At 34.1% G+C, this 72,089-nt stretch overlaps 1 protein-coding gene across 1 annotated transcript; it reads right to left on the reverse strand.

Annotated features, from left to right (window-relative positions):
• Nucleotides 1-9,187: 9,187 nt before the first annotated feature.
• On the reverse strand, nucleotides 9,188-51,818 carry LOC133337118 (lachesin; the record flags this gene model as incomplete). The annotated part of the gene is made up of 9 exons (XM_061545383.1): nucleotides 51,713-51,818; nucleotides 49,388-49,494; nucleotides 38,201-38,386; nucleotides 25,007-25,202; nucleotides 24,653-24,784; nucleotides 18,922-19,041; nucleotides 18,237-18,410; nucleotides 13,266-13,526; nucleotides 9,188-9,312 (listed from the first exon to the last, which is right to left on the reverse strand). Coding segments are annotated over exons 1-9 (1,407 nt in total), but the record flags the coding sequence as incomplete, so codon positions are not given.
• Nucleotides 51,819-72,089: the final 20,271 nt, after the last annotated feature.

Consider the following 72,089-nt stretch of genomic DNA (forward strand, 5'->3'; position numbering starts at 1 on the left):
GGAGAGCCTAATGTATATGTATATACTCGTATACACATTGCTGTTTGTTCATTTAAAGGAATGTAAATCAAACATTAATTGGCTAAAGAATATTTATTACAACCGCATAGATTGCTCCTGAACCAATAATCGTAATTGTAAACTTGTGATTTTTGTACTATTCATTCGTGTCGAATGATAATACTTCAGGAACAATTGAATGTGAGTTTGCATGAAAGGGCCACATCATCTACTCGTACATTGAGAATATACTAAGTGCATTTTGAATATGGAAATAAATCAATTGAAAAACATATAATACTTTTAAATATATTCGATAGAGACTCTCAGGGATCGGGAAAATGGTAAACCAAAATCTTCGATATGTTATAAAAGAGGCAAACACATATCTAGAATCTGATATACTACCATAAAACCGTCAGTATCTATGTGTTCTCGTATGACATAGACCCAACATAACGGAACTAGCAAATTTGTGTGGTTTCTCTAATATATTTGCATGAATTTTACTCTCCATGTGAGTATTAAATTTTCCATAAGGGTATATGGATGTTTTGAATTGAAAATAGGATGTTTTGAATTGAAAATAGGATATTTCGGTCCACGTTTTGTGTAAAGACCCCATATAACGGTACCCCCAAATATTCGGTATTTTGGAGACTTTTAATACTTTTTTTCAATTGGATTGCCTGCAAATTGGCACATGGAGTTCTAATTGGGTAACATATCTTGCTAATGAAAATTGGGCAATTCTTGACCATAGCCCCCATAAACGATACTTCCAAAAGTTCGGTATTTCGGGAAGTCGAATCTTACTACAAACAATTTTCAATATTTTAGGATAGCTCCCCAGTATGTACATTTTTTTTAAGGGGACCCCCCCATTCTCGGGGTCAAAATTTTTTTTGATTTAATTCGAATCTACACTAATTCAAGAATGTCCCTACAAAATTTCAAGTGAAAATCTCAAGAACTCTTGAAGATATAGCCGATTTATTGTGTCAGAATCAAGTGAGGGCTGAAGGGCTTTTCAAACTTTAAACGCGTTTTTCTCTTTTGCGAATGGCGGGCACGATAACTCAAAAACTAATAACCCAATCGATTCCAAATTTTTACACGTTTCTTTGTCAGTGTATCGCTATCGTATGAACTAGGATAAAGCCAATCGGTGAAGATCTTCCTTATTTTTTAACTTGGTTTTTGGTCAAAAATCGGCGATTTTCCAAAAATATTTTTTCAAAGGTCCGCCATTTTGTTAATTTTAGAGCGAAGTCAATAATCCTAGTTCATACGAGAGCCAGACATGTACTCTTTCTAACACCGTTGGAATTTTCGGATTCCGATGTTCCAGTAAGGAGTTATCATGCCCGCCATCAAAAATAAGGACTTTTCTTTAATTACAAAAAACAACAACAAAACAATAACAAAAATTTGTTGTAAATTATTTTTCGTCTCTTTTAAATCTTCAAATATATATGTGCAAAGTTACAAACCTTAACAAGCATTGGTATTGATTTACCAGCCCATTGAAAATCTTGAAAAATTAAAATCGAGAATGGGTGGGGTTCCCTTAATCGAATTGGCTGTAGATTGGTATTTTGAACTGTCATTGGTTAACACATATTCCTAATAAGCCCTCTTTTCAATATTGGCCCTCTTTTTAGGATAGCCCCCATATACTAAATATCTCATTATCCGGTATGTTATATATAATGGGCGCGTTTTGAAACTAAATTGGTACCATGGCATAGACCGCCATGTACAAGGTCCCGAAGAGCACCTCATGGTGGAGGGTATAAAAAGTTAGGCCCCGGCCGAACTTAACGAAGTTTTACTTGTTCGAATATCGAATTGTTGTAACTTCTTTAGCATTAAACATCTACTTTTAAATTATTGCTAGGGAAGAACTCTCCGCATTATTATAACACAAAAATTAAATTGATTCCTTAAAATTAAACTATTTCCGAGTTGAATTTATGAAAAATTTACTATTACGGCCTAACCGCATCTAACAAATACAAAAGAAAGTAGAAACAAGTAAAGTAGTAGTTTTCAAAGTAGAAACAAGTAATATATATATATATATATATATATATATATTTAGAACTGCTAATTCATTTCTCACAATATTTATTCTTTATACAAATTAAGATAAAATATTGTTTTCTATATATGATGGCGGTAAACCGAGTCTATGATAATTTTCTGAAAAAATTAGTTACTGGAAAATTTGTCCTAATTCAGATTACACTTTTGACCATACAATTTATGGGTTTTTCGATTTATATAAACATGTATGCCCTACATTTATTTTAAAGCCCTGATCATTGATTAGGTCTCGTCGAGATGTGACGAAATAAATAGCCTATATATATATATATATATATTTATATATATAGGTTATTCATTTCTATTTTTATCATTTAGTAAATTGCCGAAAATATTCCATTAAATTTAACACCCACAACATTTCCAGTTTGTAATTGTAATAATTTATTTCCCATATTATGCTTTAATTGTTTTCTATGTACCCACATAGAATCTACTACAAATGGATTGAAAACATGAAGAACAGCAACAATGTCAACATAAACGAAATAACATCGTGCCCATATTCAATACGAGTAAGATAAAATATATGTACGGTACAAGTAAATGCGTATCTTGCAATACTTACAAACACCCACCCATACAACTGCGATTGGTAATTCTGAAGTGATTACATGAGGCCTCGTATTATATGGAGTTGCTATAAATATGAAATTTGTAATTCGACATTATTAATTTGAACAGATGCTGTTATGTTGTTAAGTTTTAAGTAATTGTTTGGGTTTTTAAGCATAGAGTAAAGTCCCGGGGAACTATCACGAATATCGACAATTTGTTTCCAATTGCAGATTCATCACGCCTTACATAACAACAACAGAGCAAATGCTATATATTTGAAATGCTTGACTCTCTAATTTTCTATATTCATGCAACTGTCTTGTAAACTACGATCTAAATTAGGAAACATATCGCACTACTAAGTACTCCAGCCCATATGAGAGCTATAAAAATATCTGAACCCATTAAATATATGTATAGATCGAACCGATGAAGATCTTTTATGTACAATTTACAACAAATAATTCATTTCATGTAATGTATGATACGGTCTGATCGAGATCTAAATTTGGCGGAATTTGACATTAACGTCAAAAATCTCACAGTCACACAATAAAGGCCTCGAAATGGGAACATTCCGGCCATGAATAACATTTCATATTTGCAGTTTTATTTTTCATCGGCATCAGCATCAGCAATAGCATTAACACATAGGACATTTATACAGGAAACAGGGAAACTGCACGGGGAAATGGAAATACATTCATTTATATTATTTTTAACTTTTATGTGTGTTTAATTTATATATTATTGTGGTGGTAGCCATTATTAAGCCGTTGGTATACCAGCAGATACAGCAACAATTGACGTCGGTAATGTTGCCGCAGCAGTGGCATTAGCAGCAGCATACGACCAACTTAAGTAGGTGCCTCTTGTTTACCGTTCATAATTGCACATTTAGTTTCCTCCGTTCCATATTATTTGTTCAGTTTGTCCTGTTGATTCGTTTGCAGTGATGAAAAGAACCACACAATCTGTTTGGCTCTGTGTTTATGCTGTTTCCTCGTGCATTCGAATTTCTATTCTCGTGTCGGTGCCGAACTACTATGTGAAATTATTGCTCCTACTACGGCCGCCAATCTAAGCTCAACCACCAAGGGCTAACACAGGCCTGTTAGTATCGTACTCTGGCAGCTGCGTTGGTGGGTTTTGTTTCTGTTTCTCTTGTCGTTGTTGTTGTTCGTGCTGGGGGTGTTTTTGGTCTTGTTATGGAGGTATTCATTTGTAAATTGTTGCAATTAATTTCACTGACTGACAATCCTCTGGCAAAAATTATGCTGAATATTAATAATGGAAAGTTCGTGTGTTGATGTGCGACAGTAAGCGAACTAGAGATTCGGTATCCTACCGTCCCTGCCCCGCACCACACGACCGATTTATGTATGGGTTTCGAGCGTCCGTATGTGCATATTTGTGAATATGATAATGGTTGCGTATCCTTGTGCCAATGAAATCACGTCTGAATGTGTGCACGCGTGTACGACGACATAGTGTCTGCCGGCGAGGGTGTGTGTGCGTTCTTTGTGGTAATAAAATAAAAAAGGATTTGATTCTAAATCACAGACAAACAGAATATTTTAATTTTTAATACGTTTAAAATGGAAACATTGTTGTGGAAATTTCATGGCTATTACAAATGTAAGTTTAACAAATTTCGAGTTTTCTATTTTTTTTTTTTTTGTTTTCGCTTAAAGAGATGACAAACTTGTTTGTGTATTGAGTTGTAAATTAAAAGTGAGATATAGTTAATTGACCAATTTTTGATTATATACTCCTCCGAAACGGTTTGGCCAATTTTGGTACTGTAGGTGTGAGAATAGGTTAGAAGCTATTTATAGCCAAAAGAGGGTGAGGTCGCTGCTCTCGCTATCATCCCTATTTTTAAAAACGTTCTATTTTGGAAACCGTTGAATCTATCTCGAGGTCTTGATTTTTTTCAGAAAATATTATCACGCATTCCCAGTTGTCATTTCCCATATAATACACCAGTTGAACAAATTCTGAATTTCTGGAATATTTTGTACATTTAACAAATTAATGTTAATGTTCCGGGCCTGTGGTAAAAAGTGGAAAATATTGGTAGTTTTTGGTAGGAAGATGTGTAAATGGAATAGTCAAAGCATGTGAAACTATGATACCAGACAGGGACTCATGGGATAGCGGGACACTAGCATACGAGGCGTTCAGTGTACACTTTGATTAACGCCACTTTTTAAAAATCTTAAACCGTTGAGCCCCGAATTTTTTCCGCAATCTTATAACAAATTTCTGTTTACAGACTTAATGCAACTATCCTAAATATGATATTCACAAAATTTGACATCGCTACTTACTTGCATTCTGGAGATACAGTCATTCTTTCTAAAAAATTAAAGTCCAATTTGAATACGAAGCGATTTAAATAATTTGGACTGTATACACAAATTAGTACAGTACACACATTTTTTGATTTTTCTTTTGATATGTGTCGTCCATAATGTGGTCTTGACTAATGGAATCCAAATAATATATATCTACTAGCTGCATATTAAATATAAGCTCTAAAACATTTTGTTGCCTGTGGGCAACATTGGGCCACAAAGGGTTAAATTTAATTGTCAAAAGCCTTATTATAGTCATAACTGTTTATATTAAAAAAAAAAATCTTTCCTGGTTAATAAAGGTTAGCGCCGTTATTCATTCTACATTATAATGTTGAATTCCTATTATAAAGGAATTTTAAAAACAACATACACTTCATCATCGCTTTTCTGAACTTTTTTTAGGGAGTTAATCGATGTGTGAACTGAGATATCCATATCAGTCGAGACTGGAAAACCGAAATTTCAATTCGCCCACCAAATCACAATGTGATCCTACAGTCGCAGGTTCAAGCTATAACGAAGTGCCTGAACTGGTTTAGTGCAAACTCTGGTCAGGATATAATAAATATAAGGACAGATAGTTCACAAGCCATAAATACAATAACCTCTTAAACAGTTAAATCTAAACCTATAAATACCATAAACAATGTCTCGCGAGTTACGAATCATATGGGTACCGAGTCACATAGGAATAATTAAGGCGTCCAGATTTTGGAAATGTAACCGACCGCCCTGCAATAGATGTAAATAATACAAATCAGAAGGAAATCAGCAGACTGACCGGTATTCTCACAAGACCTAACAGCGTACAGGCATCCTTACACAAGATTTAATGCGAGGGTAGCAACTGGTGTGGAGCGTGTTCAGAAGACAACGAACCGTTATTAAATTTCCATGGCTTCCGAACCCAATTCTTATGAAATGACACTATTCGTGAATTAACCGACATAAGGGACGTGAATGGAAAAAATAAAGGACTTTAAAAAAAGGAAAGAAAAACAGAATTGCTACATGTTTAGGAAAACCAAATACAAAGATGACTTCCTCTAACCTACTTTCTTCTCCAGAGCGCACAATAGGCCACTTACAGTCTTGAGTGTAAACCACCCCTCTTTTCAACCTACCGTAGAACATTTCCTGCAATCGAATTATTAGGACTACCGTTTGTAGAAGTGTTGGCTTGTTGTCTTTATATATATATATATACAGCTGCGGTAAAAATAAAAGCAGCGTAATGTATTGAAATTTTTCCATTGACGAAAACCATTTTCTTTTTTGAAATCGCTAAAGTTTTCTGACCAAATTATAGTTGGCACATTACCAATTGCTATCTATAGTGTATTAAAAACAAAAAGTTATGTATTAATAACAAAAAGGAATTTATTCTACAAATGAGGTCGGTCAAAAAATAGCAGCTACAATGAAAACATAATATAAATTCATTTAAGGTCCTTATATGAAACCTAAGCATTGGTAGCGAGATAAAATACATTATGTTCGTGGAAATAAAAACGTTGTTGCGTACCTCTGCTTCACATCGACGTTACATTAAATCGACTAAGTTTTGCATATTTTGTACCGAATTTTTAGTCAAGTTTCTTAAATTACACTTCAAGCTCATTATTATTCATGAGTTTAGTTACGACGACCTCCTTTTTGAAATTGCACAACAAACATTCAATTGGATTTAAATCCGGTGACTGCTAGGGCCCTTCTGTAATACCTATATATTGTTGTCCTGAAACAATTGTTTTACTAATCGACTGCTCTGTTTTGTATACTTGTCCTGTTGAAATTTTATTTCTATATGCATATCATATTCTCATACAGAACCATAATATGTGGCAGCATTGTGTGGCATCTACTACATTTTGGCTCAACTCTGCAGTACGAAAAGAACGCTCAAAGCATCACATGTGATCCACCATCTTTGATCGTTTTAGGGGTCAGAATCTTTGTTCTGTAGACGTCTCACATACTATCGTAATCCAATATCAACATACAAAAGTATTTTGGAATCCTTCGATCACAGCATATTTCTCCGTTTTCCAACAATTTGTTATATGTTGTGCTGCTATTATTTTGACCGCATCTGTATATATATATATCCAATATAATATTATGTTCTTCATTAAATTAAATACACCAAAGGATGGATTGATTGATAAGCAATGGAAAAAAAGTTGTTATTAAAATAATAATGGTTTCGTGTCAGTTGTGAGTGTTTTTGTTTTTTTTTTTTTTTTTGTTTCGTTGATTTGTATGTACATGTAAGGACTGTTTAAATTTTTACTTAAAACTAAATGTTATTCGAATACGACTTCATTGTTAGAGTGACATCAGTTTTCGTCATTATTGTATCGGAAGACATAATTTATCAGATTTATTTGGAGTAATTATGATTAATGGTTCTCTTTCTCATTTGTGTGTGTGAGAGTATTAGATTGGGTGCCTTTTGTCCTTTGGGGAAGAGAAATGGGTTCTTACAAACTAAGTTGATGAATTTAATTCTATTTATTAGATATATGATTACATAATACATAGTTGTATATGACTTATATGACTGTATGTTGAGACGAGTTGAGTGCAGTATAAATAGAATTTGGTTCGAATCGAGCACGTCGCGTTCACTACATCTTCAGGGGTTTCGTAATATGTTATGTAGAAAGAACGCAAAGTGCACAATTGGGCTTCACATATTGCAGCCGTACCAATATGACTGCTCAACAGTAATTCTTAGAATAGTTAGTATGCTCAACAAGTATTCAAAGAAAATAAGTATTATACATTTTTCACTTTTCACTTTTTTAATGTACCGGCGAGTGATTTGAATATTTACAATGGAAAATTCGCTTCGATATACTTTACACTTCTTTATAAATACTTTTCATTATCGGATGTATTAGTTAGACAAAAGTCTATTAGCGTTCATTTTGTAATAGTTTATTGGTATTTACAATAACAAATATGACAAGGACATTTGTGTTTGATTATTCTGGAGGAAGTTGTTACCAAGGTGATGATATGATTGGTGTTCGGATATGTGCATTGATGGATTCATGTGCTATGTACGGATCCACAGATATTAAAATCAGCTTTCAACGGAATTTACCACTAACATTTTAACATATATTTTTCGATATTGATGTTTTATAATGTTTTTGATATTTTGCAATTTATGCTGTTTATATCACCATTATACCAAATAACAATGGACATTTTTTTATTTTTCTAATATTTATCGTCAGTTTACAAAGGTGTACTTCGAACGTCGTTTCTCATCAAATTTTACAATTAAGCACAAGCAGGAATGCATTAAGTAGGATTTAATAAGATACATTTCTTAACGGCAATATTTTTTTATTTTTTAATTTAGATTGTCATTGACAATATTTCTGTTATCGCACCAATATATACATATACATATATAAGGTACATTTAAAATATTAAATATGTGTTCGTTTTACACAGAAGTAGTTGCTGTACTTAAAGTACGATGCAAAAATGACCGAACTCAAGGTTAGGCATAAGCTCCAATTTTGACACGATGCATGGATGTCAGTAAGAATAAAGATAGAAACATAAAAACCGAATACAGTGAATAAATGAATCCAAAAAATAAATTCTACTCTTCTCAAAACGCTGTTTTGTATGCATGGATGGGGTGGGTGACTTTTTATATCTGGACATCCGTACACATATACATGCACCATATGAATTGGTATGTAAATATAACATTTTCTTGGAATATAGATAGCAAAAGGTATATGGTGTGAGAGAAAGAATGGTGGCTGCTGTCATTTAAAGTTTTAAAATTGAAACATTTTGTTATTGTAATTCTGTTGAGGGTTGCATTAAGTTTGTTTAGAGTTTTTTTTCGTTTCATGTGCTACTTATTTTCATGTGTTGGCCTTTGTAAGGAATAAGGACACTAGCTGCACTCACCAATATATTGTAATTCGTTTGTTTGAATATGTTCATTGATATAATTTTGTTTTGGCTTAATTTAATAACAATAATAACAATATAGACGCATCAGCAGTGCGGTTTATATATTACGGTACACACACTCACTTGAAGGATAACCTTTTATGCCATATCAGAGCAAGTGTCGCAAACAGATAAATCCGAATATTTGATTCGAAATTAGAACCAACTGTTTTTGTTCGTTGGCATCCACGATTAGGAGCTGTGAGAATCCATGACGTCCTTTGAGTTGGGAATGCCGATGATATTTTATATGATTTGTCGTTTCCATTTCTATTCGGTAGCTGAGTGTGAACTGGAATAACAATAAAAGCAGTGAAAGTAAATAATTTAATTTGTAGTTAGTTTTACAGTCAAATATTTGTTTGTATTATTTACACCAAAGTCTGTTTTTACACGGTAGATTGGTTCCAGAAGAAGCCGTGTAAAAAACCGTGTAAAAAAGACATTGATCTTATACATAAAGGGAATTCCCCTAAATTAGTGCTATTCACATTTGCTTTGACCAGTAAAAATTGTTTGTACGCGCTAAAGCTAGTGTTCGCAAACTATCGATACTATCGATAGCATCGATACTATCGATGGTTTCAGACTTTTTTCTTTCATAAATACTTTTTTGTGATATGAACAAAATTAAAAAAATAAATTTGACAAAAAAATTTAAGTACATAAAATTTCAAATTGTGCTAAATGGAGTAAAATCGTCTAAAAAAATTAAAAATATTCAATTTTCAAACCGTGTTATATCAAAACCGTGTAAAAACAGACTTAGGTGTATTTGTTTAATATTGATTTTAAAACAATTTCTCCACAAATAGCAAAACACGACCTATTCTCAAGCGCCAGAAGTGTGATACACTGCGTAGCATAACTATAGCCGCACCTTTAATTCAATTAGTATGTTAGTTGACAAATAAAATGGACCCATTCAGTTGTAGTTCACAATAAAAGGATGAAAAACACACATTATTCAACAAAAATAATTAATTTTATTAATTAATCTACGGACGTAATCACGATATTTCTTAAAACGATATATTGGTGGCGGTTCCTTAATACTCTTTGGAGCATTTTGTAGCCACGGAATGTTTTATTTGACATTTCCTAGTTGTCGGATGGATTCAATGGAGTATGTTCAAGTCTTCGAAGACAAACTATTGCCATTTTGGGAAAGCAGCAACAATGAAGATACTGGGATATTTTTACAAACTATTGCCATTTTGGAAAAGCAGCAACAATGAAGGACTCGTTTTTCGCCATACTCAAATCGAAAAATATATAAGATATATAGGGTTCGTCCTTGGGCCAATTAAGTGACCTGTGCCAATTTCATCCAAATCGAATCATAAATGCGACCTGTACTTTGTTAACAAATATACATGGACGGACGGACAGACGGACGGACATGCATAAATCGACTCAGAAAGTGGTTCTATGCATATTATTTTTGCCTGTTACAAACATATGCACAAAGTCATAATACCCTGTACCACACTGTGGTGAAGGGTATAAAAATCTGCTTCGTAAAGGGCTGATTGTGTAGTGAAGTTACAGTGTGTCAAGAATGAGTATACGCATTGAAGAAATAAAAGCTTTTTCCAATTTTGTTAATAATAATATGAAATGTGTGTCTATTAAAGTTATATTTTTGATTTTTTTATAATAGTGTACATGTGTACAGAGGTAAAATACAAAAGAAATGGAACAAAAATATTTAATGTATACATTGTCAATTAACTCTTTTCACATGATGTAAATGTTAAATTTATAGTAGAATATTATTATTGAAACCCCATTTTCATAGTTCAAGTATCCTGTATAACAACCCTACCCTACATTGTAGACGTATCCAAAACATTGCCACAGTTATAAAGAAGGCACATTCACACTATATGTGATTTGTGATTAGGATCATTATCCTGATAAAATTTAAAATGTGGCTTGTTGTCCCCGATCAACCCCAAGTTCATAGCACTGAATAACAAATGTTTTTAAATGTCTAAAAATTGCGTCACATCGCGTCTTTGCTTGATTCCAATCATTATTGAAATTTTTCCAAATTTGACTATTGGGATGATGTTCTGCCTTTCTAGAATCCAATTCTGTTTGGTCCATCGTTACTTTAGTTTTGTCGCAAAATATACCCAGAGGGCCCGACCCGTTTAAAGGGTTATATAACTTTAATTTCCTTCGAGAGATGCATTTCAGAATTTATTCCTTTTTTATTAATCTATATATATAAAAATGGAGTCAAAAAAATGTATACTAACTCATCAATTGAGAACGGCTGGGTCGATTTGACTCAAAGTTTCTTTCAGATGTCGGTAATTACAGTGGGAAGGTTTTTATGAAAGAAAATTTTTACAAAAATCCGCGAAAATCTTGCAAAAATTATTTTAAAGAAATGGCTGGGCCGATTTAATTTAAAGTTTCTGTTAGTAGTCTGCAATTGAAGTGGAAATGTTTTAATGAAAGAACATTTTAAGAAAAATCCGCGATAATGTTGCAAAAATTATTTTAAAGAAACGGCTGGACCGATTTGACTTATAGTTTCTGTTAGTAGTCTGTAATTGAAGTGGAAAGGTTTTAATGAAAGAAAATTTTGAGAAAAATCCGCGAAAATGATGCAAAATATATTTTGAAAGATATTAGTATTTCCACACATTTTATTAGCATTTCCACACATTTATAGGCTTTTAATTTGATCAATTATATATACATATACTTTTTAGGGTCTCCGGTGTTGCACAGGGAATGACAAATTTAATATACTCTTTACCTTATGACGAAAGGTATAAAAAGCGTACATATTACTGGGCAACTGTTATGTGGAAGTCGTATAAACATATTGGTAATGAATCTAATTAAATCCGAATCCTAAATGATAATTCCAGCTCTTGATGTCTTAATTATATGACGTTATTTAAACTTCCATGAATGCAATAATTACAAAAACAAAAATTATATCCATGGAAATTTTAGAAGGGTAAACAACGTTTGTCGGTTCGACAATTGCACCGCTTATAACTGAAGAACAAAAATCAAATATCAAGGCTCGGTTATGAACACCAAATGGTAGATACTCTGAAACTTTATATTTTGTATTGCAGAGATTTATATTGAAATGTGTGCTATAGCTTCCAATGTATCGATGGGGAAAATATAAAAAGTTTATCTACACCAATAATTTTCATGCATATTTCTTAGCCAAAAAATTGTTTATGCAAGTATGAATAGAAATTGAAAAACAAATCTAAAATACCGACAATTATTTATTAACAATATTGCTATGGCAAGACAACGTTTGCCGGGCCCGCTAGTAGGTATATTTTTGGCCAAAGTCGAAGTTTAAATTAATTGAATTAATTACATAGAAAGGGGTACGAAATGAACATACAATTGGTTCATTTTTGAGACTTCGACTTTGTGAGACTATGAAAATCCACCCCATGCCGCCAAAATTAAAATCGGGTTTAAACAAAAACATTAGTCAATAATTCAAAACCCACCTAGGTATTTCCATCTGCCATCATTAGCTTTCGGATGTTGGCGGTCCCCATTGGTTTAAGATTTTCAAGTTGTGTCACCGCCTTATTAAACTATAAAAACTATATATAATTTTTGATGATATTAAATCTATCCTTATGGGGATCATGTAGAGCCATAACATTTGCTTATAGTAAACGACTTCTTTCGAATGTTCTGCATGTCTATGTTAATATGATTGATATTAGTATATTATCCATCTTATGGCAGTACTAAAGAAAACAAAAAAGCTATTCTGTATTCACATACCACATGTGCAACATGTATTGCGGTATGTATGAACATCATCATATACACATCGTACCTTCCATGCATCACATAGATTGGCTCGAACATTGTAAAATGAGTAACATTTGAACGATGGCATTTTTTTGATTTGGCGCGACCTGGGCCAACGCATTCATTTGGGAGAGTGAATGTCGAGCACCACATGGCACAATGACACACTTACACACGGCTGTCCAAAAGGCGTCGTAGTTATCTGTGTCTTCAATTGCTTCGACGTTTCCACGTGCGATGCCATGTTTGAAATCCCTCCCTATTATCATTTCCACTGACATCCTAACGTGCTTCTTAAGATGCGAATAGCTGGGAATGTTCGTTCCTGGGGGAAATTACATCACGCCCGACTTGTCTAATTTGTTTGGTTTGAGTGTGTGGGTGTGTGCGAGAATTTAAGGAATTTATTCAATCGTAACTTACCTTCCGCTCCGTTAGACAAGCCATTTGCGACATTGATGTCGTTGCCGGTTCCCACAACAATGCCATTGATGATGTTAACTCCGTGTGCACTGTTTCCACCGAGAATCTCGTTCTCCTGCATTTGATTTGTGAAGTGCGTCTCCTTGGCGCGGACCACCTCGTTTAGACCTTTGTTCATATTTGGCTGCTTACGACGAGGTTTGGGTGTTGTATGAATATAAGGCGTCGGCGTTGTAGTTGGCTTGGGAGGCAAGCGAAGCTCTGCAACAAATTGAGGGCAATTAGCACAATTACATACTTATATACCGGCAATATATTAATAATTTCAGCAAACGGGCAAGGCTGTGCGTTTGTGTGCGCAACAGCCTTGCGATATTCCTGTTGGTAACTGCAATCAATGTGGTCTTTCCAGCAGGAGGCAAATTCAGGCAAGTCTTGCATTTTGGCTTATCTCTGCCGTATGGGAATCAAATGGCAGACAGAGAGCTAGTAAAGCCTCATAGGCAGAGGCCACAACGTACAAGAGAATCGGTAATAAAATCAAATGTGTTCATCATTCGATGGCACAGAGTTTTATTGCTTTGGAATTGAAGAAAATCCACCAAAGAATTCATTTGCAATAAAAGAATCGATAAAACCTTTTTACCAACTCGGTATGATATCGTGTTGGCATTTTCAATGACAACATTAGCCAAATAGCATCAATATATCTTCTCCTATGACTGTTTGCCCAAAATTAGAATTTAGTACCAATAATATTAGGAACAGTGTAACGTAACGGTCTATTTATTGAAAAAAAAAAACTATATTCGCTTTATATGGTTCAAATGCATACTGGTGTTTAGGGTTGAAATTTAATGTACCGTATGTAAGCAAGAGTTCTGAAGGTTTGAATATAGCTGGTAAAAAGATTATATATATAACCATTGTTCTTCAGTTCTCTAAATTTCAAGCTATCCAACTTATTATTTAAGTTTCTTCATTTGTCGGTGCTGCATAAATCTAAATACATAGTGAGTTTTGCTTTGATAGACCTAGTCCGAAAATAAATTCTTATCTGCGAAATATAATCTACCGAAAATAAATAAAAAAACTAAACATCGGTCAACGATGTTATTTATAATTGAATTTTTACATTAATACACATTGTCGAACTGCAGCAGATAAGTTCTGATAATAGTTCCGTTCCAGAAGCTAAAAGAATCGAGACCCATTTCTGAACCCATAAACTGGTAAAACATAAAGCAAAATAGCTTTCTTTTTGACAACTTTTTAATCGAAAAATTTGACCGAGTAAAAATGGTAAACAGGAATGGCCACTTCTGATTTGCTGTTCTGTTGATTTTGAAGTATTGCCATCTAATTTTGGCATACTTACTAGTTTTTCATTCCTGAACTTTTCAAATTATTTTGCAAACATATTTTTATACCCTACACAACTATGTTGTCAGGGTATTATAGCTTTGTGCAGCCCCAAGAGTTTGTAACGCCGCGAAATATTGGCCCTAGACCCACCTTTAAGTATACCGATAGTCATATCTCGACTAGCTGATCCGATCTAGACATGTGTGTCCGTCCGTCTGTCCATTATAATGGACCACAGTTATGGACCAATCTTCACAAAATTTTGCATGTAGGATGGGTTTTGGCCAATGAAGACCTCTATTGTTTTTTTTTTGGAAATATCAGTTAATATTTAGGGGGTGAAATGTACCAAAACTTTTCTGATCGCTCCAGAGGCCGCATGGAGAAGGAGATCGGACCAAAGAATAAACATGCCTGTTTTGATAAAGATCGGCCAATATTTGCCGGGTCAAATGGACCTGACTTTTGTGTGAAAAATGACAAAATTTGTATTTTATAGTGTATATATTTACCCCGGAAGGATATGTATATCCAAGAGGAGTGATTGACCTTTAAATTCTCGTATGTACTCGGATGTGGGAGTTACACTTAAATATTTAAAAATCCTTACGTATTTAAAAAATATTTAGTAACCCATTTTCACACCAGAGGGCGGAAATATATCGCTTTGAAATTTTCCGTGAGTTTCCAGTTATGATCAAGTACAACGCCTATAATTTGATCAGATAATAATATTGGGATGCAGTGGACCGAGAACTTTATTTTGTGTGTTGTTTTTCTAGTCGATCTATAGGCCACAATGGAAAGCCGAACATCACAACACAACCCACGGTGAAGGAAATCTGGACAAATAATTAGAAGGGCTGTACTGAATATTAGTAATATTGGATGACCTCTACTCAAGAGGTTGCAAATATCGCTAAATATTGCCCAAGCTCAGAATAAAGAACCACACAAAGTTAGATTTCCGTGGATGTTGTGTAAGCTATCATATGGTCGGCCCCGTCCGACTATACTACTCCGCTCACTGGATATATTTTATATAATGCATATTTCATTACCCTGAACGATAGACCCCAATACCTACGTTTAACATTCGGAATGGTATGTGTACAAAATCAGTGGTGAAATATGCCACATAATGGGTATGAAGTACCTCCATCGTTCTATTTTCATCGCAACTACGATCATACAGCCAACTTCGAAAGAGATCCAAACAATAATCCTTTAATATAAACTCCAGTAAAAACCCTGGTTGGGATATATAGTGAGAGAAACATAATTGCTGCCTTAGCTTTTAAAGTTTTATGTTTGAATTCCTATTTATTAGAATTTCGATATCTAAGAAGTCTTTTTATACACTGCGTATCATAACTATAGACGCACCCTTAATTCAATTGGTATGTTAGTTGACAAATGAAATGGACCCATTAATTTATGGTTCACAATAAAACGATCAAAAACACATATTATTCAACAAAAATAATTAATTTATTCTTTATGGTTTCGCCGAATTCTGCACTTTCAAAATTGCTGGTGTTGCATAACTATAGACGCACTGTTATAAAATTGGAAAAATTTATTTTTTAAAACTTAAATAAAATAAAATAACTTTTATAAATAATGGGTAGGGCCTCCCTTATTTTGAATAAGTTCAAAAATTTTATCCATCACACTGTTGATCAAAATTATTCGCAAGTCTTCATCGATTGACCGCCATTCATCGATAATCACTTCTTGGAAAAAATAATGTTTGGTATTGGCGGTTTTCTGCATAGACACGACGAGTCAAGATTCCACACATGTTCTCAATCGGATTCTGGCGGAAATTTTAATATTTTTTAATTTTAACCATACTTGAGTGACACTGGCGCGTTGTTTGAAAAACGAGTCTTTGATTGTTGCTGCTCTATTGAATTCATCCGACAACATGTAAATGTCAAATAAAGCATTCCGTGGCTATAAAATGCTCCCAAGACCATTAAGGCACCGCCACCGAAATATCGTATTAGGAAAAACGATATTTCGGTAACCGCCACCTTGGGAGCATTTTATAGCCACGGAATGCTTTATTTGACATTTCCATGTTGTCGGATGAATTCAATAGAGTACGTTCAAGTCTTGGAAGACAAATTAAGTATGGTTTAAATCGAAAAATATTAAAATTTCCGACCAGAATCCGATCGAGAACATGTGTGGAATCTTGACTCATCGTGTCTATGCAGAAAACCTCCAATACCAAACTGGTTTTTACCTCCAAGAAGTGATTTTCGATGAATGGCGGTCAATCAATAAAGACTTGCGAATAATTTTGATCAACAGTGTGATGGATAAAATTTTTGAACTTATTCAATATAAGGGAGGCCCTACCCATTATTTAAAAAAGTTATTTTATTTTATTTAAAAATTAATTTTTCTAATTTTGTAACAGTGCGTCTATAGGTTTGCAACACCAGCAATTTTGAAAGTGCAGAATTCGGCGAAACCATAAGGAATAAATTAATTGTTTTTGTTGAATAATATGTGTTTTTGATCGTTTTATTGTGAACAATAACTTAATGGGTCCATTTTATTTGTCAACTAACATACCAATTGAATTAAAGGTGCGTCTATAGTTATGATACGCAGTGTATTACATATTAATATATGTATAAATATATAATATATTTTTTGAGTAGGAAATACATAAATAAGCATAATTATAAATTTGCTTTATCTTTTATTTTCATTATTAGTTCAAATTCAAATAAAATTCTGAAATTTCGACATAGTGTTAATGCATGGGATATGCCTATCCGGTGTCACATAACTTAATCAGATTTACACACAATTTTACTTTTCATATTTATCCTTTACCGTCGAGAATGACTAATATTTTCCAGAGGCACAAAATTCAAGTTCTCTGGTTTTAATCAATTCCGTTACAAACTACAATTTGGAGAGTGCTGTAATTCATGAGCTTTCTTGGCCAACTTGACAGTCTGTGGCAATAACTTTGGCCCTGCACAACTGTGATAAAAGGATATTATTGACTTGTCGGTGAATGGGTTCGAAACAAACCAAATGAACCGCTTTAGACAAATATATGATGCCAACACACAAGAACACAAACTCGATTGCCCCCAATTCAACTTCAAACTTCCACCCATCCATCTATTTGGCATGGGCATGTGCATGTGGTAGTTGGTGTCTTTTGCACGCTGCCTTCTGTTAGCTGCCTTTCGAAATTCCAATTGATTTATCGCAGATGATTAGAATGGATGAATGACACTAGATATCGTTTAAAGGACGAACGGAGTCGACTGCGGTACACAAGTCAAGGCACCGCCACCACCACACATACGCACACCAGATAACGGTAAAGAGTTTCTTGCCCAGACGACAAATTCAATCCAATCCAAAAACAATACAACTCATTGGCTTGGTTAAATATGACTTTAAGAAATCGACTAAGCGCAATCATGCTACTAAGGATGTGGGTCCAAACACAAATGCAATTAGACACACTCTCACACATATAAAAAAGCACGCCAGGAAGGTCGACTGGTTGCACATCCCTCCACATGCACCAAACAGTATTTTCGCTCGTAGATCTTGAATACATACCTTGCAGCCGAATGCGAGCTTCGCTTTTGCCTAGGGCATTTACACTGGAGCAGCTGTAAGCGCCAAAGTCCGCCTTAGTTAGATGACGTATTGTCAGATTAAGATGCCAAGTGTACATGTTAATCATGCTTTCGGATATATTGTACTTGTTGCCATTGTGAAGCTTTATGTTCCCTTTAATGCGATGCCACAATTTAAGAAACCGGCAACGACCGCCATAACAGCGACGATGATGATGCCATTGGTGGTGATGATGACAATCATGGTGTAGGTGGTCCACGTTGGTAGTGGTGGTTTTAAACACAGCATTAAGAGACAAAAAAATAAGGGAAGAACAACACACAGTTGAATTAAATAAAATTGAGACACAAACACATCGTCGCACCCAGTCAAATCGTACAGGCTAGCACACTAGCATTAGGATACTATAGCTACACAAACACAAACGCAAATGCACAGATACCCTTACTTTCTCACACACACACGCAGATTTAAAATAGAAATAAAAATGAACCGACATTTAAGGGCATTTCGTACAAACTCCTTGGCTGCTGACGATTTGACAAAGGCGTTCATGAAGGTTGGAGGAGGGTGGGAGGATGTTAAATATCAGATTTGCTACAGAGGAACACTGAAATTTCATTGAACTTCATATACTTCCCGTCTACTTCGTTTTTCTACTTACCCTCATTACGATACCAGCCATTTAAGGGTTTTGGATAGACTTCCACAATGCATTCCAGGGTGACTTCCCTTTCGACGGGTGCTCCCACTAACTGATTTACGGCCTTGATGGATGGCGGAACTGTGTAGCGGTTTGTCCATTTACCAAGCATATGCGAAGAAGATGCGACAGGCAAAAATAAACAAACAAACAAACAATAAAAATACATGGAGGACCAAAAGGAAAAAAGGAAGTGTAACAAATTGCCAGATTAAGTGCAATGTAAAATGTCTGTAACATTCTTTGTTCCGTTGTCCCCTAGATAGTAATTTGAAAAAAATCAACTTTATTTAATTTTATGATTATTGTTGGTGCTGTTGTTTTCCATGCTGTTCAGCTGGAAATGACCTACATGACATTTTGGTACACAATCACTTTAAACCTATTATATGGTAAGGTCAAATTAAAGGGTTTTTCTTTAACTTGACTACCACTGCAAAGAGCTGAACACAAATATCATTAAACCCATTGATAAAAAGTAAAAAATGTATATTTGATCCTTCGTGATCGAAAATGTTGCCAAAACTTTATTGCAAAAGAATTTTAGATATTATTACATAGTGAATTATATTAGAAAGTGAAAGTGAATATTAGAAAGTGAACCGAAAAAAATTATTATGAGATATTGTTATAAATTTTTTTATTCCTCAATATAAATACAAAAGTTTTAACATTTTTTTTCCTTTGAATTTTAGGCAAAAGAAAAAATCTTAAAATTACGCCGTTTATTGTATTGACAAAAAAACATTGATATATAACTCCCTTCGAAAAATACGAATATCAATACATTACAAAAATTGGGACACAATTGCACATTTCCGTGAAATATAAGAAAAATAATAAAAATATAGGAGATCACGTCATTATATATGAAAATCTCACAAGTCATTGTAGTGGTTTGTAAATTACAGCGACAATAAAACAAGATATCGAGGAAAATTATTTGTTTTTGGTTTAAAGAAATATGTCATCATATTTACATATTTTTTAGTTTTTTTTTTTTACAAGAAACTTCGGAAGAAGAAATATTAGGGTTATTCTTATTGTATATATATATATATTTCTTATGTATGAGTATACAACTTGCGGATTATGTCAATACTCTTTCTTTCGAACAAAACTATAGTATGAAATATACATATTAAATTTGAAATATACATATTAATCTTTTGATGTGCATGCGGTTTCCAGGAAGTACTGAAGTTTACCTTCGAATCCATGTATATTTTGCGAAGTTTCATTTGACTACATGTTGCATCGAAGTACCCAAAAACTCGTAAAACGCGTTCTAGTATATGTATTTTATCCGAAACGTAAAAAAACCTTACTGATCGCGGATACCACATCATTCAATTGACAGATCTAAAAATTTGGGCCCAAAAATACGTTTTTTCTTAGAAATTTGATCGCACAAAATTTTCCATTTCGAATGGGTATTACTCTGAAGCTGTCCCTACTACATACACAAAATATATATATCAAATTACTCAGATTCGCGACTAAAATAATCTTATAATCGATTTTTAGAAATTCCTGTTTGCGTATTAAAGCTAAAGCTAGAAGTAAAATTCAAAAAAACACTCAAAATCGACCTTCAAAATGTCAGTATCATTTAATGTTAGATGCGGTTAAAATTTTGAAAAATGATACATAAGAAACTTATAGCCTAGACAGACGACAGCCTTAATTTGCATTAACAGCCTTAATTCAAATTAACTTGTACATTATCCTCATTTTTATGTGTTGTTAATGCACAAAATGAAACTGAATTTATACTGAATTAGGCAATTTCAATATGGCAATGCTGTCGAAAATTAATTGTTTCTTGTCAAATTTATTTATATTTATGAAAATAAAAATAAGAAATGAAGGCAAATTTCAATAATTTTTTGAATTGGGAGCTGCTTTCCTAAGATCATAGTTGCTATTCCTTCTTTATGTCATGTATCTATTTCCTAAAGATGTAATCCCGAAAAATATCGAAACAAATGTAAAAAATTTCATACTACACACCGACAAACAATTGTTTTGAAGCAAAAAACTGTTTCGTAAATGCAGAAACTCTCGTCTGTCAGGGGTAAATATTAATTCAAATTAAGGCTGTCGTCTGTCTATGGTATTAGTCCCCATTTTATAGGCTTCTAGTTTTACTTTGACACGAAGACCGTGAAACTGAAAAAAACGCCTCAACCTGTTTTTACACATTTTTTACATTAAAGTAGAAAAAGCTTCTACCCAAATAAAGTTTGGAGATCAATATCATGAAAAGTTTGCCACGACAGATCAATTAACCCAAAACTATTCACTACTTTTCATATATTTAAGAAATTCTCGAATTATAACGGGGTGAACCTCGACTTCCGGTATGTTAAAAAATTGGCGATATATATATATATATATATATATATACAACTCTCACGAATATACGAATACTCAGTTTAACAAATTCAGTATATAACGAATGACTAACCCATAATGTGGTATGCCGAGTATGAAATTAAAATAGGGCGTTTACTATGTCAAACAAAAGTCATGTTAACTACCGTGAATTGAAAATGTCTTAAGGTAAAGTCACATTGGGCAGACATTTGAAAGTATCAAATATTTCTTTGACATAATGTGACCACAAAATATTTTCAGAGACAAAACTAAATTCAGTTGATTTTGGAAATCAAAATTATTTTGACAGCAAATAAACATTTGAGCATGTGAACACTTATCAAATATCTGCCTTTTTTCGAACAAACATACACTTTACCCTTAATATATTTTTTAGGAGCAAACAATTGAAAATTACAGCTGTTTCGTACAGTGGCGTCGGCTTTTATATTCTTATAATTGTGTTATCCCACGAAATTATTTATTCTGTCTGAAGCTCGCACTATTTACGAGAATGCTTTGAAATTGTGCACATACATTGCTACAACTACAACATTACATTAAAGCAAATTAAAGCGATATGACACCCCATAAGAATAGGAGAAATCAAATTAAAGCAAATTCGGTTGAGAAACATACTCATAATTTTTGGTAGGGACATTTTATACTCAATGAGAATCCAAAATATAAAATTATAGCTAATTTGGTTGAAGCACGTCTCCAAGCTCCCCAAAATACAGAAATTTGGGGTTTAGCATTATATGGGGCTACCCTAAAAGGTGGTCTAATAATATTGATAATTGTTAGTAGGATGATTTAATACCATACCGCAACCCAAAATAAAAAACCCCACAACCATCAAAATACCGAATATTAGAAGGTACCGCTATATGGGGTCTGCCCGAAACATAAGCCGATATTGATATTTTTTCGTAGGCAGAGCTCCCAAAATACCGACAAAAAATTGACCAATATTGATCATTTTCGGTGCGAAGGTTTGATACTCAATGAAAACCAAACGTAAGAAATTACAGCCAATTCGGTGAAAAACGTGTCAGAAATACGCATTATACCGAATATTGGGGGGTACCGATAAATGGAAGCTATACCAAAACCTGGACCGTTGCAATTGAATGCCAGTGCAAAATTTCAAAACTATGTCTCAAATATTGCGATATTTATTGACAGATGGTGCGAGACTCATTTCCATCACAATGGCTTAGTCAATAGGCAGAATTGTGGCATTTGGGATGAGGAAAATCCTCGAGTGATGCACGAGAAACAAATACACCCTCAACGTGTCACTGTGGTGAGTTTTTGGTCTAAAGGAGCCATTGAACCTTTTTTAGGAGGCAGGTTAAGCGTAAATAGCTAATATCTAGAATTGAAGAAATGAATGGGAACAAAACGGCACGACATATCATACAGCCAGAGAAACAGTTTAAATGCTGTATCAGTCATTTCCCGGCCGTGTTATTTCACGTATTGAAGACCAGAACGGCCACCTGTATCGTGTGATTGTACATTTTAGATTTCTTCTTTAGGGATTTTTGAAGTCTATGGTTTTCGTGAATAAGCCGACGACGACTCAAGTCTAAATAGAGGAAATTGGACGCAGCACTTATGCAAATTGGAAATTTTATTAAAAGGTCGCGTTTGTGGCGTCATAGCCGTACACAACCTCATTGTGTCTACATTACTATATAATATAGTTTCACGACTTTTTTTTGAATACCAGTGTTTTATTTAATGTTAAAAAATTGATTTTTAGTTGGGAACCCACTGCATAAACCTTTAGTACTAAAATTTCGATAAGCATGCACAACTTCATTCAGAATGTAATAGAAGATATATCCTAAAAATTAACTAGGGACCTATTTTATCTTCTTTTGAATTAAAAACAAAGCTAAAACACTTAAAAATTTTTAGATATTAATATAGAAATCTTAAAAAAATAGTTTTTATTCGACCATTGCAATCATTTTCACATTACGTAACACGGTGTGTCGGTCGGTCTGATGTGCTTAACATAAATAATATTCATATTCCGACTGGAATGGCTCTGATGTTGCTACCCGGAAATAAAAATGATAAAAAGCTCGCAGACATACAATACTGTGTATTTATGTTTGAACATTGTTATGTTTGTGGCAATAAAAGATTGTTTTTAATTTATGGCTGATGGTGTCCATGCCACAGTTGATATGGTGTTGACGGGCAGGCCTTGAGTTTGGTCTGGTCTGACGCCTCCTTTTCATGCTTTACAAGCCATCATGCGGTACTAACATTTAAACTTGTTGTACGTACAACTGATTTATATTCTATGTCTGTGTGTGTGTGTATGTTTTATAATTCTCTGCAGCTATAAGTGCATATATACATAACACAATTTGTATACCTTTTCATATTCGGTATACATATCCACCGATTCTTGTGCTTTTTTTTTCGAAACGTTGACATTGTCCTTTGCTGCCAAAAGGGTGAAAAATGCTTATTGGTAACTAACGGTGAACATAATCCCAAAAATCAATTTGGGATTATACATGAAGTTTTCATTGTGTGTATTTATCTATTGTAAATTATTATCCAAAGGGCTGCAAAAAATAACTTTCAGTTTTCCTTTGAATTATTAGTGGCATCTTATGTGTATGTGGAAAATGTAATGTTGTAAAGGCGATAAGTTGACTCGTCATCTGAAAAATATATGCACATACATCTGAGTTTATTTGGTTGAACTTAAAAAACGTTTATCCTTCATATTTTTTAAATAAAAAATTGCGGTAAAATATGTTAAAAATTTAATTTTAACATTTCTAATTTGAAGTGGCGCCTTTAAAAAACTATTTGGGAAAACACAAATAAAAAACTCACTTTGAACACTTATACCTGACAAATTTGTACATGTCGAAATCGTTTATAACGACGTATTCAAAGTCCCGAGAAATTTTCTGCCCTTTATTCGATATTATTTATAACGACATATCGCTTAAAAAGGGCAAATTCGTTGGTCCCTTGGCCGTTGATAAAAGCGATGTCGGCTGTAATTGTGTTGCTTGTGAAGAATTGCCATCAAGAAGTACCCGAATAGCCTAATTTTCCGTTCCCATATTTTATGTTTTAATTTGTACTCTCTAGGGAGATTTTGACATTATTCCCTCCTATAAGTTTCACCATTAGCTTTAAATTTAAAACAAATTTAAGTCAATATAAAGTCATGTTAATTTTCAACAACTTACGATGCAGACTTTCATTGCGACAAATTAGGCAATTTATTATCAGTATCCACAATATTATCGAGTACAGGTTTACTCACAATTTACATGCACATCGAATCGTTTGCTAACAGATGGTGGGACACCGTTAGACGCTATACAAAGGTAGCCACCCATGTCTGTTCGATGTACGTTACCCAAGACTAGACGTTCGCCTTCCACGGTTTTCACAACTGAAATATAAATGAAATGGGTATATTATCGAAAATAGGAACCAAAAGGAAACGGCACCGTTCAAGCATAATGTACACAATACAACATGATTTAAGTTCAACGCCATCTTCCTAAGACGGGACGAATTGGCCGTCACTTATGTTCGCTATTATGTACTTGCTTTCAAAGCGATTAGAAGACATATTTTTATTTATAAAAAAATAGAATTTTGTTGTAATTACCTTGCTTTTCTCTAGATTCTGTTCTCAAGATTATGTCTTTGCCCCCCTCTCGTCTCCATTGTACTGTTGGCATAGGTACTCCGGTTGCACTGCAGACCAGCGTTATTGTTCCACCTTCATTTGTAAGATTCTCTTCGAGATTTTGTTCTGGATGATTCAGTATATCTGGGGGCACAACAACTGACAAGTGACCAGACTAAAATGTAAAAAAAAAATATTTCGATATAACAACATTACCATGTGATAAACCCAGTGTACGTTTGCATTTTGTGAAGAATTTCAATAGAAGAAACATAAAAGAAAATGTTTTATTTTTGGTTTTATTACATCTTTTTTTCTTAAGAAAACACATAGTTTACATTATTAAAATAACGTTTACTATATTGTGAAAATTTTTGACCATAGATGATATAAATTTCTAACAATAAGAAACACCGAACAAATGTTTAAAAGCTTCAAAGAAACCATCCCGATTTTAAGTGAAAGAAACTTTTCTACCTTGGTAATTGGAAAATGACTTAAGGGTTAAGCATTTTCCAATGTTATGTTCCGCGAGTTAGATTTGGCTAATCCACATAAAGCGCGTTATTCACCAAACATATGATTGTCAAATGTTTAGATTACCCACAGGCTTCGCCACATCATCCCACGCCTTTTCTTTTATTATTTTATTGCGGTGCATTCCTTTATCGAAAAGGCAAATGCGTTCCACCACGCAATATATTAATTGCTCTTCGCGATTTTTTTCTTTTTTAACTTTTTATTTGGTTTTTTGCCTGAGTTGTTTAATATTGTCCGAATATTAAAAAACTCATAAATAGTTTCATTCGATTTTACTAAAGTTTGTCCGATTAAAAATTGTACGGAATGGCCACTGTGCGCTGATCTGCACTGATAAACTTATAACTTTTAAACCATTTCAAATATGTTGCTGAAATTTTTCCGTCTAAAACTTATAAATATTGGCCCAATATATGTGTAGCTTCCATATGACGCATATTGACAGCCAAAATTTGGTTGTTTTGATTCTAGAGAACCCATATTAAATAGCCAAAAATGATTGGTTGATGACATTAAAAGTTAGACTCCATGCAACAATAGCTTTCAGCCTAGAATGATGGGAATTGAGTTTTGTTGAAATCGGATTCAATAGAGCATTAAAGTGCCAAATGGTATATAGCGTGCCGTATTGAGTCTTGAATGATGAACAACTCTACGTTGTTTCGATTTACACGAAATTGTTTAATTTTGTTTATTATTGAATTGAGTTTAGATTTAGCTTCCATACATCTATATATGGGCAATATTGCCAATTTTTTAACATAGCTGAAGCGGAGGTTCACCCCTTTATAACTCGGGAACTACTTAAGTATATGAAAAAAAGTGAATAGTTTTGGGTTAATTGATCTGTCGTTGCAAACTACTCATGATATTGACCTCCAAACTTTATTTTGGTGGAAGCTGTGTCTACTTTAATGTAAAAAAATGTGTAAAAACACGTTGAGGCGAACCAGTTTTTTTATGTTCTCTATCGATTTGTGACTAAGCCACTCATTGCACGGTCTTCGTGTCAAAATAAAACTAGAAGCCAACAAAATGGGGACTACGCCCCTTATGTATCATTTTTCAAAATTTTCACTGCATCTACCTTTAAATGATGCTGACATTTTGAAGCTCGATTTTGAGTGTTTTTTTAATTTTAATTCTAGTTTTAATACGCAAACAGGAATTTCAAAAAATCAATTATAAGATTATTGTAGTCGCGAATCTGCGTAATTTGATATGTATTTTGTGTATGTAGTATGCACAGCTTCAGAGTAATACTCATCCGAAGGTGCGAATTTTGTGCGATCAAATTTCTAAAAAACCTATTTTTCGGTCCAAATTTTTAGATCTGTCAACTGAATGATATGGGTACCCGCGATCAATAAGGTCTTTTACGTTTCGGATGATATAAAATCTTCTTCGTGAAAATCCATCTATTAGAACGGCGGGAACTGGCCTTCCAAAAACACGAAATTTGGCAAAAAATGTTTTTGAAAATATCGCGGATTTATTTGCGTTTTCTGTGTATCATTTCCGCTTCAATAAATGACCCCATACGGATTTTGATCTTTTTCGAAAAGAGAACTTTAAAAACTTCAGCCGAAAGAGAGATGTACGCAATTTATCTCAAAAATAGATTTTGCTGGCACATCCATGGTTCTTAATGGACCACATTGAAATGGTATAGATCGATGTATTTTTTTAGGGTGCACACCGAAATCGGATGCGCGTTAATGGCATATGGAGTTTTTGGAAATTATTCGCGTTTTACGATTTTTTGGGTACTTCAATGCAACGTGTGGCACATCTTAGCCGTCAAATGAAATTTCGCAAAATATGCATGGATTGGAAGATAAACTTCAGTACTTCCTGGAAACCGCATGCGCATCAAATGATTTTGAGAATTACGCGATTTAGACGCAATTTATCTCAAAAATAGTGTGAGCTGGCACATCCATGGTTCTTAATGGACCACATTGAAATCGGTATAGATGGATATATTTTTTTAGGGTGCACACCGAAATCGGATGCGCGTTAATGGCATATGGAGTTTTCGGAAATTATTCGCGTTTTACGATTTTTTGGGTACTTCAATGGAACGTGTGGCACATCTTAGCCGTCAAATGAAATTTCGCAAAATATATATGGATTGGAAGATAAACTTCAGTACTTCCTGGAAACCGCATGCGCATCAAATGATTTTGAGAATTACGCGATTTACACGCAATTTAAAATGTACATTTCATAATATTATTTTATTTTAAGATTTATTCCTATTTATAGAATTCTAAGATTAATTGGAAGGGTCGTGATATAATCCGCAAGGCGTATACTTATACACAAAAAGTGATTATTATTATATATGTCAATTTTTCGGCGAAAATCGGGTAAAATAGCAGAATAACCCCAACATTTTTTTCTGAAATTTCTTGTATACAATTAAAAAAATAAATATGATGACATTGTTTTTTCGAACCAAAAACAAATATTTTTCCTCAATATCTTGTTTTGTTGTCGCTGTGATTTAGAAACCGCTACTCGGACTTGTGTGATTTTGATATCATTTGATTCATCATGGTGTTTAGATTATGTAGATATTTTTAAATTATTTTTTAGGTGTGTGTATGTCATTAATATAATGAAAATATTGATGTAATCTGCTATATTTTTTTTATTTTTCTCATATTTCGCGAATATTTGCAACTTTATCGTGATTATTATAATATATTCATATTCTTATTTTACGGAGGAAGATATATATCAACGTTTTTGGTAAATATAATAAACGGCGTAATTTTAAGATTTTTTTTCTTATGCTCAAAATTAAAACCTCGATAACTTTTGCGCGCATCAACCAAAAATTTGATCGCGAACGGTTTCGGAGTCAGAACATTTTTCTCTATATGTGTACCAAAAATCATAGATGTGCCACAAAAACAAAAAAGCTGATTTTTTGAAAATGGAATATTAAAAAATTGGCAATATTGCCCATATATAAAATGGAGCAAGAAAAATGTATACTAACACATCAATTGAGAACGGCTGTACCGATTTGACTCAAAATTTCTTTCAGTTGTCGGTAATTACAGTGGGAAGGTTTTTCTGAAATAACATTTTAAGAAAAATCCGCGAAAATCTTGCAAAAATTATTTTAAAGAAACGGATGGACCGATTTGACTTAAAGTTTCTGTTAGTAGTATGTAATTGAAGTGGAAAGGTTTTAATGAAAGAACATTTTGAGAAAAATCCGCGACAATGTTGCAAAATATATTTTGAAAGATATTTGCATTTCCACACATTTTATATCGAACCTTTATGGTTTCATCTCTTTGTAGTTGTTTTTGGACATATTTTGGGTGAAAATGGGCGGCGTAGATCTTTAAATAATTGTCAATTATGGAAAATCGAAATATGTTATTTTTCTACAATTAATTGGATTGTCATTGCCTTGAAAAAACTATTGTATATGAAAATAAATTTATATTTTCATTAGAGTTAAATTTAATAATAAGAACTCGAAAAGAGAGATTAAGATTAATCGTTATCATTATTTGCTCACGTTTTCCAAAAAACAGATTTGTTTAGTTTGAAAATATAAGTTATGGTATGTGAAGCAATTTGCATGGTATGTATAAGTTGTGAAATTTTTCTCAAATAAAACACAGTAAGACATGGTAAAGTAAAGATTAAGCGGTTCCATTATGTGGAGCCTATGCCAAAAGCTATACCGGCAATTATGAGGCAAGTTTCTTACCCTATGCGGAATACCGAATTAAAGGCAATAAAATGGATATTTTTTGCTTAAAAGCGCACAATAATGGAACAAATTGTTTTGAACTTATAAATACAACACATATCCCATGTGTCCTTAATAGGAAACAACATCAGGAATATTTTTGAGAAAATTGCCAATACATAGACATATGTTTTTATGTTTTAGTAAAAAACGAAAACGTCTATCAAAGTATCCAATACAGTTCAATGATGTTAGTAATTCGCTATATTCAATTACAAATACGTCAACAAAATACGAAGGTATTACTGAACATGTTCTTATATTCGGGAAGAATACGTTTAAATTCGAATCCTACGTGGAGGCAATTCCGCATTATATGCTGTTTGTGTCTAACTTATTTGTGCCTTTATGGTTTCTCAAATGTATTTTTAAAGGTGTGAATAATGTCTGCATGGTATATTGAATGTACCGATTTCACTCACGTTTTCCTTCGGCTGGGATTTTTTTTACGAAGAAGATGTTGAGAAAAACATCAAAAATCGGGAAGTTGGAATAATCGAATGTTGTGTTAGTTACATCGTTTATAACTCAAGAACGTCTACACCGATTTTGACGATTCAAAGGACTTATAAATCGTATGTGTTCAGAATAGGAAAATATGTAAACTAATTGTGAGATTCCGCCAAAACAAATATATTAAGTAATATTTATAATCGCTCAATTTTTTATCGAGCTTTAATGTTTAAAAAACTGTTGTTTTTTAAAATAATTGTTTTTTTTGTGTTATTTACATCAAAACTTCTAATTTCATAAAATATGTGTATGTTCTAATACTAATAATGCGATCATTAACATCGACGAAAATAATGGTAATGATAGCATTATTAGTATTCCCGTCAGATATTTGAAGTTTTGTCCTATTTTCTTTAGACCCAACCTGTTGGATATGAAATCTCATTTACATATTTGTCAAAAAAGTGTTTTATTTTTTCGACAATGTTTCTTTTTTTGGCCGACAACTTGAAGTTTGGATGTGGACCTATGTCACCTTAAACAACAACTTATTCAAATTTTAAATTAAAATCAAGTTGTTAAAAATGTGAGGATATAACAAATCCGCATTTACAATTTAAAGAAGGTATACCGCGTCAACATTGGCCAAATTTTCCCCCCTTAACTGTCAAAAACTATTTATAGAATATATAGCAAACATATACAAATCTACAACGGCAATCTGAAAACTAATTAACAATTTGTTTAAAAATAAAATATACATATAACTGAGCGGAAACCACTAAATTTCTATGACAAATCTAAAATACGGATTTCAATATAAAAATCATGAACAAAATGATATTTTAATTAAGAATCCTTCAAGAAGGAACAAATAAGATAATGTAAAAACGTTGGAGCAATAAGAAAATATGATCTTCTATTGAAAAAAAAAAACATTTGGAGAAATAAGTTCTACCAAATGTTAAACTGTTTTGTGCTTGGACTGCATTGGGATACCATTTAATACTTTTCATTGACATAAACTTAGTGGCAAATGTTTTTTAGCACCCTTATATTGATGCAATATTGACAAGGCAAAACAGCGTTTGCCGGGCCAGCTAGTATTTTATATAAATTGTCCCGTTCGATTTTTGTGTTTTTCTTACCGGTCCCAAAATGTATTCTCATTAAAATCTACGGGCTTTTTACCTTTTATACAACTTTGAAACAAAAATCAATGTGTGATAGAATTATATTTCATAACGTATTTACAATTTTTACGTTTCCAAGAAAACAACAATTTAAAATTAAAATAAAAAATAACATGCAATATTAGCAATCACCCAGCCAATTTGAATGAAATTTTTTTTTCTTTTGTTATTGCAAAATATTCTGGCTGAATCCCATTTTTTATTTTTTTTACAAAAATAAATATTTATTAGTGGGGAAAGTTGGTTTAGTAAACAACGTCTCTATATAAGTGGATAAAGTGACGGATTAAACATTGTCGAATTAAAATTCAACAATACAGCATGTCATTATAATCCGTAAAGGCTTTTGTACGCTTGTTGGTGGGGACAACAGCTTAACTTTGTCGTGCATAAATTCTGAGGGTATTACACAAATACCAAAATTGTATAGAAAAACATCTCTAAATTTGTTAAATCTACTATGTACGGCTCTTGTTTTTTATACCCTTCGTCGCACTGTGGTACAAAAGGTGACTTTTGATAAAATGCGTAAAATCACTTTCCGAATCTATTCGTATGTCTGCCCATTTATCTTTGTGAATAATGTAGAGGTCGCATTTATGATCAGAATTTGGATTAAATTTGGCACAGGTAACTTATTCGGCCTACTCAATAAATTACTCAATATGATTGCCGACATAGGTATTGATTAATTGGAGTTGGTAAACCTATTGTTACACATCGCATATTTAATGGGATTTCATGTCAATGGTCCTTCAAACATGATACTACTATCACAGTACAAATCTTCGGAACATATCTTGTTCATACCCAAAGTGGTGAAGGGTATCATATAGTCGGCTGTCCGACTTTTGTATTGCCCATATAACTTCATCAATCGAAGTAATTGTAATTTTGTATTTCGAATTTGATGCAAGAAAGTACTGCAAGTACTGAAATCCGGGAAATTGACTCAAATTCTCAGTAGGAAAACAATAAAAAGTGAACTTGGCAGTTGTTGTTGTAATATAATATTACTACTAAACCATATTATTTGAGGAAAATTCCGCAAAAATTTGTTTCACTATATCGTGTCTTAATAATATTTTCCCGATGGTTTCGATAGTTCTATAGCAAATTTTTAATTACTTCATTTTCAAAAAAAAAAAAAAAAAAATAAATAAATAAACAATGGGATAAATGTCCTCCGAATTTTGGTTAGTGCGCAAAATTCGTTGCAAAACTTAGATCATTAAGCTCGACTAGAAAGTGTATAAATAACTCACTTAAAAGTTATGGAAGTTTTAATTACGTTGTTTGTTATATTCAAACATTAATATGGAGATATTATAATAATGATATAATATAGAATATCAAATCATTATGGAGATGATATTAAACAAATATATCCAAAATAAAAAAAGAATTACAAAATATCAACATGATCTAAACACCACGATAAATCAAATGATGCCAAGATTATCAAATCTGTGTAGCGTTTTCTAAATTACAGCAACAGCCAAACAAGATATTGAGAAAAAAATATTTGTTTTCAGTTCGAAGAAATAATGTCATAACATTTATTTTCTAATTTAATACAACAGCTGAATTTAATACAACTGAACCGAAAAATGGACATATATAAAAATAATAACTTCTTGTGTACAAGAACTTGAGGATTATAAAAAGACCTTTCGAATATATCGCGAGGTTCTATAAATATGAAATAATATTAAACTGAAACTATATTGTCAAATATACATTTTGGAATGCGCCTATATTACGTTGAAAGTCAAATGTTCGCAAGAAAAAGCAATTAATTAAATTTTGTAAATTCAACAAAAATTACATCTGTTCATATTTCCGCATAACTTCATGACTGAATTCTTGTCAAATATGTACTTAATAACAAAATTTTTACCGTAGAGCATCTGAGCCCAAGAATTTGGTTCAGGTTAGCTGCCCCCATTGTGAGTTATAATACAAATCATAAGATCACTTGTTTTAAAATGAATACGATCACGGAGACAATTGTATTCAGAGCTATTAACTATGTCTAAATCAAAACGTTAAAGGAAATAAAATAAAACAAATATAAGTAATAACTTTTTGGACTTTATCACAAGAAAGCATTTGGTCACCTCACTCGACTGGAAGGAAAATAGTGGTTTCCATTAATAGTTTAGTTAATTTGATTTGTTGTAGTATTACATGCGCAATCAATGTCAGAAAAAGAAAACGTATACTAAAAATGTTTCCCAATTACATTAAAAACATATTATGAATTATAAATCGCCATATCGGGAATTCGTTCATCGCAATATATATTTTATTTGTCTCTGCGCCAAAGGTCTGGATAACTTGCACGTGAAACTGAATCTTAGATAAATGCCTGTAAAGGATTGCAATTCAATTTGCCATTGAAATATACGAGTACCTATTCACATTACATGGTCAGTGGAGATTTCGAAGCTAGGATATTCTATTTCTAACAAAACGTATTGTTTTGTGGTAGATTAAACATTAAAACCAAAAGTCTTACAGGGTGGTAATTAAAAAGAATCTCTGTTTACATTGTTGGCTGTTAATGAAGATGATGAAACGGATGAAGAACGGAAGAAGAAGCAAGAGACGATGCCACAATGTTAGAGCCCAATAAATAAACCCCTGTGGATAGACAAATATTTTGTAATTCACATCTTTATAGAAATATACATACTCACATGCATACATGTTCACCGACACCGGACATACACATTCGTGCAACGAGTAAGCCTACGAAACAGATGGTAGGTTGTTTTCTGAAGGCATTATCATTGGAAATGATGTTATTTCATATAGGATTTTCCTAAAATCGACCAATATACAAATAGTTTATTGTTGGCTCTTACTCCTGGTCTTTGGCCTGGTCGTGACCGTGATGCTACGTCGGCTACAGCAGCCGTTTGTTCATGTGTGGGATTGTAATCCCTTTTGGTCATTCCAAAATGGAATCACATATATATGACCATTCTTGTACCCAATCCACATCTACATTGCACAGACACATTTGTACACTCACACACACATGCACACTAATCTGAACATATGTTCATTTGTATTGAGGTAACATTTGCTAAAACTTTAAATCCCCAATTACTCGAAATGTGTTTATTATTTTTTACTTAATTCTGATTTCTTTTATTCTGAGCTGTCGGTGGTATGGTGCGGTTGGCCTAGCATCAACATCGTTGATTCATTTTCGACCAAATACGAAGAGTTTTGGGCCTGTGAAAACTAAAAGTAAACATATCGCTGCTTACGAGAACATCCATGCATATGTACTCGAATTTAGGTACAGATATGATATTTTGAAAGTGGAATTGAACACACATTTCTGGCTAGTGTTGTACCAAATAATACTGATGTCGAATCGACCTAAACCGAATAAATATGTAGGTAATCAAATTTATTAGAATACTTCATTTGTATATATATAAATTAATGAAGGCGAACGAATGTAAGTGAGTTACTAACCACCCCTATTTATATGAATTTTTCTCCGTGCTACATTTGGGCTATAGTTCATGTGAGATTTGCGTTCAACATCGAACAGAAATCAAAGACGAACAATAAAAACGGCTGAGAATATTGTCAATAAGTCTGTCCACAAAACTATTTGAAATTCGATTACTCATTTTGCTCAGAAGTTCTGTGACTTTTTATGGAGGAAATAATCGTCGTGATTTAGTGGCGTAGGGGATGATAGATACCAAGCAACGGCTCTGATTGGTTTTAACATGGCGAAGTCCAGGCAATTGTGGACACTGACCACCCCGTGGTGTCATCTGGGGTAGCTATTTTCATAACCCGTTGAAATAGTGAACTGATTTGTGACGCGAATTCACCCATAAGAGATATAAAAATGGATCGAGGCGTCGGGTTAGTTGCCCACACTCGGAAAACCCCTCGTACTATGAAAAAGCATAGAAAAAGAAAAACAAAACCACCTAATTTTGACGAGCCACGCAAACTTACAGAAAATGCGATGGAAAGGGACAGGCGTAATTAATTCAGACGATTACGCACTGTATTATAGTTGTCATGAAACGAGAATTTGGCAGCGGAGATATGGTCAACAGGGCAATAAAAGACCTCGTCTCCAGATTCACTACAGTAGATGAGCGAATTGCTATAATCCGCATAAAAGCGAAGTTCTTCTACATCAGTCTTATTTGCGCCCGATTACGCAAAGTTGTCATGAAACGAGAATTTTTGGTCAACAGGGCAATAAAAGATGCTCAGTCTTATTTGCGCCCATGCTCCGAAGAAAAAATGAGCAGACCAAAGACATATTTTACGAGCGCCTAGAAACAGCATATAATCGCTGCCCTGGCCATGACATTAAAATTCTGCTAGATATTTTAATGCAAAAATCGGAAGGGAAAATATTTTTGGCCCCACCGTCGAAAAATTCAGACTTCATGAAGTAACATCCGACAAGAGCATGAGGTTGATTGACTTTGCGGAAGCAAAAAACGTGGTAGTTAGCAGCACCAGATTCAAGCATCTCGATATACACAAGGCCACCTGGATTTCTCCTGATCAAGCAACGAGAAATCAAATTGATCATGTTGTGATAGACGAAAGGCATTCATCCAGTGTATTAGATGTTCGATCGATCCGAAGAGCGAATATCGATTCGGACCACTACCTTGTAGCAGCCAAGATTCGCACTTGTCTTAACTCCCTACAAACTGCAGCAAAAGCGATACTAGGGTATCAAAAACCACCACCAAGAAACCCATGGTACGATCAGGAGTATCGTAATGCTAATGATGTGAAAAACGCAGCCCTACAGACAGAAGCAACACGTAATGTGATGGAGAATTATCGGAAGAAAAGGAGAGAGGACAAACGTGTTTTCAGAAAAAAAGAAGAAAGAACAAGAAGAACGTGAGCGTGAGCAAATCGAGATGAAGTCCGGAAATTTTACCAACGAGTAAAACACCAAACCGAAGGTTTTGGTGCAGGCACATTCTCCTGTCGAGATGAAGAAAGAAACCTGGAAGGAACATTTTGAAAAGCTTCTGGTATCAAATAGTGACGGTGAAGAAGATATCCCAGAACCAATAAGAGATGATGGTATACCACCTAGCCAAGATGAGGTCATAAAACAATTAATCGGCTCAAGAACAGTAAAGCAGCAGGAGCCGTTGGGTTACCAGCCGAACTATTTAAGACTGGTGGTCAGATGCTGGTCAGGAGCATGCACCAGCTAATTAGTACAATTTGGCTAGAGGAATGCATGCCCAATGACTGAAACCTCAGCATCCTGTGTCCCGTGCACAAAAAAAGGAGGCAAGACGATATGTGTCAACTATAGAGGAATTAACCCTCTTCCCATTGCATATAAAGTGCTATCCAATGTGCTGTGTGAACGACTGCAGCCAGACCTGGCAAATCCACCATTGACCAGATTTTCATTCTGCGCCAAATCCTGGAAAAGACCCACGAAAAACACATCGACACATACAACATATTCGTCGACTATAAAGCCGCATTCGACAGACCTATCCGTTCAGAGGTGTTTAAAGCCATGTTATACGGCTATAATTAATACGGCTATGCAGGATACCTTTAAGTGGGACAAGGTCAGCCGTTAAAGTCGGAAATGACCCATCGGTATGGTATGTATGGTATTGAAAGAAAATAAAAACTGATTTGTTTTCACAAAAACATAATTATCGTTTTTGAGAAAAAGGTATAAAAGTCATAACCTTAATGTGTACACTATCCTGTATAACATAGCATATTCGGAGGTCCACTGACATGAAATCGGATGAAATTGAATATGTGGTTTAATAGGTATATTATTATTGATCATTCTGAAATCTATGTAATATTTCATGTCATTCGGATAAACATGACTTTGGTGCGCCATTTGTACGAAATCAAAACATTATATATAAAAGCTATACAAAAATTTGGACGGAATAGAAGAAAAATTGACACACACTGTTCGGTATGCTGTAGTCTTCTACGCTGTCTAAAATTTTATCTCAATCGGACAAACAGTGGTTATTTAGTCCATAATTGGCATGAACCGGTGGAAATTTGGTGTACCTTTTAGATAAAATTGTCCGAAAATATACACCTAAATCGATTTTAACAAAACTCAATATATTTTATTCCAGACTCAATACAAAATGCAAAATGTTGTCTTAAACATCAAATCAGACTATAATATATATAGAATCTATATTTAAATTTGAATCAATTTTCACCAATATCAATAGGATTCCTCTCTGGGCAGACTGACGAGCGGACATGCATAAAGCGAGTCTGAAAATGATTCTATGCATTTTCTCAAAAGTCAATAGAAGAGGGTATCATTTCCAATAATATGCAAAAATTTGCCACAGGGCGATGCGGGACCATGCTGTTTCGGAGATATACGTTTATAATGTGCTAAATTTCCAACTTAAAAAATATTATCTGAATCATATAGTTTTACTTTATAAAACACAGTAGTTTACTTTCACATTTTTTAAGTTCAATACTGCAACGGAAAAGACTATTATTACTTGGAAACTGGACAATTTTTTAAAGTTTTCTACTTGCGAAGTATAATTTCATTTAAGGTGAAAATTCTAACACCGACCAAAATACCGGCTTTAGTGCTATCATTTACCGATGTTGGCTAAAAATACAATTCCATATCTTCCCCCTACTAAATTTAGATATACCATCAATTCTACCAAAATACTGACCCACCACAAAATCCAAATTACCTAGAATTTGTAAAATTTGTTACGGGCAAACATTTTGCCGGTCGATATTAGGAAAGTAAATAAACACATAAAAAGTCACCAAGTCCTCCGTGTGCTGTGGGTAAATGGGAATGAGAATGGGATAAGAATGTTGTTCCGGCTGTAGTTAGCTGAGGGTGTGTGTGATACAGTGGCAGAAAACGGAAGGACACTGCTATTTGCAAGTGTTGGTCATTCTGGGAGACGGATGTGGACATACACACACACACACACACATACAGGCGGTGTTGTGGAAAATTTATAAACAAGCTTAAAAGGAATGACTGTAACCGAGACACAACAGACTAAATGGGCAGGTGTTGGCTTAGAGTGTCTCTCGTGTACATTTGTAAACAGTGCGTGTGTGTGTGTGAGTATAGTTGGTGTGATTGTGTGTAAATGGAGGTTTTGTGGGGATAGACTGATAAGCACTTACCTGGCTCTTCATGGGGTCTGTATTCACTTGGCACATGTAGCTGCCCGAATCGTTTAGTTGTACATGGGATATGTGAAGTTTCCAGGTGTTGTGGCCATTGTGTGTCACTGATAATCTAGGATTTAAGGATACCATATGGGTGTGAATTCCGAGTATTGCTTTGGAGTCCGATTTAATCCAGGCAACCTAAAAATACAGAAACACACAAACAATTATCATCAACACAGTCTAACAAACGCCATAATCATGTTTATATTTCAACAGCATATAATACCGGCTCAAAATTTGCATTCATTTTCTGCTCATGTTGACGAAGAGTACGTTTATATATGATTAAAATGTGTATGATTAAAATGTACATTTCGCCCAAACGCGTCCTCCGACAGAGACACTGCATAAATGAATGAGGCTCCCTATGTACTTTTGTGTGCGACTGAAGTTATTTGCTACACCAACATATGTAAATAACAGGCTAGCAAATACATTTTGATTACGAATTTCATTCGGAAATCAATCAAAAGTAACCTCATAATTTCATTCCCCTCTTAATTGTAAATTTATTGGGAACTAGCGGGCCCGCGAACGTTGTCTTGCCTAGCGGTATTGTTTATGTAGAATTATCGGCATTTTAGGTTTGTTACGATACCCTCCACCATAAGATGGAGCGTAAAGATTTTTTATTTATCAAAGCACACATACTACTACTCCTATTGTTCACTTTTTAGGGTAGAGCCAGTGGCCGAAAATATTGATATAGTCTCGGCATATAGGTTCCCCCATTTTCGGTATTATAATGACTTTGACCGAATTTTCCTTTAGAGTTTGACATAATGGATTCCTGTGAATGAAAAACTTATTCCCAGAAATTGTGCACTATAACTTAACGTTTTTAAAAGACGCCACACATATGTCCCGTTTAATTTTTGGTATGTTAAAGTTCTTAACCCGTTTTACAACCTGAGTATCTGTAATTTTGACATTATTTTTTCAAGGAACGAACAACGTACTACCAATTAATGCTGTATACATCGGTAGTTGTCATATTGAGGTATTTGCAATTTTATAGTTACATCTTCAATTTTTATAATAAATGTTTTTGGCGGAGTTTTTTTAAGTTTGCTGTTGTTTGATCAACTATCAAACTATCTTTCCATTTGAGATTAGTGATATAATTTTGCAAAGAAAATATAATTGTAAATTAGTATTCTCTGTGATACACATTTTAGAATATATTCGAGGCGTTGTGTTGATAAGTTCAAGAACATTGACCAACGAGGCGTACAACATTTATGTACTTTAAAGAATTTTTAAGAAAAATAATCTAGGTCTGTAAGTTAGAATCACAAATCTATTCCGAATATCTTCTGATTTTCATCCATGCGATTGTCCCAAAATTCACGTACAATTTATGGACAACGTGTAGATTCAATGATATACTTCTCAATTATTGTTTTTTATTCTCATATTAAATAGTTTCAACACAATGTCAATTCAATTGAAAAAAATATTTTGAAATTTTTTAACAATTGACAAATGAATGCTTTTAGGAATGATCCACCAACAATTTTGTTCCAAAATATCTCAAAATAACATATATGACGTGGTGCAATCCATATAGCTCGATATTAAATTCGCGGAAATGCAAATATGCTTCATATTTTTTTTTGCAAATTTTTCTCGATTTTCAAAATTTTCTCACCTTTTAAACCTTCCCTGAAGCTGCACGAACATTTCAAGACTAAAATAAGAAAAATCCGTTCATCCTTTTTCGAGTTTTAGCGAGACTAACGAACAGCAATTCATTATTATATACATACATATGTATGTATGTTACAAACCGTTATGTTTGCAACAGGTAGAAGGAAACCAGATAGACCCATAGTTTCTTTAGAGAATATGCATAGAATCAATACAAAAATGTGTATAAGTCATCCATTTTTAACCGATTTTTTTATTTTTATCATTTTCGAAAGCTAATTTAATTTTCTTCCCCGTAATATAATAAAACTTGTATGGCTTGATATCATATTTTCATCGTACAGTCCGAAGAAAAATAAATTTTGTCATTTTATGCGTATTTTTTAACATTTTAACCGCTGCGACTCAGCCAATCCTCAACCGATTTACCAAATATATATCATGCTTGAAAGGAAAAATTTTACTCTTCGAAAGAAAAAAGAATAATATAAATCCGTTATAAAGTAAATAAGTTATTCAAGTTTCAAATAGAAAATCCATGAAACCACGTTTTTCTCTATATTTACCGTTATAAAATTAATTTTCGAAGTGACCCAGAAAAACCAAAGATATTTTCGTGGTCCAGAGACTCCAACTAAAGAGAATTGGTACATTAGAACCCCGTGTCGCACAGTGTTATTAATAGTCAACCCCTTTTAGGGGTAGTCCCCATATAACCGCATTTTTTATACTAAAATAATTATCTGATTTTTCCGCGTTTTGGGTTTGGTTCTAACACTCTGTTGTAATCATTTTACCTGCGAAGGATATCGAGATAAAAAAACTAGAACGTACGGTTCGATAATGAACGATATGTGAACTATAGCCCGCATTTAGGCTTAGCCGTAGCCCCTGTGTGGGAGGTACCAGAAGGCATGGACCGATATTCCCCAAATTCGGTCTTGAACTAAGTTTGGAAGAAATAATAAGATGGGACGAAATCAATCCGAAACGGATTTGGTCCAAAGAAACATGGGGTTTCCAATAATTCGATGAGGCACATTTTCACCGTGTGAAAGTGTATACACACTAATTAGCCATAAGGCTGAGGGTATAATTTTCTATTAAAAATTATTGTTTACATAATCGGTTTGTAGAAATGTCGGTATACGCTTAACGCTTTTTCACTTGTTTCCTTCTAAAGTTTCGGTGGATATCGTCAGCTAAAATGTAAAAAGGCGTAACTAACAAAAAATTGAAAATTGACTTTTTCAATGAATATTGTGAATGTCAATAAACTACATGTGTTGACAAAGTTTTACACGTCTGCGATCAAAACAGGAGCTTCTATTAACAAAAAACAAAAAGACGTAACTACAAGTGGGTTTATTTGATAGATGCAAAAAGTCGTAACTAACAAAAAATTCCCGTTTTAACTTAATTGTTATGACTGCCATTAAACTAAAAAACTAAATTTGTTAAAAAAATTATAGTCTTATTCGTATATTATTCGTCATATGCAATATCACCCTGCCGGGCACACTTTTTCATTTCTCATGACATGTTTATGGTTTTCATTCAGAACAGTTTTTTGCTTCTCCTACACAATTATGTTTTTGTTAGTTACGCCTTTTTGCATTTTAGCTAACGATATACGTTTATTTATAATTGAATTCGTTGAAAATAAATTTAACAAATTTAAATGCACATATATGTTTGACTTTCGGATTTTATAAAATGTTTCCCAATTTATTTATAAGACTTCCATATAACGGTAGCGCAATATTATGTCAGCTTCTTGTACCCTCCACGATTTATTTCAACTACTCATAAGATGTTTGATATTGAAAATGTTCAATTTTGGGTAGCCCCCATATAACGGTACCCCCATATTCAACAGAATTGATTATAATTTAATATTAGGGACCCCTATGGAGCGGAACATCCGCCTAATTAATAATATCAATATTGACCCATGTATTCGGATAGCCCCAATATAACGATATCCCTTAATATTCGGTATTTAGATGTAATTTTATATTCGCCCATACTTCCAAATATCTCCTATATAATAGCACTCCACATTTTTGATGCTGTAGGGGATTTGGACACGTTTTTAATTCTAATCAGCTGTAATTTGGCATTTGGTTGTTTTATTTAGTAGAATGAATTCTACTAAAATTATCTATATTGGTCAACTCTTTGATGTAGCTCCCATATAACGTTACCCCAATATTCGATTCCAGTGTTTCAACCAATATTGGTTCATCATAAGTTCAAAGACATTGACCAACGATTGGGCATACAACCACCATATAATTGTACCACATGATTTGATATTTGCCGTGACATAGCAACATTTTAGGTGCTTTTAAGAAAAATAATCTAGAATCAGAAATCTATTCCGAATGTCTTCTGATTTTCATCCTTGTGCATACAATGTACATTCAATTATATAATTATAAATTACTAGCGGGACCGGCAAAATTTGTCTTGCTTAGCAATATTGTTAAGGAATAATTTTCGGTATATTAGATTTGTTTTTCAATATCTATTCATACCTGCATTAGCAATTTTTTGGGTAAGAAATATCCATGAAAATTATTGGTATAGATAAACATTTTATATCTATTTCCCATATACCAATCTTGATCGTTGCATCGGAATCTATAGAATATCGAGATTCAGTTGGGTTGGGTCTTTAATACCATGACATTCACATAAAGTAACATTAGAGTTCCGAGTATCTATGATTATGACCGAGTCTTGTTGCTATAGAAAATAAATTAATTTATAATTGAATAATTTTCGAGGATACTTTACGATTTTTGTTTTGAGTTATAAACAGTGCAATTGGCAAACGTTGTTATCCCTTCTAAAATTTCCGTGGATATAATTTTTGTAATAATTGAATTCATGGAAAATTAGTTTAAATAATGTCATATAATTTAGACATCAATAGCCGGAATTGTCATTTAGGATTCGGATTTAATTAGATTATTTCCCAATATGTTTCTACAACTTCCACATAACGGTATCACAAACCCAAGTAAGCATTTCATACCATTCACCCTAAGGTAAAATGTATATTAAATTTGTGTATATATTATTGAACAGATTAAAATTTTTTGACGAAAGCACGATAGTAATCGCAAAATTTAAGACAAAGATTTGATTGGATAGTTGGCCATGGTTTTCAACCGAATTTTCTGTAATTTGGGGTTTCAATTATTAATATTGATTCATGTATTGTGTCTGTAATTTGGTATTTGGAGTTTCCATTGTATAGCATATCTCTCTACCTAAAAGGGCGGCATCAGTCCACTTTTTATGATAACAGTACTCCACATTATTCCTTATTTTGGGGTGTTTGGTCAATCCGGCTATAATTAATTTAGTATTTTGAATTCTCATATCGTAGAAAATCTTTTTACCAAAAATGAAGAATATTGGTTCACTTTTTAATTTTTTCATTTTTTTAATTGGTTCACCTATATCCCCTCGTGACACAGCAACATTTTAGGTACTTTAAGGAACAACTTGTTCCCATGGAACTAAAATAATTCTGTAAATGGACACAAACTCGGTTCAGAATATCTTCTAATTTTCCATCCTTCCCATCCATTTGTCCCAAAATTTACGTGCATTCTATGGAAAACGTATACATTCAATGATGGCGTGTCCATTCAGTGATATACTTCTCAATTATTTTTTGTATTCTCAAATAAAATAATTTCAATACCATGTCAATCCAATTGAAAAACAAAAATATTTTGAAAATTTTCAATAATTGACAAATGAAGGCTCAAGGTTATGATACGCTACCAATTTTTGACCAAAATATATAATAATAAAACTTCGACATTGCGCAATCCAAATAGCTCGATACTAAATTCGTGGAAATTTAAATATGCTTCCGAATATTTTTTTGCACATTTTTTGCGGTTTTCGATTTTTTCTCACCGTTCTCATGTTTTAGCGAGACTAACGAACAGCAATTCGTTTCCATATATCGTAACTACAAACGAACGTAACTACAGAAAAATTCGAAATTGACTTTTTGTTTGATTATTGTTCGTCTAATCAAACTACATGTTCACACAAAAATTTAGACATCTAACGTCAGAAACAGTGATCTAATTAAAGAAATTCAAACGGACGTAACTACAAAAGCATGTTTTTATTAATCCAAACGGACGTAACTACACTCCTGTAAAAAACTAAAGCTCGCAATATTGAGGATAGAAATTCTGAACTTATATTAATGTTACTTCTGGGATGTTAGATATTGAAAATGAGATATATCGGCCATTTTTTTTACGGTAGCCCCCATATAGCGGCATCCCAAATTTAAGGCTTTTTTTAATTTTTTTTTTAAATAATCAGCTATAATTATGTATTTTTTGTTTCCCTCTGGGTGGAAGAAATATTTAATGTCTTTAGTGCAACATTTGCATAAAATCGTTCGAAACTGTATATGGGAGCTGTATCGAAAATAGAAAGCATTAATGCACCATTGACACAAAATCCGACGAAAATATGTGTGGGAGCTATTTCTAAATCTGAACCGATTTCAACAAGACTTACCACATGCCACTCCGGACTCAATTTCGTGCGCTGTAAAAATTTTAGTCTCAATCGGGTAAGTATTATTCACTTTGTTGTATAAAAATTGTGTTGTAGTTACGCCCTTTTGTTACAGAAAATATCAATTCAAAAGGACGTAAATGACATAACATCTTTAAAAAAAATTTCAAAAAATAAATACGGCTCTATAGTGCGCCTTAACTATAAAAAAAATTTCGAGCAATGCTCCATTTTTATAGGTTTTATAATGTTTTTTTGCTTCTCCTGTAAAAGTAGTAAAAGTGTACTTACGTCCGTTTGCATTTATAATGACGATATATAATAGATAGATTGGTTTTATTCTCACATAAAATAGTTTATACAATGTCAATCCAATTGAAAAAAAAAATAATAATAAAATATTTTGAACATTTTCAATAATTGACAAATGAAGGGTTAAAAGAATGATACGCTATAATTCTTCGCCCAAAATATCTCAAAATAACAACTATGACGTGGTGGCAGTGTTACGAAGAAAGGACAACATAAATTGTTGTTGGTAATTAGGGGTCGATCTTGGCTGGAACAAGAAAATCATACATTTGGATTACAAGATAAAAACACGTATACGGTGGCGGCATCTTAAATAAGACCTTTCATGAAGAATTTATGCAGAATTTTCCTTTAATTAATACGCGCCCCAATTTGTGGAAATACTAATATGTTATTTTTTAAATAATAAATTAATTATTGTTCAATAACTTAAAAATTCAGTAAATGAGAGTAAGTTGAGAGAGAAATGCTGCTGAAATTGAATTGTTAAAAACTTGCTATTTTGTATTTTTTTTCAACATTTTCACTCTGCTTTGTATTATTTACTCAGCTACTTATCTACATACCTATTAATAAACAAGTGAAAAAAGCGTTAAGTTCGGCCGGGCCGAACTTTGGATACCCTCCAGTGGAGGGTATCCACCATAGGTATACTGACAGATACTTGCAATGAAAATATAGGTAACATACCAAAAAGTGGGCATATACCGATAATTCTAAAAACCGATTTATGTACACCAAATACAAATTTCAGGAATTTTTAATGGGGATTTTTTCTAAAATCTGAAAGCTCCAAAACGTAGACTGATACTGATAACGCATGGTAGAGTATAAAATCCTCAAACTACTGTAATTTAGATTACAACATTATATGAGGCTTAGAACCAATATTGATTACATAGTGTAGGAAGTAGCGAATATTTGGGGATATCATTATATGAGGGCTATGCTCTATTAATGACCGGTAAATGTCAATTTTGAACCCAATATTTTAATTTTGTATCTCAATTCTTTCTTTTAGGAGTTATCATTATATGGGAGAGATGCCTAAATGCCTGCCGATATATTTCATTATTGTCAGGTTTGAGTTTTTTATCACGATATCTTTAGAAGGTGGAATGATTACAACATATAACTAAATCATCTTTGTAAGGTAACAACTGACTATTCACAGTAACGACTACCCCCATATTATGGGAGAATAGAATGGGGGGACAACCCCAACACACGGAACAAATCAGATAACTATTTTAATATAAACAAGTGAAAAAGCGTTAAGTTTGGCCGGGCCGAACTTTGGATACCACCATAGGTATACTGACAGACACTTGAAATAAAAATATAGGGAACAAAAAAGTGATCCTATACCGATAATTCTACAAACCGGTGTATGTAAACCATGATGTACACCAAATACAAAATTCCGGCAATTGTTAATGAAAACCCCAAAGCGTGGACTTTAAGCAATTATTAAAGATTATTGTAAGAAACTTTAAGGCAGAATCCGGGAAATTTTTCATTACATAATTGAATATGCCATCAATGCCGCTGGATTTCTTCTTATTTACACAGCCAATATGACTTTTAACAGTCAGTCAGTAAAATGGTAATGATCAGAATTTTGCACAGAGTTAAATTCGTCACTGAAATAATAAATATGGTTGGGGATAGGCTCCATATGCACTCTGATGCTATCCTCAACGTTAGAAAGTCGGTTTTCTGGAATATTTTCTTTGAAAATGTCAACGTAATAGTCCAGTCTGTGGACTTGCATGACTTGATCGTTTGAGATGATCTCTGGATCGTGTTACCTAAGTCGATTTTTTCCAACTTAAGGGGGAAATGATCCGAAAACGATGGAAGACTTGATATTTTAATATTTCTAGTCAGACCTGGGCTTAACAAAAAAATGTATGTAATGTATGACGGAGATGAGTTACATAATCGAGTAACATCTGTAGAATTGTCCAATATCCAATTATAAATCGACCTTCCATTGGTGTTATCTGTTGCGTCACCCCAAGTATTGGTCTATCGTTGTGTTCACCACCAAGAATGAAACCTTCCTACTCAGTCGAGGATAATGGACACTTATTTAACACCACGGTATTCCTCTGAGTACTGTAATTGCATGGGATGTAAAGAGATCCAAATAAATATTTAGACCTTATGCCATTTCGGCTGGTTTCAACTTCTATGAAAACTGAATTGAAATGAATATCGTCAACAACAATACTTTTATAAATTAGGTTTTTTTAATAATATAGCTACCTTAATTGATGAGTAATCATATATAAACGTGTAATGCTTTATTTTGACTCTCCTGTTAGTACGGAGATGACATTCCTGTATTAAAGCAATATCGATGTTGTTCTTTGCAAGGCAGTTGCTAAGTTCAATTTGACGGCTGCGATCCAAAAGAGATCGGACGTTGAATGTTAACAGATTTAAAGATCTAAGGTCCATAAGTAGATTTGTCTTTTTTGCCTTTGACATGTTGTTGAATTCCGCTAGGAAAATATTGATCTCTTCGTCGAGAGAATGCTCATCTGGTTGAAGAAAAATGTTGCCTAGTTTAGGAAACTCGTTCACAATTGATGGTGTGGTATTGTAGGCACTTGAAGGTTAAAAAAAACTGACATAGGTTTTATTTGGTGACCGTATGGAGGTGGACAAAAAGTTTTGATGGATTGTTGACTGTCTGAGGTCGTTGTTGGTGCACCATCCTGCATCTGTGCACAATTATAAATATGTGGAGTGCTTTCTATTTCTAGATCTGCAAACATTGAAAATCTGTTTTGGTTGTTTGGATCATATTGAAGACTAGATATATCCACCTCTGTTGAAGGCTCTCCATTTCCTAGACGTTGGCGTTTGTTATTGGTTGTGCAAAAACAGGCGGCGAATGAATAGGCGGAAAAGAGTTTCCCAATTCCATTGATTATATTATTTGGGTTGCAGGTGTCATCAGAACGATGGTTTCTGATCGAATACCTGCTTAAACGCTTAAATTTGAAAGTTTTACAAAAATCCGGGAAAAAATAAGAACTGATAAAAAATTCGCGACAGAACAGTTAGGGATCTATAGACCGACATCGAGATATCAATGTATTTCAAGGCTGAGGGTATAAATTTAGGTTAATATAGTCCACATAGTCCACTTATACTGAATGTGGGCACACAACAAAAATGGAAAGGGGCATTAAAAATTATCGCTACGAAATTTTATAAAGTCGGTGACAATGCCACCGATTTTAGGAGGGTTTTTGTTCTCTGAGAAAAGTCATTGCGCACTTTCTGTTCGAAAAATAATACCGACAAAATACCGAAAATGGCTACTATACTAAATGAGGACATTTAATGACAATCTTATTTAGTGGAAAAACCACGATTGCTCCCACCAGGAACGCCCAAGACCATAACTGGCGCGAATATATGTTAAAACATGGACCTATATTTAAAACTACTGTTCCATCCTACAACACTTTCTGTTTGAAAAACTAATAAAAACTTCAAAATAAAATTAGTTCAAATTTTTGGCAAAGCTATAAATATATAAATATTCTGGACATCTAAGAGAGATGTCCTAAACCAGGGTAAATTTTAAAATGATACCCATGAAAATTGTGGAATGCAAAACAGCGTTCGCCAGGTCATCTAGTCTATTTAGTAAACATATCAGTAAAATTTCAGACATAGCATTTAAATCCTCCGTGAGTTATGGTACGAAGACGAAAGGACGGAAATTTCAGGCATCTGTCAAATTATTTCCACATACCTACTAATTTAAAAACCAGAAGTTAACCTGTATTGCAAGTGCACATAGAGTGTTTTCTATTAAAAAGTGATGTATATTTCTAAAAATTTAATATATAACCGATGAACAATTATAAAAGATGAACAATTGTTAAATCCTATTGCAAACATGGAGTATGTTATATAGTAATCTAGGGTTTTCTTTTTTCTCGAGGCATGGGATTGGACCAATTCGTGACATACCAAAAGATGTGATTGTGCCTTATGCCGAGGAAGAAATGCGAGAGTGGTTTCTTCAACAAATTATATTGAGGTTCTCCCTTGGCATGCCCAATTCTCTGATCTTAACACAATGCAAAATAAACAAAAAATAATAGTCTGGAAAGCAATATCGCCTGAAATAAATAATATTTTAATGTCCAATATCTATATGCCTAAGGGTTGTGTGAATATCCTCCAGAATAAAGAACACGCAACGAAATATTAAAAAAAATCTATATTTTACATTAGGGGGTGCTTTAGTTTTGTCTGCTAGCATTCCGTAATAAAATAAAATGTTATTTTTAATTCAGAATTCTTTAGTTTGTATTTTTCAATAATAAAGTCATGAATAAATAGTATAATATAAAGGCATAACGTTGTTCATAAAAAAAAAATAGAAAAATGTACTGAGGGGGGTTTAGGTTTTGACCGAGACATCTTTTTTTATTTTTCAAAAAATTCTTTTTTTATATTGGTTTTCAGTGGCACACCACCTACAAAAATTATAATTAATCGTCAATGTAAGACGGATTTTAGATTGCGTTTTGAAATACATCTAATAATATTTAAAAAAAAATGAAGAGGCACACTTACCTTGTATTGCCCTAAATTGTTGACCACACACGTAAATGATACGTCTCTTCCCTGTGACACTGTGACGTTTGGTAGTTGAGACAAAAACACCGGCTCCGGTTCATCTGGTTGAATGTGACCTGGGGAAACATGTGGAATACACTGTACAAATGAGGCAGCATAAAATGAGCATCTGTGTCTGTGGGCGCTAATGTGCCATTAAACTATTAAAATATTTGCGCTAATGTCCCAACATAAAAAAATCAAAACGACAGCATGTAACACAAAAAAAAAACCGTGTGTTTTTAAAAAAGATGTGAAAATGCAAGATATTATTGCCACAATAAAAATGTAAAAAATGCAATAACATGTAGCATTATTTAAAAGTTTCGCCCACGTTCTGTTCAACTGAAAATTGTGGACTGGCCAAGAATAAATCTACCCGACATCGAATCGGCTATATTTTTAGATATGTATTGCTCATAACACGACTGGTTCATATAAATTGTCTGATTAAATACCGTGGAGTGAATGCTTGGCGATTTACATCAAATTAACAAATGTGATTGCACAAAATAAAAATATGAACGCAGTCCAAATCAATTATTTTGATCTATGCTCGGAATGCATGAATGTTTTCTTCTAAGTTATTTTCGATGAAAAGAAGTTCTGAATGTTTTCTGCACAAACTTTTTATACCCTTCACCACACTGTGGTATAAACAGTAAATGAAGAACTCAAAATGTGGCCGAACATGTGACAAGTTTCGATGAAATCGGTTTAGACTTCGATATTTTGCTTTTAATTTATTTACATAATTTTGTCCCATTGTAAGAAGCAACTCTATATCTGACCAAAATTTAGTATAGATTGCAGAATGACATGTTTAATTTCATGTTAATGGTCCTTCAAAAATGCGACGTCTGTTAGGATCCCATCTATTGAATATACCCAAAGTGGTGAAGGGTATCATATAGTCGGCCCCGTCCGACTTTACTACTTTCCTTACTGGTTTACTTATGCATGATAGCTACATTAACTATTTATAGAGATGGGCAGTGGGTAAATACCCAAAGGGTAAATACCAGGTAAATTGGGTAAATACCCGGTAAATTGGGTAAATACCCATTTGCGGGTATTTATTTGGGTATTTACTATATTGAATCGGTAATACAACATCTTGCACCCTATTTCCGGGTTTCTGTTATCAAATCGATTTAGAATGAATAGTTTTACGATTCTTTAAAGACGTGGGTAAAAACTTGGGTAAATACCCGAGTTTTTACCCAAAAATTGGGTTTAAACTCATTAACTGCCGAACCACTTGACATAGGCGGCCAAAATTTTGCACACATGTTTCTAATGTCAAAGCAAATATAGAAATCCAACACGGGGTCCCTGGGTCCAAGTTTTGGTATAGCCCCCATATTACCGTATCTCCCGATTTAAGGTATTTTTAGCCTATTAGACACATGGACATTTGGTACCCAACAAGAATACTCTGTGCCAAATTACAGCCAATTTGGCCTCAAAATGTGTCTAATAGGCTAAAAATACCTTAAATCGGGAGATACGGTTATATGGGGGCTATATCAAAACTTGGACCCAGGGAACCCATGTTGGATTTCTATATTTGCTTTGTCATTAGAAACATGTGTGCAAAATTTTGGCCGCCTATGTCAAGTGGTTCGGCAGTTAATGAGTTTATACCCAATTTTTGTGTAAATACTCAAAATAGGGGTACCTTTGTATGGGGGCTACCAGTAAACGTGGACCTACATACATAACATTTCGCATGGACATTTGGTACCCAAAAAGAACATTCTGTGCAAAATTACAGCCAATTTGGCCTCAAAATGTGTCTAATAGGCTAAAAATACCTTAAATCGGGAGATACGGTTATATGGGGGCTATACCAAAACTTGGACCCAGGGACCCCATGTTGGATTTCTATATTTGCTTTGACATTAGAAACATGTGTGCAAAATTTTGGCCGCCTATGTCAAGTGGTTCGGCAGTTAATGAGTTTTTACCCATTTTTCGGGTAAAAACTCGTAAAACTATCTATTCTAAATCGATTTGATAACAGAAACCCGGAAATAGGGTGTAAGATGTTGTATTACCGAGTCAATATAGTAAATACCCAAATAAATACCCGCAAATGGGTATTTACCCGGTATTTACCCACCCCTTGTGTATTTACCCGGTAAATACCATCTCTAACTATTTACACAAATAATAATTTGCTGTGTAAGGAAAACTCGGAGCACTAAAGGTTTACCATCTAGCCACCCTTATATTTGCCATGGCGCGTGTATGTAAATAAAAATAAATATATTTAAACATACTTACCTTGGGCATGCACATGCATATTGTTGCCGCATCCAAGTTTGAAATCCATCAAGAATAGCACAAAAGCGACAACTTGTATGACGCCAACACAGCTTTTCATATTCTCCATCGCAATATCGAGCAGATTTGAAAAGCGAGTGTGGTTAAATGATTCAGGCAGTGCTTAGATGAAAGATGGAAAACTTTAACTTCAGCTCCGAAAAAAATCACAGCATATCAAGGCGTTTGTTCTGGAAATGGGGGAAAATATTGAGACGATGGTGAAGATGTTACCGCCGCTGATGCATTTCATTCATCGAATATGCCAAGAAATTGTTATCATGTCAATCTGTTATGTTCACGTGGAAGATCTGTTGCTCATCAGTCAAAGAAGCTGCTGTTCTGCAAATAAATATGAAAAATGTTTGCAGTTTTCTTACAGGCTTCTTTGTATATATTTTGTAATAGGTTGTTTGTTGTTAAAGGTTGTAGATCATGATTAACTGTGCCAGTTTACCCATGGATTTCATAGAAAGTGATTTTTTTAATATTTCTATAATGTTCGTTTATACTGCTGTTTGTTTATACTGCTTATTTGTAAACTATTCATTATGTTCATTGGCATATTTCTGGACCAAGGACCAGCCCTATCTAAATTGGTGATTATCGTTTTAGCTAAATGTTTTATTTTCACGGACTTGAATGTTACATGTGTTCGATTTGTTTGTTTGTACACGTATCTGTTATATGTATATGTTGGTAATATCATCTATTTTGGAAAATGTGAATCAATATTGAACTTTTTTGGTGGAGAATATAAAAAAGTTAGTCATGTTCAGGTGTGCTCTTCGATTTTTTATAATATTCGAAAAAATGGACTAACAAAACTGTATTAAGTTTTGAAGAGATGATTGATTGAACTGAAGAGATGAAAGAAAAAATAAAAGAAGGAGGAGCAGTCGGTTATACCAAAAATCGGTTTCTGAAGTATGTTTTCTAATCAGAGCTTGTATATGGGTTATGTAATAACGCAATGAGGTTGTTAATTTTTTGGAGTAAGTCATATTTTTCATATGTTTTAATTTCCATTTTTCTTTTGAAATGATAAAGAGACTTTCTTACAGAAAAAAAGAGCCAATAAAGTATGATCCATTTTTTAAAGTAGTCTGTATTTATTTGTATTTGACTTAAATTCTGTATTTTGTCGTTTCTTTCTACAGGAATTATCAATACCGGTCCACAATTTGGTACATCTTCCATATAACGGGATCCCAATTATATGTATAAAAATAATCAATATTATTCCATGTTTAGGCTAGACCCCACATAACTGTACACTCAAAATAAGCGTTCGAAAACAAACATTATGGTACCGTTCCAAGGGGGATAGGTACAGTAAAATAACGTGTACCGGTAACACAAACACTAAACATATTTTTAGCATTACTGTTCCGGAGCACAAATAAATCGCAGTGTTCCACAACTTGGCACACTAAAAATCATAGCGTACTCTAAAAATCGTAGTGTACCGACTGGGGTACATAAAAAATCGTAGTGTACCGAATTTGGTACACTAAAATCATGTTTCACTTGCCGGGAAACTTAAAATCTAAAGGGATAAGCAGAGCCATCCGTTGCGTTATGTGTTATGGAAAATACAACAACCCCAAGGAAACGATAACACTAACGCTAGATGTTTATGTGCGCTGCGCTTCGGAGTTAAATATATGTTAACATTTTGCGTGCGTTAATGCCATAATAAGAAACACTCAACGCGAACATTCTGTTTAGCCCTTTAGTGTTCCACTTGCCGGGACACTAAAAATCGCAGCGTTGCCATACACGAATGTTTTATTATTTGTGAGGAAAAATTCGACCAAATAATATAAAAATACAATACAAATTAAAAATTAAAACAAATTAAAACTATTAAATTCGGAACATATCTTAATTTGCAATTACAAAAATGAAAAAGTTCATTTGAAATATTAATTTTGTGACAAAATATACAGCATTAAAAAAATTATAACTCACATTTGAGTTAGTATGTCAATAATTCACATCAACGGACATTAATTTTTAATGAATTTTTAACAATATTGGGAGACCTAATTGTAAAATGTTGGTATGAAAAAATGAGTTTTTTTCATAAAGGGTAAGATGCAGGATTTTCAAATAAAACTGGAACCATATTTATAATATAATAAATAAATGATTAGCCTACATATGATTCATATTTTTAGAAACAATTAATTTAGCAAAAATATCCAAAACTTGGTGATTGTTACACAATCAACATAAGTATTACCGGTTCATTCATGAATACAGGTGTTCATATTACGTGGTTATGGTTTTACGATTTTGGAATAAATATTAAAACTACATACATGTACTATAGGTTCTGATTCCTAGTATATTATTTCATATTTCCAGTATTTGAATATTGGGGGAACATTACTTATACCGTGGTAGGTAATGAAACATTTGACTTTTTAACTATAAATCCAATTGTACAGTTACAGTTCTTTAGTTTTTTTTTATCAAACGTTGTGTATATAATTATAAAAAACGGCAAGACCTACAAATAGTTTTCTTCTTGATCTTTTCGATACAAACGAAACAAACAAAATTGTGTTTAATTTTTAAAGTTGCAGCAAGACTATTTTAAATGATCATACTCGCCATTTTAGAAAGTCATTTAAAGAGGTATTGTCCTGATGTATATGCAAACTACATTGAACAAAAGCGGAACGTGGCACCAAAATGTGTAAATAAAGTATTGCTACGAACATGTGTAAATCCAAAGAACATCGAACTAGCAATATGTTACGTGTCGCAACACAGGCCACGTAACAGTATGGCGCCCAACCCCCGTGTGAACTTGGGCATAGGTCACCATCATCTCGCGAATGGAAATATCTGATGTTGAAAGTTATTTTCATTATGCCAAGAGGTGCCATGGTGGATTATGCCTTCTTTCACAGGCGCAAGAATATTAATGTACATGTTCCAGTGATCATGGGTGCCTCCAATACCAACCCACTGATCTGATCTATGCTCAACCCCTTGCCAAATTACACGTTATCTTCCTAAGCTGTGATACTGTGATTCTATGGTTACCCCGAGACAGTGCCCAGGTTACGAAAACGTATTATTAATTCTCCCTAGTTCCCACACCTATCCCGAATCTTGGAACTGGAGATAATCGTGGTTTTGAAGACCGCCACGTCGGATGAAGGGTCTCACCTTAAGGCCCTCCCACGTAAATTTTTTTTTGCGTCCAGGACGGACATGGTGCATGCAAGGCCACCGCAACAAATAGTGGAGCTGTTCACCCAAAAAGGGCGTTCTTTGCACATGGCCGAAGATAGGACCTTTAAAATTCTTACTGGTCCAGTTCTGAGTTTACTCGGAACATCAACATATAATATGCTCGAAATATGGCTGGAAATGAAAGAGTTGGTAAATACGTTAAGGTCCGACAATCCTGAATTTCACCTTAGTTCTGAGGACTGGAACTTCACAACTGAATTTGTTGAATTATTTAAGAGAAACCCCCATTCTAGATTTTAAATGTTCAAGATATTCAATGGGCGGGTAAATGAATACCAATGCTTGTTAAGGTTGGTAACTTTGCACATATATATTTGAAGATTTAAAGAGAAGAAAAATAATTAAAAAAAATTGTTTTGTTGTATTTTGTGATTAAAATGGTGCTTATTTTTGATGGCGGACATGGTAACACCTCTTCGGAATCCGAAAATACCGGCGGTGTTAGAAAGGGTACTTTGCTGCCTCTCATATGAACTAGATTTATTGACTTCGCTCAAAAAATAAACCAAAAGGCTGTTTTTGACCACAAACTATGTTAACAAGTAAGGAAAATATTCGACTTGATTATTATTTTTTGGGTTATCGTGCCCGCCATTCGTAAAAACACAATTTGTAAAAACACACAGCTGTGCTATAGCGAACCAAATTGACGTTTTTCAAGACACCGAAATAAAAAATAAACTAAAAGATTTTCTAAACCAGTAAGAAAAGTAGTAAAGTCGGACTGGGCCGACTATATGATACCATTCACAACTTTGGGTATATTGTACATATGTATCCTAACAATTGCATGTCTATGTTCCCTATTTCCCCAACCTATCCTAATTTCATTCGAGCAGATTTAGAGCCGTCTGCGTAACATGGGGAAAATTTATGGAAAACGATTTATAGCAAAATTGATACACGTTATTCGGTACGCCGCGTATTTAAAAATATAATCTATATGTGGGAGCTATATCTAAATCTGAACCGATTTTCACGAAAATGAACACACATCTTTCTAGACTTAATTCAGTACGCTATGCCAAATTTCGTGCAAATCGAGGGATATACATAGGGACCTTGGCGCACCATATACATAAAATCGGACGAAAATATATATGGGAGATATGTCGAAATCTAAACCGATTTTCCCGAAACTCACCACTCATCATTCTAAACTCAATTCAGTACGCTATGCCAAATTTCGTGCAAATCGAAGGATATAAAGGGACTTTGGTACAGTATTTACCTAATATCGGACGAAAATATATATGAGAGCCATATCTAAATCTGAACCGATTTCCACGAAATTTAACACACATCGTTCTAGACTTAATTCAGTATGTGTGAAAAATTTCGTGCAAATCGAAGGACATATAGGGACGTTGGTGCACAATTTACATAAAATCGGACGAACATATATATGGGAGCTATATCGAAATCTGAACAGATTTTCCCCAAACTCACCATTCATCATTCTAGACGCAATTTAGTACGATATGCCAAATTTTGTGCAAATCGAAGTATATAAAGAGAGTGTGGTACACTATTTACCTAAAATCGGACAAAAATATATATGGGAGCTATATCTAAATATGAGCCTGTTTTCACAAAATTTAACACACACCGTTCTAGACTTAATTCAGTATGCTATGCCAAATTTCATGCAAAACGAAGGATATATAGAGACTTTGGTGCATTATTTACCTAAAATCGAACGAAAATATATATTGGAGCTATATCTAAATCAGTTCCTTAAAATACATTTCATTATACCTTTCACCACACTGTGGTACAGGGTATTATGTCTTTGTGCATATGTTTGTAACAGGCAAAAGGAAACGAGATAGACACATGGTTCCTTTTGAGAATATGCATAGAATCACTTTCTAAGTCGATTTATGCATGTCCGTCCGTTCGTCCGTCCGTCTGTCTGTCAATGTTAAATTGTAAACAAAGTACAGGTCGCATTTATTATCCGAATTGGATGAAATTTGGCATAGGTCACTTATTCGGCCCAAGGACGAACCCTATTGAAATTGGGAAAAATCGGTTCAGATTCAGATATAGCTCCCATATATATATTTAACCGATTTAATGTAAACGGTCCCTATATATCTTTCGATTTGCACGAAATTTGGTACAGCCTAATCATTTAGGTCTAGAATGATGTCTGCCAAGCTTCGTGAAAATCGGTCCAGATTTAGATATAGCTCCCATATATAGTTTCGTCCGATTTCATGTAAATGGTGCACCAAAATCCCTATATATCCTTCGATTTGCACCAAATTTGGCATAACGTACTGAATTGAGCCTAGATTTATGTCTGCCAAGTTTCGTGAAAATCGGTCCAGATTAAGATATAGCTCCCATATATAGTTTCGTCCGATTTCATGTAAATGGTGCACCAAAGTCCCTATATATCCTTCGATTTGCACGAAATTTAGTATAACGTACTGAATTGAGCCAAGAGTGATGTCTGCCAAGTTTTGAGAAAATCGGTTCAGATTTAGATATACCTCCCATATATAGTTTCGTCCGATTTCATGTAAATGGAGCCCCAAAGTCCCTATATATCTTTCGATTTGCACAAAATTTGGCATAACTTACTTAATTAAGCCTAGAGTGATGTCTGCCAAGTTTCGAGAAAATCGGTCCAGTTTTAGATATAGCTCCCATATATAGTTTCGTCCGATTTCATGTAAATGGTGCACCAAAGTCCCTATATATCCTTCGATTTGCACGAAATTTGGCATAACGTAATGAAGTGAGCCTAGAATGATGTCTGCCAAGTTTCGTGAAAATCGGTCCTGATTTAGATATAGCTCCCATATATAGTTTCGTTCGATTTCCTATAAATGGTGCACCAAAATCCCTATATATCCTTCGATTTGCACGAAATTTGGCATAACGTACTGAATTGAGCCTAGAGTGCTGTCTGCATTGTTTCGTGAAAATCGATCCAGATTTAGATATAGCTCCCTTTTATTATAGATTGATTTTAAGTAATTGACGCACCAAAGAACCAATAGGCTGATAGGAACAAAATGTTCTGAAATTAGTATAACCTAACATGTGACAAGTTTGTTTGAAATTGCTTAATATTTGGATAGAGCTTCCATATATATTTTCGCCCGATTTCAAGTAAATTGGGCATCAAACTCCTCATGTTAGTCAGATTGACATAAAATTTTGCACAACGTACAAAATTGAGCATAGAATTACGTAGTTGCATTTTCTAGAAGTGACCTATTTATATTTGTTTGAAGTCGATTTACATACTTTATGGATAGATCTAGGTAGATTCACATTTAGATAAATATCACATATTTTATTTCATCCAATTTCATGTTAATAGTCCTGTTTAATATACCCATAGTGGTGAAGGGTATCATATAGTCGGCCCTTTTTTATTTTAATCTGTTATTATGAAATGTAAAATAAAACTTGCTGTGAAACTGTTGAGATCGGAGTCTTTTTTGTTTGTAAAAAAGCAAACCAATGAAATGAAATTTGGTAAACTATTAAAAACAAAGGTTTGTATTTCCGTCAACAAATACATTTATTTGAGGAGCTCGTTAGATTACACGTTACCATTACATTAGATTACCATATCTATTTTATGAATATATAAATAAAAGATTTTCTCACTAATATTACATTTTAGTTTAAGACTCAGTCATATAGATTTTTGGTTATGTTTTGTTTGTTTTTATTTTTTAGAACGATGTATATGAAAAAAAACAAACAAAGATAGTGAAACATATTTTTATTTTTAAATACAACTTATGTCCGCCGTCGATTGTGTTGTAGGAACAGTGATATCAATAACTTGACCTATTGTCTATTAAAAAAATAGGATTAAAGTTTTACAACCCGTGCCACTTTTTTGTTTGCAATTATATTTATTGCATTTTATCTCGTCAACAATAAACGAGGTAATCCATGGGCACCTGCGGCTTTTAACAAAACTCTTTCTCTCTCGGGCTCACTATTCGACTAGATGCAATTGAAGTTTCAATAGTTATGGACAAGTTTTATTGCATGCCGAAAAAGATTAATTCAAATTCTATGTAAATTTATCTGTGTAAAAACAAATGCGGCACTAAACGATTTTTTGGTGCGGTTTGTTGGTTTTTGGCATTGCCATTGCCGTTGCGTGGGAGTGATTTCAGGACAGGAAGGGTTATTAAACATTCATAACTATGGAGCGGGAGGGGCAAGAAATAAGCCCAACGAGTGTGAGCGCTGCTACACAACAAATCACTCAAAGTACAGCAGCAGTAGTGTCAAGCTGGAAATTCGTGATGCACAGGGTGGCGGGTGGCTGATGGGATGGTTGTGGGATACAATGGATGTGTGTGAATCATGAAATAAATGAACATCATTGTCGGTAGCAATGGCAGTGGGAAATGCATTCACATTCAAATTAAAGCATAACTAAATATGTGTGTGATTTGCCAGTGTGTGTGTGTGTGTGCGTGTGTGTCTAGAAATACAAACTTTTGACAATACACTTACACACATAGCTGGCGATGAGAGTTAGGAGGAATATAAGTAAGGACTGATTGTAGTAAAAATCATGTTTTGTACATATCCGCAAATTTTATGTATGTTTGTTTGTTTTTGCATGTGTGGAGTGTCTGCACACAACACACACATTCATAAATATATGGACATGTGTGTGCGAGTGTGTGATCACACTCATACTCACAAAAACATTGGTTGACGATTTTGGTATGTAAATTCAAGGCAACCGAAATGAATGTCTGTCGGTGCGTCTGAATGAGCGAAGCAGCAAACTGCATGAATAGCTGTGTGACTGGCTGTATGAATGAGATAAAAAGCTGCACAAAGGACGAATAAATGATTGACATACAAGTTGTCGAGTGCTACGGATTCGATATGGCAGATGCTCTGCGACAAATAATCGCATTTTGAAAATAGTTTCACTTCCATCCTTTCATTCGCCCACCAAACAAAACTTCAAAAGATGACAGCAGTCAAACAAACTGAAGCCAAGGCTGGACTATTTCATCACTGCTTCCACTTCGCTCCCCCAATTCCCTGCGATAACAGGCAACATTCAAATATCATTCTATAGTTAGACGAAAGAAATGAAAGTCAGTCTTTAGTTTAAATGTATGAATATCGACACACATAGAACAAAAAAGAGAAAAATTGAGTGATTTGTTCAGAAGTTTATGAACACAGAAGAAGAAGAAGAAGAAGAAGAAGAAAAAAAAAACAATTGATGAATTTGTTTAACCTTAGATGGTGCATTGGATGGAGAAATAATTGAAAATAAATGAAATTTCTATTTAATTGAGCTTTGTAAGACCATAAAAAATAGATTTTCTTGTATTCCAACCAGGGCAGTCGTAAATAATGACACCACAATTCTTGTTTTTCCCGCTATCCTCATTCCGTTTGCAACAGCCCGATCTATATTTATATTTCAGCCCGATGTATATCAATTTCGTAATGTCCGCCTGTTTGATTAAATCGCAATAGAGCTCTTAGTATTTAAAATACAGCTCCATTGCTAATACTCTTAGGATGCTTCGTATTCAAATGGGATATATCGGTTCGCGTATAATGGTTCCCCTCAATTTTTGATATATCGGGGATTTTGAGCACGTTTTTCAACTCAATCACATGTTCCTACCACACTGTGGTACAGGGTATTATGTCTTTGTGCATATGTTTGTAACAGGCAAAAGGAATCGAGATTGACCCATGGTTCCTTTTGAGAATATGCATAGAATCACATTCTGAGTCTTTTTATGCATGTCCGTCTGTCCGTCCATGTATTTTTGTGAGCAAACTACAGGTCGCATTTATGATCCGAATTAGATGAAATTTGGCACAGCCCATTGGTTTGGCCCAAGGACGAACCCTATTGAAATTGGGGAAAATCGGTTCAGATTTAGATATAGCTCCCATATATATTTTCGTCCGATTTTAGGTAAATGGAGCACCAAAGTCCCTATATATCATTCGATTTGCATGAAATTTGGTATAACCTATTGAATTAGGTCTAGAATGACGTGTGATAAATTTCGTGCAAATCGGTTCAGATTTAGATATAGCTCCCATATATACTTTCGCCCGATTTTAGGTAAATGGTCTACCAAAGTCCCTATATATCATTCGATTTGCACGAAATTTGGTATAACCTATTGAATTAAGTATAGAATGATGTTTGTTAAGTTTCGTGAAAATCGGTTCAGATTTAGATATAGCTCCCATATATAGTTTCGTCCGATTTTATGTAAGTGGTGCACCAAAGCCCCTGAAAATGATTACATTTGCACGAATTTTGGTATAGCGTACTGAATTAAGTGTAAATGACGTGTGATTAGTTTCGTGCAAATCGGTTTAGATATAGCTCCCTTATATAGTTTCACCCGATTTTAGGTAAGTGGTGCGCCAAAGTCCCTGCAAATCTTTTGATTTTCAGGAATTCGTGAAAATTTTTTCAGATTTAGATATAACCCCCTATATATTTTCGTCCCATTTTATGTAAATGCTGCAACAAAGCCCCCTATATCTTTCGATTTTGGCATAGCGTACTGAATTACGTATAGAAGGATGTGTGCAAAGTTTCTTGAAAATCGGATCAGATTTACAAACACCTCCTATATATATTTTTGTCCGATTTTAAGTAAATGGTGCAATAAAAACCCCTAGCTAGGCCGCTGTGTCAATCGGCCTAGCGTTAATATAAATTAACCTCTGGCAAGTTTCCTTGAAATCGACGTCTTTTAGGATACATATGCAGAATATACCCAAAGTGGTGAAGGGTATCATATAGTCGGCCCAGTCCGACTTTACTACTTTCCTTACTGGTTTTGATTTGCAGTATGCTAGTGTTGTGCTTATACTGGTCCAAAGTTGTGACTGTTTTTTTTTTTTTTGGAACTTGAAGGAGTGGATGGCTCCCATAATATTATTGAACATTATTGAAATTCTGTTTGAATAAAATCGACTATTATGTCTTCTACGTCAAAAACACAAAATTTAAAGTTCGATGTCGTAAACGTAATTAACAAATAAAACCAAGAATCTGAAACAAATATATTTGCAATTTGAGTTTTTAAAAATTGGTAACAAAGGCAATTATTTCAATATCAAATGGAATTTGTAAAATTACAAGGGAAATGCTTTGAATTCAAACGAAAAGATTCGAATAGCGTAGCATTACAAATGTATTCATTGAGTTACAACTCCAATTTTTAAATTGCAGATGTTGAGGGTGTGGGGCGATATTATCCATCTTAAAATTATACCTACTTGTGATACGATGTTTACATCGAATCAGGCCCTCATTCCGGATTTTGGATTCTGAAAATATTAATTGCAGATGTTGAGGGTGTGGTCCGATATTATCCATCTTAAAATTATACCTACTTGTGATACGATGTTTACATCGAATCAGGCCCTCATTCCGGATTTTGGATTCTGAAAACATTAAACTTTGGTATGGGATGTATCAGAAACACAGGCGTCGCACAACATCGCATTTCCCGTAACCGAAAGTGTGACTTGGATTTTTACTCTGATCAATAAATGATTAATATACACTTCATACATTCCATACTGGATGTGGAGGATGTGTACAAAAATGCATTAATATTTTTGGCCAGATTTGTTTTATTTTTTTTTTTGCGATGATGATGGCGATGATGGTTATGTGAAATGCTCGCAACTTAGAAACAGGGCATATGTGTATAGTGCCCCACTTTGGGGATGGGGTGGCGAATGTGAGAGTTTAGGGTACACATGACTGAGAGACCATGTGGCGATTATTGCCTCAAATTTTGTATGTGAATATTTTTTGCCGTTTACAAGTTTTTGTGCTGACACTGCGATTTCCCAACCGGAAGATATTCCAGGCAAAAGAAATAGAAGGCCATCGGTTTTCATATATGCACATTTGTGTGTCTGGCCATTGTTTTCCGCTGGATGTATGCATTACTCCACTTGTACCCCCAACCGCCTGGCAATTGTGCCAACACTTTGTACGTAGCGCAATATTACCCAGCATTTAGGCGTAGTGGCGGGAAGCTTATGCGTGCTGGCCACCCATTACCCCTGTAAAAAGGTCGCTTTTGGCATTTTGCCAATAAATTGATTTGTCGCATAAAGAACTACTTGCGGAAGCCACAAAACTAAAATCGTTCATGGCGTGAAAAAAGTATTTGTAAGTAACAAAAAACGGCAGCAACAACAATGCCAATTGCACAGGCATTGGTATATGCAACAAAATGAAATTGGTTGATATTCCAGACATGGTTCAGAGCAGGACCTCTCGTAAGTTAAGGTTTTATCAAGTGTTCGATAAAGTGCTGACACATACACAACCTTCGAACGCCGACAACACTCTGCGTCCCCCTAGGGTACTGCACAGTGAGTGTGCTGTGCAGTGGGCGATGATTATGAACTTGTACCATTGCACTTGTGAATGAAGTACTAAATCTTTTTGGATATCACTTATTTTCTTTTACATTTGATACTGATCTCGTCCCATATACGAATATGTGTAGAGAATGAAGGATGGTTCGTGCACTGCATCCATATGTGCGTATCTGTGTGCAACACACAAACATACATAAATGCAAGCAAATGTCCTAGTATTTAATGTAATTTATCCAGTTGTGTGAGAGCTTATTTGAGCAGCTACAAACGATATTTCGTGACATTTGTGTCCGTACGCCCCACTTTTGTCGATTATGCTTTCCATATGAATCTGAGATACTGATGTAAGATGCATTAAATTGAATATTCATGTTCAATTCCGTGTAAAAGAAAAATGTTATTAATTTTATGGCTGCTTTGATAGTCTTGTGACTAACGTTAATGAAATCAGACATGAGTATATATAAGTATTAACAAAAATTAAAACAAAGCAAGTGTCAAAAAATCGGCGTAAAATTTTAATTCAGTTTTGCCATTCTTTCTATCCAAAAGTCCCGAAATTTTACCCACGAGTAAAACACCAAACCGAAGGCTTTGGTGCAGGCACATCTTCCTGTAGAGATGAAAAAAGAAACCTAGTGACAGATACAGACAGCGTGTTCAGGATCTGGAAGGAGCATTTTGAAAAGCTTCTGGTATGAAATAGTGGCGGTGAAGAAGATACCGCAGAATCAATAAGATATGACGGTATAGAGTGTATACCACCTAGCCAAGATGAGGACAGAATAGCAATTAATCGGGTGAAGAATAATAAAGCAGCAGGTGCCGATGGGTTACAGATGTGGTCAGATGTGGGTAAGGAGCATGCACCAACTAATTAGTACAATTTGGTTAGATTGATGGAACCTCAGCATCCTGTGTCCCGTGCACAAAAATGGAGATAGAGGAATTAGCCTTCTTCCCATCGCATATAAAGTGATATTCAGTGTGCTGTGCATTGGACCATATCAATGCGGCTTCAGACCTGGCAAATTCACCATTGACCAGATTTTCACTATGCGCCAAATCCTGGAAAAGACCTACGAAAAACACATCGACTATAAAGCCGCATTCGACAGCCCAATCCGTTCTAAGGTGTTTAAAGCCATGTCTGCATTCGGCATTCCTGCAAAATTAATACGGTTATGCAGTATAACTTTAAGTGGCACAAGGTCAGCAGTTAAAGTCGGAAAGGACCTATCGGAGCCCTTCAATACCTAACGAGGATTCAGACAAGGTGACAGTTTATCGTGTGATCTTTTTAACATACGAGACGCAACGGTGAACAGAAATGGCACTCTGTACACCAAACAACATCAGTTACTCGCCTACGCCGATGACATCGATCGAATGTGTCGAACATTTAGAGCGGTAACAGCCACCTTTGAACAAATTGACGAGGAGTCTGCCAACGTGGGTCTGGCAGTAAACGGCGAGAAGACCAAGCTGATGGTATCAACGCGCAAGACGTCCAGTAGACTCGGACCAATTGTGGAACTTGAGAACTACAGCTTCGAGGTAGTTAAATATTTTTTTTTTATACCTTGGTACCGCCATAAGTAAAACGGATGACATCAGTTTTGAAATTCGGAGAAGGATTGTGATGGCCAACAGGTGCTACTGTGGTCTAAGTAAGCAGTTTAGAAACAAGGCCTCCTCCCGCCAGACCAAATTCACACTTTACAAGAAGCTGATACTACCCGTTCTGTCTAAAGCATAGGTACTTGCGCAAGCAAGAAAATTTTCCGAAAGATCTACGGGTCGATCTGCGTCGACGGTAAATATCAGCGTCGAATGAACCACGAGCTTTACAATCTATACGCGGACATCGACATAGTCAGTCGTACTGAGCCGCCGGGGCAACGGTGGCTAGGCCATGTTGTGCGAATGAATGAGAATGCCCCATCTCAAAAGGCATAGAAAAGCGAGCCTACTGATGGTTCACGCAGAAGGGGAAGGCCAAGAATTACATGGAAAAATCAAGTAGAAGACAACATTTTGGAACGTGGTCATTTAAATTGGAGGAGATGCGCACAAAACCGACGCGCTTGGAAATCTTTTTTAAGCTCGGTATATCCGAATATTGAGATACTAGAACAAACTGGGATTATAACAGACGAATTTGCAACAACAAAAACCAATATTGGTAATTTGCCAAAATTGTTTTTTTTTTTTTTTTTTTTTGTTAATTTTTTAATTTTTGGGCTCGGAATTTGCATTCAATATTCAATTCTGTATATAAAGCAGTATTTTTTTAAAACCATTGAAAAGTGTATGCAAAATAGCAATATTCCCAAAAAATCATATTTTCCTCAGTAAGTCTTTTTAAATTAGCAATTTGTTTATTTACCTCATGGGCGGCAAATGTGGAATATTATACAGAATTTTTGGAATTTTAAGTCATTTAATGTCACCAAGAAACTAAAACCCCATTAATTGTATCCTGTCAACAAAGTTTTACCGTCCTCCCACTTTATCTGCGCCCCTGAAGGATGAAATGGTAAAATGTTTACTTGAAATAAAGCGCTATACTATTCTATAATTAACAAGAAAACTGGTTCTAATACATTTTGAAATTAATTCAAATACGATTGTAATGTGTTATAATTAATATTGAATTAAATGAAGTAATTCACAAACAAAATACAAGCGCTTTTCAATTAACATTCTGTAAGTTACCGTAGGAAGGAACGCTCATAAATAGAACCGTTCAGAAATCCGAGGTAAAAGGTGCATCAAATATCAAAAAATTTTTCGATTGCGACGAAACATAACGTGCCAAATTGAGCCAAGAATAACATATATATATATATATATATATTTTTTTTTAATGTTTTGTTAGTTGGTGCAGATATGTAGTGTATATATATATATATATATATATATATATATTTTTTTTTTTAATGACTTCATGCTAATTACACTAGCACTAGATTTACGGATGTAGTGTATATACGTACTTTTAAATAAAATATTCAATATCAGAAAACTCATAGAAAACGTTTTAGACATTATTTAATTTTTATACACGCAGCTGTTCAAACCTTTAAAAAATGGGTCGTATGGATCCACAAATTGTCAACATCTTGACTTATTTCCCAATGTTTATTTTATATTTTCATAGGCCATGTGCTACTTGAATGCAGTGTTGCTAATTTAGCACTTTTAGTACTAGATTTAGCACTTTTAGCGTTTTTTAATTTCTTAGGATTTTTTTTTTACAAAATTTTGGTTTCAATCCAAAAAAACTCGTTTTTCGATTTCATATTGACGCATTGAATTTTCACGTTGAAGTTTCACATTGAATGTTTCAAGCGATGAATTTGATTTTCCAATGCTATCCAGCATGTGCCGTGCATTCCAAATTTCTTACAAAATGGTCGGGTACTTCATGTGGTGACTATGACATTGTTGGTAGATTGTTTATTTGGGAAAATTGGAAAATTGTTGGTAGATTGTTTATTTGGGAAAATAAAAACCCAAATTAAGTTGTATATTTTATGAGAGCGATGTAAAAATAATGAACATGAATTATGTTGGAACTTTCTGAAGACAAGTTGTTTATTAAGCGGGAATCCCGAATGCCAAGTTATAACCACTTTAGATTACCGAAAAGTCGAGCGTACCCCTTTATATTGGGATTGTCCCATAATAAGGACCAAAATAGAAAACTTCCAGCAAACATACTTTTTTTTTTATATTAAAGTCGCTGTTGGGAATGAAATTATAAACCCTTAAAAGTACGCAAATGGGACGAAAATTGATAATTTTCTTCATATTTGTACGCAATGTGAAATTACAGTTATTTACCTTAACCCAATTTGGACATTATTAGTATTTATATTTTAGTAGGAAGATTTCAAACACCATCAAAACAAAAAATAGAAAAATGAGTCAATTCGGTTGCGTGTCCGACGTCCCCAAAATGTCGAATAATGGGGAGGGTACCGCTCTCTGGGGGCTACCCCTAAATATGGACCCATATTAATAATTTTTGATAAGGAGATTTTTTACTCAACAAAATTTTAACAATCAAATTAAAACCAATGTAATTGATGAAGGCTACCCTTAAAAGTGGGTCAATATTGATAAGTTCTAGTAAGGAGACTATATATCCAGGTAGAACACAGTATACAAATATACAGCAATTTAGGTTGAAAAAAGTGCCTAAAAACTTAAAAAACTAATATTGGGGGATGGTGTACCCAAAAACGGCCGATATATTCCATTTCCAATATCAAATCACATAGGAGTAGTACCAATGTATGTGCAAAATTCCAAAGCTCTGTCTTCAATATTGCGACCTCAATCGGACGGACATGGCTAAATCGACAACGAATAGCCGTTAGAATAAATGGGGTTTCTGATTAATATTTCATTATTAAATATTAACAATTTTGTTCCAGAAATTTTTAGCACTTTTTTAATTTTTTTAGCACTTTCTAGCATTTTTTTTTTTCAACAAAATCTAGCATTTTTCCTCAACAAAGTTTTGGCAATACTGCTTGAATGAAACAATAACAGAAGCAATAATTTCTAAGAATGTCTTTAAAGTTATTGGCTTAACTTTTAATCATTGCATTGGTCAAATCCGTAAAATGGTATAAATGAAATTTTGCATAGTGTATGGATTGATTTAATTCGATTCACATGTAGATTCAGATCGAGATAACTTTGACACTTCTACGTTTTCAAAATATATGCTATAATAGAATATTTCATATTTACATACGAAATTAATCATTTATTCTCGATCGTAAATATCACTTATTTATAATTGATTAAAAAATAGCCCTGAAATTCCTGATAATACCATAGGCTTGTCCTGAATAACGAATGGCTATCCATCCATAAATGTATATAGCGATATAGACATGATGAATATATCTTATTTCCTTACTATCTTATTTCCACTATATACAATTTTAAAATATTACTTTTCTCTAAACTCTCAAACATACACATATGAAGGTTTTTATTAAAACCAGTATTGTCTTTAAATCATTGACACTGCTGGTATGTGAAAACTCATTTGTAAAAAAAAAATAATTGTAACACTGCATGTGAATGTCCGTATGCCTGATTAGCTGCTGGGGCGTGATGCTGCGTTAAAACATTGCAATTTAAACGCAGGCTTTACGCACACATTTGCACACAATTTAATGTTCGTTGAATCAAAATAATCCACTAATGTTGGTCTATGTGGCAAAACAATTGCAATTATTGTTGCCAGTCTGTGCTATTTGCACATGACAGCCAACCAACCGACTAACAATTTCAATGCCCGGACATATAGGCACAGTGGATTAAAAAAAAAGCTGTTTAACAACAAAATGTAGGGATATTCATAAAATAATTCCATGTTTATATTTTTGGTAAAGGATAACAACTGCGAAGTGTGCTGTATGTTACTCAGAACACATGCGAAGTTATAAGTTGTTGTGGCAGGAGTCGAATTCTTTCTTCATCGCTATCAATGTGCTGAGAACATTATTAGATGATGAACTTATTTTCAATGATGATATTTCAGCTTAGTTCCCTTTCGGGTTTAGCAGCTCCTACTATGGTTAACAAAATTATATTTTAGAAACATGTGGACATTTCCGGGAAAAAATCGTAGAGCTGACGTTACAGCAGAAAAAAAACGCTTAATTATCTCACAACGAACAAAAACTGTCAAAACATCCTAAAAATTGTGACTCTGTCACAGCCACACATCTTGCTACTATCATCCAATCGGTTCTGAGAATACTCAGGTAATTGAAGAGAGGTCATAACATTTGTTGCACTCATTGGGCCGAAGGTGTAATTGGACCTTCGAAAACGACTGATATCGTCAATTATGGTCATATGATAACCGACTTTTGCTGCTATTGAAAAAGTCCTAGAGAATGTGTGGTTTAAAAAAGACCCTGCCAAACAACTCGATTTGACTTTAGTGGGCTGCGCTAAAGACCGTGATTATGCAAATAAACGTCCAAACGTTATAATAAAAAATATACCATTAAAACTTATATATATGTTTACGTTTACTTTTGAAACTACGAAATGGATAACCGTATATATACAGTTGCAAGACAGGTTAACTTCTAGTTTTTAAATTAGGTAAATCCTGGCTTTTTTCCGTTATAAAGCTAATGTAAATTTGTTTGAAATGGCCTTCCGTTCGTCTATCTTCCTGGCTGGCGTGCACAATGATTCCGAATTTTGACATGAAAAAACAATCAATTGAAAAATCATCAATATTTTGAAGAAAAACTTTGCAATCTTTAATATTGAAAAAAATTGATTTTATTTAAATGATATATAACTGGCTGGCTGTAAAAAGTTTATGAAATTGACTGCGATTTATAATTCCCAATAACGATATAAGCAATCACAGGTTTCAGACTTTTATAAGTTTGTGCCACAAGTTTCAGGAAAATTTACTGCAATTTGACATTCCATATTTTGGTGTCCCCCACATATTGGAGGGAATTCCAAAGCGACCTCCCCCTATGTCAAAGAAAATATTTTACGACCTATTTTTATTTTTTAAAATATACAGATTCTAAAGATAAACCTTGATTGAAATAGGCGCAGCCATTTTCGAGAAGTATTAATATTTGATATACGTACTATTTGGCCTCTACGATCTCTGTGAAGAACAACATAATGTTACTTTGACGGCATTTTGTTATTTGAAGATGCATTTCTCTCTGTGTGGGTTCCATGATATCGATATGCATTTTTGGCACAATATTTAACAGATTAATTGGAGAACAATTCCACATCAGATCAAGGTCTGTGGTACTGATAGGAGTATTAATGTTGTAGATTTACTCACATATTTCATTTTAAAGCGAGTTTGAATTGCATACCTCTGTCGTGGCTTGTGAAGACGCAGTGCGACATTTTTGACTTTTGCTATTGCTTTTAAATTAAACAAACTCTATGATAACGTTTCAGATATTGATTTCGTTGACTGGAATATTGTATATACCTAATAACCAGATATGATGTTAATATGTGGAATACATTTTTTTTAGAAAATAGATGTATAATGTATATATCGATACTATACCGAACACAGTGCAAGGTCAAATAGAAAGAAGCACAAGTGTAAAAACATGTATGGACGATCGCTTGGACATGCTGTTATATATTTAATTCAAACCCCATATGCAAATGAGGAAAAGCTTAGCTCAGTTGTGGCTCACACAACCACCCACCCACCAAAACGTTTTTCGTTTTATGCCTGTGTTTGGAAATAAAATGTGTATGTGTGTGACAATACAAACAAAAGCACTACATATTAATATGTCCATGAATTCATGGATGAACACATTTATACACACAGACGAACGCACACAAAGAAATACACTGTGAAGAGGTAGGAGTACAAATGTAAATACACGAATTTAAAATGTTGGCTCTGAAGTGGAAGTAAGTTGGTATGTTGGCATATTCATTTAATTCTGTATATACGCGTAAACTATGTGTGTGTGTTGTATGTACGTGTGTATGTTGCGGTGCGAAAAAGGACCCCCGGGGTCATGTCAGTGGAATTTTGCAATTGTTTGTGGAGAATACCGCACTCCGGAGCTTATGTGAATGTAAATTCAGCCAGTAGCCGAACATTGGCATTGCCATACGGACGAAATCATCATCATCATCAGTAGCACCATGAAAAGAGCAAACATCTCCGAATTGTAAATTCATTTGAACTCATTGCCGACAGTGTGGAGTTTCAGCTTCTTCGCTTTCCCATGTTGTTTGGTCGTACCGTGGGATCTGAGGCCGCAAATAGGGAAAAATACGGAAGAAGCCGTCCTGTGTGTGAAGGAATGTTCGCTCCCCAGAAGCAGAACATTTCACATGTATAGATATGTGTGCGTGTGTGTGTGTGTGTGTGTTTTTATACCCATCTGAAAGTGGTACTTTTCGCGGCTAAAGAATTAAATCATTCAGACATTCCGTGCAATCCACAACCGGAAAAATAACAACTACAACGACGCGAAAAAACATCATGTAAATTGTTGGGCTTTTATCAGACTGGCGTTTGGTTGTTACTCTGCTTTCCGGGATTATAAGGAAACATCAATGCACCAGTATGTTTGCGGTTCCCTTAACAATTGAGGCCTGAACATTTAAAACCGTAACGAATTTCCAGCTATTTTAAGAGATAGCCCCATTTGCAAAAGGGTGCAATGGGGGCGTAAGAAAGGTCTACATATCTTAATAACTAGCGATTATGAAGGAACGTTAATTATACGTTTAGACTGGGAGCTATGCAACTCATGACAATGAACATTACAATTTAGTGCTGCATTTTTAAGTAAACATTTGCATGAGTTTTAAATAATTTTACAAAATTTAAAGCAATTCAATTAATGGCATTCGTAAAATCGATATTATAGCAGCGAACCATTTCGTTGTTATGCTTAGATTTTTAATTTAAAATTATTAAAATATATACATATGTAATTTAATTTATTTATATGATTGATTGATTTATTTGATGATGTTTCTCAACTACTGAAATTCGAAAAGCAGTAAATTCAGCTGACATTTTTCGTATATGACGGGAAGTGAACCAATAATAACAATTGTTCTGCAATATTAACTCTTATCAAAA

The sequence above is a fragment of the Musca vetustissima genome, unplaced genomic scaffold (assembly GCF_032173495.1).
Source record: "Musca vetustissima isolate MV318-11 ecotype Yass unplaced genomic scaffold, APGP_CSIRO_Mvet_v1 utg20595, whole genome shotgun sequence".
Classification (NCBI taxonomy): Eukaryota; Metazoa; Arthropoda; class Insecta; order Diptera; family Muscidae; genus Musca; species Musca vetustissima.